A 71,862-nucleotide genomic window follows, 5' to 3' on the forward strand; every position below is an offset into this window, starting at 1 on the left:
TTCGCGCCGGGAGGCGGCCACCCCCTCCTACCAACGTCACCTTAGCCGAACCCAGAAAAAAAGCCCCGCTCCGGTGGCGGGAACTCCTGTCCCCTCCATTCTCCCCTCACCCCGGTCCCTCGCCGGCGACGAATACGCCGTTCCTCGGCCCCACGGCTCCATTCCTTTCTAAAGTCCCGCCGCTGGGGGTCTTCCTCTGACTGACCGACCTGCCCGCCCCTTCTCAGGAGCTCCCGGTCACTTTGGGAGGCGCGCGCCGGAGTCCCCTGCGCGGTTTTTGGCAAGGTGCCTAATAATTTTCTTAAATTATTGGGGGGGCAGAGCCCCCCAAATGAATTTTTGAGGGGGCTCGGGCCCCCTCAGGCCCCATGGAGCCGGCGCCTATGTATATTTCCCACAATGCCCCTGATGTTATGTCACTACAGCAGCAGTGGGGAACGTGCAGCTGTCCATATGTTGTTAGTCTCCCATCAACCACTGACTAAAGGTCAGGAATGATGGGAGTTGCCCTATGGTAATATGTGAAATAAAAAGGGTGGCATCCCCAGACCTGCTGTGAGTCTAGAATTTTAGAGTGGGAATCAACACCACACTCTTCCAGTTATTCTGTCTGTGCAAGCCAGATAGGAGCAACATACATCTCCTTCCCTCAGTGCTGTTTCGTGGGTTCTTCTGACCTACCACCCTGAGCCAGTTTCAGGGGGTGCAGGGGCATGTGGGGAAGAAGGGAGAAAACCCTGAGCAATGACTTCCACTGACGGCGCTGGTTAGGTGAATCCTGCCTGTTATGTACTGAAGTTCTCATCCTGGGCCAGCAGGGGGAATACTGTAGAGTTTTCACTCAGGTCCACATATGCAAATAAGGAATTGAAAGTGACGTTCAGTGATTGGATAGTTATAGAAAGTTGTTACTGTTGCTTTGTAGTTGAGCTCTATATAAGCAGGTTGGCTGAACCCTTCAGTTCAGTTCTGTTCTGGCCTGTGAATAAACAAAAGCTGTCTGAAGAATCGCTGTGTCATCTGATATGTTCACCCACAACTTAACACTGCCCATAACTTTTAATAATCACATCAAATTTAGTAAAAAATAGCAAGATTTTTTTTTTTAAAAAAAATAGGCATCGTTGATGGGACCTGGCAGGGTTCTAAGTCCCTGACAGTAGCCTAAAGACACCGTGTTGTGATGCTGGGGATAGTTCTGCACACTTACTTTTATTCCTTTTTTTAACTCAGTAGGATTTACATGTTTCAGTGGAGGGGGAGCTCCATGCATAGGGTTTGGGGCTTGGCATAATAATGTCACAGATTATACCTCCTCTACTATTGGGACCTTTCTCCTTCCACCCTTCTTCCTTTGTACCAGATGTGTTATTTGCCAACTAAGGCCAAATTCATGTCATGAATCTGACAAAAGTGTGCTCCAGCACACTGATAACAAAGTGCTTTGGTCGCTAGTGTATGGAGGTCTGAAAGCTGGCGACCAATCAAATGTCCCATCAGTTGCAGAATCTAAATGGTCTCAGTATTTCATTTCTATATTTAATTATCTACATAGTAAATTGAATGAAAAGGAGACCAAAAATAACAAGCTAGATAAACTAAAAGAGTGGCCAAGGGTGAAAGAGGAGGAAATTAGAGAGATAATTAATAGTTTAAAACTAAAACTGGGAAAGTTGCCAGGGCCGGATGGTTTACCAATATAATTATTTAAGACATTCATAGATTCGTGGGCAGAACCCCTAGCTCAACTATTTACTCTTACTGGTAAATATGAAATCATCCCTGAAATATGACTTAGATCAGGAAGTATTCCAATCTTCAAAAAAGGTGATCTGAGTGAACCAAAGAACAACAGACCAGTAAGTCTACTGTCAGTGATAGGGGAATTCTATGCTAAGCACCTTTTACTTAAATTACTTACCTGGATGAAAAATCTAAACTTACCAGGAAGAGAACAAATAGGTTTTTCCAAAGGCTGCCCTATCTTAGACCACTGTCTCATACTTACACATTTGGTTAAAAAATATAGAGTTCAAAACCAATCCAATATTTTTGAAGCTTTCGTTGATTTTCGTGGTGCCTTTGATTCAGTTGATCTTGTGATATTGTGGAAGAAGCTTGTAGAGTTAGGAATCAATCCACGCTTGTTAATCTTAATACAGAAATTATATTCCTTTAACATCTGCCCAATCAAACCCAGTGCCAAAGTTCACTTCTCTTCCGACATCCCTAATATGAAAGGTGTAAAACAAGGGTGTATTATTGCCCCTTTTATTTTTAATTTATTTTTATCAGATCTTCCAGAGCACATTCAAAAAATAGAATCACATGCCCCCAAAATCAATCAAAACCCGGCCCCACTGTTACTGTTTGTGGATGATGTGGTATTATTATTACTGACGAGGATAGGACTGAAACGTCTTTTACTTTCCTTGGTTTCCTATTGTGAAACGAATAAACTCTCAATGAATTATGAGAAGATAAAAAATCTGGTCTTCTCTAATTCCTGGAAATGAGAGAAATGGAAAACAAGAGGACAAGAAATCCAGCAAGTAAAGATCCAGATATCTTGGAATTTTATTCCAGAGCAACTCAAGTTGGTCAAACCATCGCACAAGTGCTATAAAACAGGCAAAGTGTACCTCCTCAGCAGTAGCTCGTTTTTATTTTCAGGAAGGTAACCAATTTATAGCAGCTGCTATTCAAATTTTTCAAGCTAAAGTGTCGTCCCAGTTACCTTTTAGGATCCCAATATGGATACAAGCATATACGGTAATAGTGATTTAGATAAGATACTCAAGTTTCTTGAGACATATCCTGGGGCTCCCAAGTTCAATCAAGTATGAGATGATGTGTGTAGAACTAGGTATACACATGATAGAATACTGGGTGTGGGCAAGCACTAAAAAATACCGATTGCATTGCCACTTCCGTTGCCAACCTTCAAATCGGGACTCTTATAAATCCCGATGGTTGCAACTCTTACATAGCAAAATCAGATCTATTGGCATTGACTTAGAATTCTTGCATAATTCAAGTGAGAAATATATTTATCATAATATTCAAATCACACAAAACTCGATGTTTTGTTTTTCAGTGTCCCTCAAATCATATTAAGGGACACTGAAAAACAAAACATCGAGTCAGCTGTAAATAAAATTTGCTCCCCCAAGTTTTATGGTTTAAATCCAACAGGGTCACTTATATTTCAAAATTAATAATTCCAGTCTAATGCAGGGCCTTTACGTTAGCCCGACTGAATGTTTCCCCCTCAGCTTTGGTCAAGGGCAGATATTTAAACATCCCCAAAAACGATAGGCATTGTGGATGTTTTCTGAATGTGCTGGACACATTAGAACATATTCTTTTTTACTGTCCATTATACAACCAGCTACACAAAACATGTGCTATCACCTTTTCTGGGTAGTCTAACACCATGGCACAATGAAAATATCAGATTCGTTATCTGTCTGACATGAACCTGGAAGTAACTGCAAGGGTGGCTGAGTTTTTATCAATAGCATCTCTTCAGAATGGTGAATGGCGGGAGAAACTGAAATGAAAATCCTCGTTATTACATATTTTTACATGGCTGTTTATTTGTATATATTCTAAAATGTTATATATGGACATTTTATGATGGCCTATATTTGTAATGCCTAATAAAGGTTTGGCAAGGCTGCCAACCTACAAGGCCATTCTTACAGGATTGGCTGCATATACCAGGAGTCACTTCTGAATGGAGATCAGGTAGGGCTGCCATCCATATGGATTTTCTGTCCGTGGGGAATTTCCAAAATGTGGTGCTTTCTCCTGGATCTAAGGCAAGCCAATAAAAAATTCGTGTTTTCCAGCTCAACAATTTTTGTAAATTCCTTTTTTAAAAAAGCTCATCTTCCAAAAAAGAGGAATCCTATGACAATCCTAGATCAGGGCTGACCCGCCTATGAGGCAAGGTCAGGCGGTGGCCTTGGACGGCAGGATCAATGGGCCCAGTGGACCCCAACATATAGCTTTATTCCTCTCTTGTTCCTGATGTAGATCTGTACTCGTCCCTTCTTCCCCAGAGGGGAGGAGGGGGCGCCATTTGCAGTTTGCTTTGCCTCAGGTGCCAAAATGCCTTGGGACGAACGGCTCTTGTAGAGATGCTAAAGCATCTGGCCCAGTTGAAGGCTGAAGTCCTGTCACTTCCTAGGCAACAGTAAGCCTCCTTGTGAAGGGGCTGCAGTTACAACCTCCCAGGGGTTATGTATGTGTAAAGTTGCACTGTGAATCTGCGTGCCTTCGAAGGCGCCTCAAGTACAGACCACCTCGGCTTCTCCTCAGCCTTTGTACGGCCTTAGCGCGTTCTTACCTAAAGGCCTTTTTAAACCTTTCCTATTGGTTAGCGATGATGTAATACGACAGAACATACGGGCATTTTTCTCTCTGTTCTTTCTCCCCCTCCCCATCCTCCGCCGTCCTTCCCGTTCCTGGTAAGTACTGGAGAGAAGGCCGCTCCAGTGCTCAGCCAATCACAGCGTAGAGGGTCTATTGTGGCCTTGGGGGGGTGGAATAGGGAAGGGCTACTTGCTCGGTTGCTTTTCAAACACCGCCTTCGTTCTCATACCCCGCCCTCCTCCCCCCAATCGATGTGCAGGGATTCACGCCTGCGTCCTTGGCTATTTGAGAAGCTTATTATGAAGGACGCGGAAGCTGCCGAAGATAGGCAACATTCGCAGCCAATAGTAAGAGGGGAACAATGGAGGTGGGGGGGAAAATAGGAGGAAGTTAGCGTTTGGTAAGAGAAAGGAGTGGGGAGGGGCGGGAGAAGAAGTTAATTGGCACTTACTTCGACCAGTGACATTCCATACTGCATAGCCTATGTTTTTTTAAAAAAATATTGCGCATAGGTGAGGACGGCGAGCTTGGCAGACTTGATTGGCAACGACAGCAGCCAATTGGTACAAAGCTGAGACAGAGGCGTACACCCAACGGGCATTTGTGGAAATAAGCTGGCGAGTAAGTGGCAAGCGAGCGAACCAATGGACAACCAAGAAGCGAGAACCTGACAGGCAGGATACCCAATGGGGATGCGAGCCGAGGGCCGCGCATTGAATGACGGCCTCTGCGGCCAATGGCAGAGGGCTTCTCACCCTTCTCTTTTGCGTGTGCGTGCCGGCAGGACCGAATCCACTTTGAGGCTCTTGTGTGAAGGGAGAGGGCGCTCTTCCCCTCCCCCCGCCCGGTGCATTCTGACGTTGCGCGGCGGGGAGGGACGGCCCATTAGCGGCCGCTGGGACGGGGGCTCCCAACATGTCCGTGCTGCTGGCTTCGCTCGGACTGCCACAGCGGACGACCGCGAAGGGAGAGGCCGTTGCGTGAAGAGGAGGCGGAGGCGGGAGAGACGGCTGCTGCTGCTGCTCCTCGAGCTGTGGCCTAACCTCAACCCTAGTCGGGAGAGACGGAGGCCGCCTGCGCGCGCGGGCAGCTGGGGGGCTTCTAACCGAGCGGCGAGCTTGCGGCGCCAGGTACAGGCCCAGGCCGGTTCCGCCTGAGGGAAAGCGGGGGAGGGGAAGGGAGGGGAGAGGCTGGCGGCGAGGAGGAGGACGGGGCCTCGTCAGGCAGCAGGCCTCGAGCGCGGGTTGGCTGCGGGAGGAGGGCGGGAAGAGGGCGGCTTGGGTTCGGGCCTTCACTCGGGGGTTAGGCCTGCGCTGGCGTTACGGGCGGCATCGGCGGGGGCTTCTGCGTACTGCGTAGTTCGGAGCGGGAGGGGCGAGGCGAGGCGGCCGAGGAGCAATGGCTGGATTTGTGGCTGCGTTGTAATACTCCGGGTAAGAGGAGGGAGCGGGGCGAAGAGAAGGGGAGCGAGGAGGAGATCCGGCTATCGTTGGTCGGGGTGGCGGGATGGAAACGGGTGGCTGGGCGGGCGGCAGCGAGGGGGGGGGGGAGAAACCTCTTCGTCTCGCGTCTCATGGCAGATCGGGCTGAGTGGGAGGGGAGGGAGGAGCTGCTGCCGCTTCTGCTTCGGGCCTCGGTGTAGGATGTTCAATTTGGGATTGGGCGTGGAGTCGGGCTGTTGAAAAAGGAGAGAGGCCTGAGCTTGATAGGGGAGAGGTTGGGATGCCGACTGGGGAGGGAGAGGTGGGGGGACGACGACGACGACGGTCTTCTCGCCATTGTCTGAGTTAACCCCGGGAAGCAGAGAGGCCTGCATTGACGGCGATCTCCCCATCCTACCCTCCCAAAAATCACTGTCTGTTTAAGGCCCCGTTATTTAGTTCCCGGCCACGATCACAAAACACACTGCTGTGGGTTTTTTTAGAATTCACTCCTCCTTCAGCCTGCTTTAATTTTTTTTTAAAAAAAGGTTGTAAGCACCCATGTCCGAACGCCTGAAAGTTTTGGACTTGCTGCAGACCGTTAAGATTAGCTGAAGTGGGCAGTTTTTCGTGTTAATGTGCTTTCTGCACAGTATGAGGCTAACCTTTTCTTTTGCGGAAAGGACCTGGCTTTTTGGGTTACCAGTGACATACGCTGGTTATAGTTTTGATCCTGACCATGTCAGATGTAGCAATGGGAAGTATCAGTGGGGGATACTTGTACCTGTAGGTGGCTGACCTGGGGTTAAAGTTCTGACTTGGCTTATGAAATTTGCTGGCTGATTTAGTCTTCACTATTTCCATATAAATAATAGTTACTTATGTGTTAAAAGTGAAAACATAGTATAAATATGTTTTAAGGAAGGCAGTCTGTAGGCTTACATCATGTTCCGCTTATTTGAAGATAGGTCAAGTGAAAGGTGCAGGATTTTGGATTTGGGTCAGGGTTGAAAAACTAGTGTGGTGGATTGAAAATTAGGAATTGGATTTAAATTATGCTCGGCTATGAGAATTGCTTAGTTTAAAGAATGTAGTCCAAACCTACAAGATTAGTAAAGGACTGGAGTAAATTTAAAATGCCCTGAGACTGTGGGCTCTTTGGGGGCTGGGGAATTATCATTTCACTTGTATGCCTTTTTTTAGCAGTAGAGGATGGAGGCATCAAGTATTGCAGGCCTACATTAGTCGTATGAATGTTAAGATATTAGGTCAGGAATATGCCCTGTAACTCTGTTTATTTGCTCTGTATTGAGAGGTGCATTTCGTACATGGAGCCATCTTAATGGAAGCTCTTGTAGAACAAACTAGGGAGTAAGCCAAAACACTTAGGTTTTTGTGCAAACATCCTTCATATCATTGTGAATGTAGGTCCAGTGCTGGATGACTAGAATCCTGTCCCCACAGGATAACATAACCTGGGTGAAGAGTGGGTAAGAAATTGATGAACTGAGTGCATTTGCCTGTTGGACCTTTTTAAACTCTTGGTGTAGGGTTGTTTTGGGTATCTGGCCATATGTAAAACCATCAATGGCTATTCTTCTCACTTCTTTGTGGCTTGACCTACAATTAGATTATGACAGGTAGCAAACACTTTTAGACAGTCACATGTGCCGTGGCGTCTACTCAGAACTTGGGTGCATGCACAGCTGTTAAGCACTCTTTTGCTCTTTAGTGGATGCCTACTTTGAGCAAGGTAGAGGACCAGCTTCCCCTTCCACTGGCATACTGCTAGCTCAACCCATTAACACATTGACTGTCATTCAACACATCAGTTTTCCTTCTTGAGTGAACAGTGGGGGGGGGCCCTCTTGTACCACTCGGATTTGACCTCAGTGATCCTTTAGTTGCTAATTTCCTACTCTACTTGCTCCCTAAGGGTTAGGACTAGGTTCTAACATCATGCACTATTTGGTACATGAAGGAATGGCTGTGTAACTCACCACAGCTGACCAGACAAGTTTGTTTTAAGAGAATAGCCATGATCCACTTTGCCATGTTGAGCTTTATGTTCCACTGCTTATGTTTTTTAAGACTGTGCAGGGCTGAATATATCATCAGTAGAGGATGCGCCTGGTTGCGTGGAGGCAATTTTTGCTTGACACACCTGATCAACCTAGTCTTAAAGTGGATAATAAACTGCTGTAGTAGTAGTAGTAGTAGTAGTAGTAATAGACTGCTCTCTTATTGATCAGATAACGGTATGGGAAATATGTGTTAGCAGTTAACAGGTCACTATATGGAAATATGCATTTGGAAAGACAGGAAGTGCAATTTTCCGTGGAACAGGAATATTTGGGAAAGGTTGCTAAATAGGTGAAGACTAGTTTTTAATTAAACAACTTGGCACTTGGCTTTAATGTTTTCAGACATTTTGATTAAGAGTGTTCAGCTTAGCCATGGAAAGCCAGGCTCAAATCGCTGCTCATGTCTGGTGGCTTTTGCTAAATTATGGTTTATCAGCTACCTCCCCAGGGTTTTAAAAACAGTCACTTGCCAACATCTCCCACTTTGTAGATTGTATGGCTCCCTCCTTTGTGATTTGTCTCTGTGGTCATGGGCTGCAGGAAACAGGCCCATGGGTTAACACTGCTGGGGTATCTGCTGCTATTCCAGTATTCACCTTCAGCTGAAATTGGGTAAGGGTAACAGGCTTAGGCAAAGTTATTTACCAAGCCTGCCTAATCCTTCCCCTTGCTGCCAGCTGTGTACGCCCCCTTCCCTCAGTTGCCTGTTACTACTACTATAGATTTCTAGCCGTAAATGGATAGGAGAGGCTGTTCTACACAATCATGGTAGCACTGTTGTTTTTTGTTCTGTTCTTTTCTATTCTGTGTACTCCTTCCATAATGGAAAGTTGAGAAATATAGGCAGACTAAGCTGCATAGCTTTTTCCACCTGGCGGGGGGGGGGGGGGAGATCATTGCAATGGAAGTGAGAAGAAAATTCTAGCAATTGTCCATTTTTGTGGTGAAGTTGATGTGCCCTAAGCAAGCAGGTAACTGGGGATCTGTAGCTTTATGTTTAGGCCTGAGTTATCCTAGTGCTGGTTCTTACCTGGGAAATCCTGAAAACTTAGGTCTTACACAGACTTTAAAACTGAGGGCCTAGGATACATGTCTGTGTTCAGCTGAGCTTGTGCTTTTTACACCTCAGCTCAGTGGGTTAGAGTGTACGGTGGTACCTCCGGTTACAAACTTAATTCGTTCTGGAGGTCCGTTCTTAAGCCGAAACTGTTCTTAACATGAGGCACGCTTTTATTAATGGAGCTCGTTACCAGAAGCATTCGTAAGGAGGACGGTACATAACCCGAGGTTCCACTGGAGTGCTGATAATGCCACGGTTGCTGCATATTTGGGTTGGACTAGATGATCCTCAGGGTCCCTTTCAACTCTTTTGAATCCATGAACCATCTTGATAATATGTGTGAATATTATATGGATGCATGGATGTGGACAAGAAGAATGTGGCAATGGAAGTCAATTGCTGTGGAGTTTTGCCAAAGCCTAAGTACCATCTTGCCCATTTTAGCGCTTATGAATGTTTTATCTTTTAAGCAGAGGGAGAATTGAAATGGCTCAGAAGCTTGGTTCCTTCCAACCCCTTCCATCCCTCAGCTTTGAACCCTAACATACATTTTCTCTCCTCCCAACCACTTCAAACCTTCTTTACTTAGTGACCAATGTTAAGGGTGAAGTTATTTTTAGCTCCACGTTTAATAAATTTTGTACTTCATCTGTATCCTTTAAAAGCACTGCCAATTTCTCAGAGCCTAAAGGCTAAGTATCAGTTTTAATTCAGTGTTGATTAATATTATTCATTGAAAGCTACTGAAAGTAGATGGCCCATTGTTCAGCCATGCAGACTTTGCCTGGTTTTTTATGGTTGAAATTGAGATTGCAAGCTCCTTGGTGTGCCTTGCTTACAATACTCTATAAAGCACAATATGCTTTGGATTATAAATAATAGAAATACCTTCCAGTGTTTCAAAGAGGTTCAGTCTTTGGCAAGTCTCCATGTGAAATAAGTTGTGTAAGAATGCATGACATACAATACCTAGTAAATGTACCAGTTGAAATTTTTAGTGGACTAGTAAATACCGGTATATTTGCATAAGTAGCTTATATATAAAGTAGGCCAGAAATATGACAGATTCTGTGGTCCTTTGGTGATTTCAGTTGACCACTTGCAGCGTGATATCTATCCTCATGGCGAGGAAGGTGCTTTGTGGTTCTGTTATCCTGCTTTCCATGTGTTAATAATGCTTGCATTACAGCTTGGCCAGATGCTAAACAAATTCAGTTTACCATGTAGTTGCAACCATGATACAATAAATGGTAAATGAGAACACTATGTGTAGTAGTTGGAGAGTAGAGGTGAACTTTGAATAAAATGTATGCTAAATATATTAATAGGAATTGGACAGTTGGGAAGGTAGGTAAAAAGTAAAAGCCTGTTCTTCTCATATTCATAAAGTTTTAGCCTGAATATTAAGAAGCATTTTCAGATACTGAGACACTTGGCCACACATTGAAATTTGGCCACATATTAGGGAGCAACATGGTATGCACAGGATTTGACTTGAAATATGAGATGGCAGCAATAATAAAATTCTATGTATTTATAGCCATAGACCTAGCTTGCACATAATACTTAGCCATGATTTGTTTAACAAACCACTAGTTAACCACAAATTGTCAAACAAACCTAATTCTCCAAAGTCTGATTTGTTTTCTGCCTGCTATTGCCTCATGCCTTTGTAGGTTGGGGTGGCCATGGTTAAAGAAGGATGTTAGGTTCATGCATAACATAATAGGCTATAGTTAAAGCAAGCCATAAGCCAGCAACAGACTGTGGCTACAGATCTCGTAACAAGCTATGATTTAGCAGTATGTGTTAACCAGGCCATATTCTGTATTTGAACAATATTTCAGAGAACTGTATATGAAACTTGGCATGGAAGAACGGTTAAATTAATTGAGTTGCATGGAATAGTGGGCTGATATGTAGTCTGCCTTTCCAAATCTTTTGGAAATTTATACAATTTAGTTCTCTAAATGTGTGTTTGTGGTGGAATGATTTTTCTGCTGATCTTTGTGTAATATATTTATACCCCACCTTTCCAGCAAGGAGCTCAAGCTGATATACATGGCTCTTCCCATCTCCATTTTATCCTTGCAGCAACCCAGTGAGGTAGGCTAAGCTAAGAAAAGGTGGCTGGTCCCCCATTGAGCTTTATGGCTGATTGGAAATTTGAACCTGGATCTTCTACGCCTTAGTCTAACTGGCCCTACCATGCTGGTAGGTTGTTTTCCAATGTCTGGTAACAGGGTGACATTTAATTCACAGCTAGCTAGTTAAAGGCGGCAGCGGGGGAAGGAATCCAATCTTCTCTTTAAAGATTGCCTCTTGTTGAAATCTTCTGCAGGCTCTTTGTCTTTTACCTCTCACCAGTGGTTCCGCTTCATTCTAGATTGTGCGATAAAGAGTCAGTTGTGGTATTTTCTAATATGGCAGAAGTACTACTATTTTAGCACTCTTCTCAGCCTTCTAACCTATGATAGAATGTGGAGTCTGAACATAAAAATCTATAGCAGCTAGGATATATATGTGACCTAAGAGGTTAAAATGATGGAGTCTAAAGAAGGAGAATAATATTAATAAAGAGCAAAACAAGGGATTTTGTGAAGAATTTGGCACAACTGAAAACATACAAGATATACTCTTTTTTAAAAAAATGATATTTATTGAGAATTTTAAAGTTACAAAGAAAAAAGAAGGAATAAAACAAGAGAAAGAGAAAAAGAAAGAAAAAAGTAGATAAAAGTAACAATTACAAATCAATAAAAACCAAAGTCAAAAACAAAACGCACAATGCATCAAAATCAAAACGCCAAAAATAAACAAAAAATTTAAAAACAAATCTAATATTCCCAAATCCTTAACTTTCATTAACTTATTTCATCGACCTCCTCACACCTCCCTTTTTTGTATTCTAGTTATTAATTATCTCAGCAAATCCTTTGCATCTTTCACAATATTCTGTCATTAAATTACCTTAATCTATTTTAACCTTATCTTACCATAAAAAACCCTAAAACTTAAATCTTATTTATACCAAATTCTTTTAACCATAACATATTCTTACATAATTCTTTTTAACATTCCTGCTAAAGCCAAATAATTTCATTCCAACATTTTTCTAATACTCATTAATTTTACAATACTTTTCTAAATAAATTTTTAAAACTTTCTTCCAATCTTCATCCATCGTCTCTTCTTCCTGGTCTCGGGTTTTGTCAGTCCTTTCTATCCTATCCATCTAGTCCATCAACCTGGTAACCTTATATCCCAGGCTCTTAAGTCTTTTCCATGTCCCTTCCGCAGGTCTTCTTCATGTTTATACCCATACTTTACTTTGTCTTCTGCTCCTTTCACTCGGGGAGACTCCAGCTTGACAATATTTTTGTCCCTTCTCGACAAGTCAGCCCCTTTTCCATAGTCAACACTGAAATCCATGTGGTATTTAAAGGTATGTTTCAAGGTCCCTCCAAAGTTAAGGGCCCCCACAACTCCGAACTCCCCCCGGCCCAAAGCCAGACTTGAAAGGTCAAAACATCCCTGCATAGGGGGGTCCATCCAGCCCCCCATCTCCAAGCCAAACAGAACTCCATCTCTCCAAATCTGGCTTTTTCCAGGTTCATTCGTCAAAACCACCAACTCATGTTCCTGCTGGGCCACAGCTCCCTCCATCTCTGCCACCCGAGGTCCACCAACAACCTCCTCCCTCATCTGATCTGTCAAAGCACATTCCTGGATTAATTCCTGAGTGGGTTCTATATAGGTACCCATTGCCTGTCCAAAATTTCCGATCGCAACAGTCATCAAATCCATCTTCTCATGTAACTGTTCCAATAAAGCACTTGTCTTGCAAAAGGCAAGCACCAGAGCCTCTGAGCACATTCTTGTTCAAGGTCGAAGTCTGGTCCCACAATCTTTAATCTTTACAGCTGCAAAGCTCCCCAGTTCGACTTTAATAACAGTTTCACAAGCTCCCTCAAGGGGAAACAATTTCTATTTGTATCCATCTTTTTTTATTATTATTAAAAGCAGATCTAGCAACAAAGTTTTCCTTCTTCAGATATTTTGTCGATATTTTGTTCCTTTTAAATGCGAAAGGGAACAATGGAGTCAATAAGTTTCTCTTCTTTTAACTATCTGTCAAAAACGTTTGTCCACAGTCAATGAACTTCCCCAAAACGTCTGTCCTGATGTCAGGTCTGTACTGTCAGTTGAAGAGAAGGGAATTTTTTGGCACACAGAGACTAGGTGAGAACTAGAACAGCTGTTAGGTTCCTAATATGTTTGGAAATTGAGAATTTGACTGCTTCCAATTATACTGCATACTGTCATGTAGTGACATTTACATAAAATACTGCATGTTTCCTGACTGGCCCTTTGCCTGCTATAGGCATCATCCTGTACAGTGGTGCCCCGCAAGACGAATGCCTCGCAAGACGGAAAACTCGCTAGACGAAAGAGTTTTCCGTTTTGGAGGTGCTTCGCAAGACGAATTTCCTATGGGCTTGCTTCGCAAGACGACAATGTCTTGCGAGTTCCTGCTGGTTTTTTTCCCTTTCCCCCCTTTTTCTAAGCCGCTAAGCCACTTATCAGCTGATCCGATCAGCAGATAAGCCGCTAATCCGCTAATCCGTCTATGGGCTTGCTTCGCAAGACGAGAAAACCGCTAGACGAAGAGAATCACAGAACGGATTCTTTTCGTCTTGCGAGGCACCACTGTATACAGTCTTTGGGCTACTTTATCATTTACCCAATGTAGATGACAATGCATCATTTTATTGTGATCCTGTTTCTGATAATGCTGCTGTCTATTTAAAGAGGTTTTATGAAAGTTCATAATGCAGGTTAAAAAATACAAATTAAATATGTAGCTTAGTAACGGCAGTAGTGTGTTAATAAATGTGTTTTAATAAACACTTGGGTGTACTTAAATAAAAAAAGTCAGTGTATATTTAATGCATGGATCTGGGACAGCTTATGCTGGAAACAGTCAGGTTTATAAACGTGCTCCAAAGCATCCGAAGAACATGTGCAGGGGCTTTGGAGGCACTTGAAAAAAGTAGGCTTGTGGTTGCTTCTGAGTACAATAGAGCTCATTTTATTGTATATACTATTAAGTCAAAATCACTATTTTAATATTGAAATGACAATTATAACTTATTTTTTAACGTCAACACTTCAGACCTGCATAATTGCAGGTAGGTCTTATTTAGCCAAAATAACACCATCCATGCACAACAGGAGAGATCAGCAGGCTTGGGGGAATTAAAAGAAATATAACCTCCTGCACCAAAACTCTAGAAAAAAAATTGAAAGAAGAAAAACCTCAAAAGGGCCCAGTGAGGACTGAGCCACAGAAGACTGGCTGGCTGGGGGAGGGGAAGCGGATAGACTGGTGATCTTTTGAAAGATGCTGTATTTCTGAGTGAAGGGTATGGTAGGAAAGGATTTGCACGCTACCAGGTCAACCTGTAAGTGAGATTTTAGATATGTTGAGGTCACAACTTACTAGACCTGTGAAATGAATTTTTTTCATCCTACCCTTTTTTCTTAAAAACTTAAATCAAAACCCACTACTTGAGTTTGTGCTAGAATGAGGGGATCTAAAGTCTCTTAGAAATCAAATCTCTCTGCTTGGCGCCAAACAACAACAACAAAAACTCAAAGGATAAACCTTTATTGCATATTGAAACACCATCACTAAAAGGAATAATTAAGTAATAGATTTATATTTACAGTATCTGAATGAAGAACAAAAATAAAATACAGAACACATGCATCCTCCTGGCTCTGACTTTGTATTTAACATAATCACAGAAGTGGGTAGTCAGTAACCTTGTATGTTTTGAGTCTTTTGATTGGGTCCATGTGGTGTTCCCACTGTATCACTTGCTCTTCTTCCCACCAACAGAACTCAGATTCTCTGATAAAAAGATAACTTTGCAGATCTCTCCCTACCATATTATTTTCCTTTAACATCAGACTAATTTCCCATCACATTCCAGTAGACTTTGCAACTAAAACTGTTCTGAATGCATATGTGGCTCAGCCACTTCTCTCTAACAAAATACTGGGAGGATTTGCATAGTACTGTAACTAGGTGCTAGTCCTAGGTTGAACTGTTTTCTTAGCAGTTGAATCTAGGAGGGGTGCCTTTGGCTAACTTCAGTGCATAAGTAGAGTACTTGGTTCAAATTCCACCCCCACCCCAGATAAGAACTTTACAAAGATTGCTTGTTAGGTGAACGGTCATTTCAACACATTGACAATTTTCTAGCACTGTCGGTTTGAAGTTGGACCTTCTGTACTAAACAGTAGCAAACAAGGATTGAACAGCAGCAGTAAAAAATAAAAAGTGGGGGGTAAAGAGGAGTTCACTGAACACCAGTGGCGTAGCGTGGGGGGTGCAGGGAGGGCCTGGCGCAACATCTGGGGATTAGGGTTGGGGGGTGCAAATCCACGGGTTAGGGGGCGCAAATTACTTGCCTTGCCCCGGGTGCTGACAACCCACGCTACACCACTGCTGAACACTTACAATTTCTCCAAATTTTCTGACTTACTTTTCCTTATCTGTCTATTGAAAACTTCTTGCCTTAGACCACTGTACCCCTTCTCTGGGCTATATTATTGAGCACTAGGCCTAAATTGTAAGCTGTTGTGGAAAGTCATATTAAATAATTTCATGAAATTTAAAAGGAACTGTTTTGGTGATGTTATACTAATCACTAGTTGAATTTCCATTATAAAATATTTTGCCTTTTTAATAGCCAACTCAGTTCTCATTGTGCTGGTCTTTATATAGCCAAAATGGCACCATTTGCATATGAGGGGGATTCCTAAAGAATCGCAGTTTTTTTTAAAATGAAAAAAGCGCACATTTGGCTCTAAATAGCAAATCACACTATGGAAGCATAGTGGTATCAGTGGTATCTGGATGATGGGTTCAAGCCCTCAGTCAGTCATGAAGCTTTACTGCATGACTTTTGGCCTGTCACTGTTACTTGGCCTAGTGTTAGCAGAGGTGCTATGCACGTACAACAACAAATTTTAGTGGAAAAATTCTGAGTTATGAATAGATTGAAGTCTTACTATTTCACATGTTTCTTCAGCAGAGAAGATAAAACTGAAACCATTTCAGCAGCACCTTACTTTAGGTGTGATTACACCTGTAATCACTATTCCTAAAGAGAAACAATGTTTGAAGTAAAATTTTAATGAGATAACCTTGACAGTGCTGCTATTCAGTTTGTTTAAAACCTGACATGGTTCTCGTTGTCAGAGCTCTCCTTTCAAGATGCCATGACATAAGGCTAAATCACTCTGCAGACCTCGAGCTGTAATTGTACAAGGTGCAAGAGGGGGGAAACGGAATGTGGAGAATGGACATCTTTGATGAAAAGATGCTAATCATAAAGGACCTGCTCAGGCAACAAATAGTTGAGGATGATAGTTGCAAGAGGAAGAGTGCAGCTAGCGTTACACTTCTTGTCTCAGATTCTTCACAGATCCCCCTCCCTCCCAAAATCTGGGTGCATGTACCAGGAGCTACACTGTAGCTAGAGTTGAAGATGACAGATCAAAGAACCAAAGGTAGAGTTTGCAGGGGTAGAGGATGAAGAACTCTTATCTCCTTAATTGAGCTATCTCATATATATATATATATATATATATATATATATATATATATATATATACAGAATAAAATTATACACTCCATACATCTTAGTTGCATCTTATTTCTCTTTTTTCGACTTCCCTCAACTTGTCTGCGAATCCTTCATTTTTTAACTTTAAACATATTTCTATTTTATTATTTATATTATTACTGTGAACTTCATCCCATTTTAATACTTATTTCCCATCACAATGCTTCGTTAAACTTACAAACGTAATCTGATTATCACTTAATTTTTGCAAATATTCAATAAATTTTTCCCAATCTTCTGTGAATCTTTGATCTTGTCGGTTTCGGATCCTTCCTGTCATTCTGTCCAGTTCTGCATAGTCTATCATTTTTGTTCTCCATTCTTCTAAGGTAGGTAGCTCCTCCTGTTTCCATTTCTGGGCCATCAGTATTCTTGCTGCTGTCGCTGCATATAAAAATAACTTCTTTTTTTTATTTATCTCGTTACCTGTAATGCCTAATAAAAATGCTTCTGGTTTCTTAACAAATGTATATTTCAACATTTTCTTCAATTCATTATAAATCATTTCCCAAAAGCTTTTTACTTTCTTACATTCCCACCACATAGGATAAAATGTACCTTCTTTTTCTTTACATTTCCAACATTTATTACTTGTCTTATACATTTTTGCTAATTTTACCGGAGTTACATACCATTGATACATCATTTTCATCACATTTTCTTTTATAGTTGTACATGCAATGAATCTTAAACCTTCTTTCCATAATTTTTCCCAATCTTCCATTTGTATATTATGTCCTAAGTCTTTGGCCCAATCAATCATAACTGATTTTACCTCTTCATCCTTTGTACACCATTCTAACAGTATCTTATACATTTTTGCTAGAATTTTAAAATCATTATTCAATATTTCTGTCTGGAATTTTGATTCTTTGTCGGCAAAACCCCCTTGAGTCAAATCTTTTTTAAACATTTCATTAATTTGAAAAAAATGCAACCAATCATTAACATATTCCATAACTTCTTCAAATGGTCTCATTTTCCATTTACCTTCTCTTTTACTTATTAGCTTCTCATATGTCATCCATCCCCCAGTCATATTGACTTTCTTCACGCTCATCGCCTCCAACGGCGATAACCAATATGGAGTTTTTTGTTTCAACAAGTTTTTATATCTTTCCCACACTTCAATCAGAGACCTTCTTATGATGTGGTTTTCAAATCCTTTATGTACACGTTTCTTGTCATACCACAAATATGCATGCCACCCAAATCTATTATCAAAACCTTCCAGATCTAACAAATCAGTATCTTCTAATTTCATCCATTCCTTCAACCAACAGAGGCAGGATGCTTCATAGTTCTATTTCAAATCTGGCAGGGCGAAGCCTCCTCTTGCTTTCACATCTGTCAATATCTTAAATTTTATCCTCGGCTTCTTACCCTGCCAGATATACCTTGAAATTTCTCTTTGCCAATTTTTGAAAATTGCTGCCCCTTTGATTACTGGAACTGTTTGAAACAAGAATAACATCTTCAGTAGCTCCTTAATTGAGCTATCAGCAGTGGTTTCTCTATAGATGACCCATAGTTAAATCATGTGAATTTTAGGACTCAAGTAAAACTGCATGCACTTAGGAAATGAATTGGAAGTGCATCTACTCTTGGCCCTGGCCCCTGGCCCTATATGCACTGCTGGTTAAATGCCAGTATCCCCTTTATATTGTGTTGTGGGTACAACCAGAAAACAAGTGGCAGGTCACACAATGGCTGGAACCAGATCCTAGCTACCAATCTGTGTGAAAGATAGTTGTCTCTGGCAGTTTCTCAGTAGATAAATCCTTAAACTTCAGGTGAGGTTAGGATACACATAGAATATGGGTTGGGGGTCTGGGGCTTGTAGAATCAGGACCTATCCTGAGGAGGGAAGAAACACCTGCACTTACTTATAAATTAAGTCCTTTTGAGTGCTGATTGTTCCAGTATGCCAATTGATGGGCATAGCTATTAAGTTTAATCCCTTCTCCAGTTATGAGGAAAGATTATTTGGAGAACCCCTGGTCTTCTAGATGTTTTACTTCAACTTCCACCATCCCCAGCCAGTATGGCTGACGGGCAGGAATATAATCCACCAGCATTCAGAGCAGGGGCCATCAACCTGTTTATCTGTGAGCACATTTAGGTGAGTGCTGTGAGCACATTTAGGTGAGTGACTCCTTCTGGCCAGTTGTTTAGTGCCACCTCAAACTTCACTTTTCCAAGGGATCTCTGATCCAGTAGAAATAATCTGAACCTTGAAGAACATAAACCTGAAATAGGGTTACTCTTCCAGCTTCCTCCTTCATCTCTATGTACTTTGCAAGGGAGAAAAGAGTAAGTAACCTTACCACCAAAGGGGCAGTTGGAAGGGGATGTTCTCTCAGTAGCTTTGGTAGGTACCAGGGAAGGACTTCAAGAACATCATTGGAGATAACTAATGTCTTCTTGAGGGATGGAGTTCTAAAGAAGGCAGTGGTGAAGCCACAGTAAGAGCTGTTCAGTGATGGAACAGACTCCCACGAGAGATGGTGGACTCCCCTTCCTTGGAGGTTTTTAAACAGCAGTTGGATGGCCATCTGTTATGTATGCTTTAGCTGCAATTCCTGTAGCTGAGATTCACTGCATTCCTGCATTGTAAGGAGTTGGACTAGATGACCCTTGGGACCCTTCCAACTCTGATTCCATGATTCCTTAATCTAGGAGTGTTAATCATGGACACTTAAGCATCCCGTTGTTCAGTAAAGTAGTAGTTGGACAACTCAAACCAGTGCTTGGATTATACTGATTATTTGGACCCTTTGCAGTAAGATTCAGACCTAGATTTGGGACAAGGTCCACCTTGGTTGCCAGGGGAAGGGGTATGTGTGGGTAGGGGAGTATGACACTATTAGTTTTTTGGACACCTGTTTGTTTTCAGTACCATTAACCACAGTATCCTTTTGGACTACTTCTCAGGATTAGAACTGAACACATGGCTGTTCTGATCCTTCCAAAATCAGATGGTGGTGCTGATATACTTCTGTTCCACCCCTTGGCCATTGGGGTACTTCATTGTTGTATCTTGTCCCCATGGTGGGTACAAGGTAAACTCAAGAGGGAGCAGATTCCTGATCCTACCAGAAGAAAGAATCCTGCAGCTGCTATAGTCATTGTCTTCTCTTTTAACATTAAGGTCAGGAAAAGAGCACGCAAAAAGCCTGCCCAAGTGCAGCATTGTGTTTTCCCATATGAGGAAAACTGTGTTGCATTGTGGCAGTTGTGATAGGGGGTGGAGAGTCATGTGAGGAAATGGATACAGAAGCAGATACTCCCCCAACATTTTTTGTAAATGAAAGCTACAGTCCAAAATATTCTTAGAACGCTATGTTGGGCAAGTCTTCATTTTTTATGAATGACAGTGCATGGGAAAGCTACACATTATTAACTCCAAGACTTTCCCTCACATAATGTATCCAGTCATACTTGACATTGTGCAGTATATTTTACTAGTATCTCCAATTCATTGGATGGGTTCAAAACAAATATAGAATCCCTGTTGATGCCAAATCCAGATCAGCTAAGATCTTAAGGATTATAAATAGGTGATAGGCAGTGAAGAACAAGATAGCATTTAAACTGCTTATAGGGGCTTTCCTTCAACAAAAGTCAGCTTCTAATATTTTGCTGAAGTTGCAATAATTAACTCTTTAAAATTGGTTCTTTTAAGTCTCTCCTGTGTATGTTCATGGCCAGGGACCACTGTGTCGAATTGTTATTGATGATACAATGATTCATATTGTCTAAATCTACAGCTTCTGACAATTCCTGAATATATCCATATTTTAAAATCAGTGCTACATAATATAAGTGTTGAAACCATTTAGTTGGTGTTCCTTCACTTTCTCTGTTATTAATAAGAGGTGAATATTTTAGTTTGATATGAGCTTCATACACTGGTAAAGATGCAGGATTGTAAAATGTAATTTCTTGTACCCACATAAATTTAAGCACAAATAACCATTAACTTCATGTGTTTTCTATTAAAAACCAGCAAGTGCACATTTATGGAAAGTGCTCAGATTATATAGAAATATCTTTTAGAACCCCAGAGGTAGTTGCATAGTGTTGCAAAAAAAATACCATGTTAGCCTTTACAATCACTGGTCTAACTGTTCATAAAACAGTTGTAGAAATAGTAGTAGTTCCAGTGGTTCAGCAAGACAGGAGTAACATATTTCTCCTCACTATAATTGTATAGTGGCAGAAGCCTGAATATGTGTTGCCAGGAGCCCATAGTATTTGACTAGATAAACTGTCTTAGTAATTCTCATGTTTTATGGGCCAGAGACTTGATTTCTGAACTTCCATGGCTGGCGACTCTGCAGCCTCTGGGAATCCATGGCCGGCTACTCTGAACTGTTTTTCAAGTTTGTCTTGTCAAGTTTGTTTTGTACTTATTTATTAACAGGATTAAAAGAAAAGGCTATCCTCAACCCTCAAAACTAGTTCCAATCTAGCAGTCTTGTCTAAACAGGGTTCAGATTATTAGGAATGGGCTCTTCTCAACAGGCTAAATGCTTTGTTTCCATAAGTCTGGTGCCAAAAATGCTTGAACTAGTCAATGAAGTAAATTTTCAGGCTTTATTGTAGAGTAAAGCAACCCTGTAAGTGGTCACTTTATAGAGCAAATAGAGTTCTGACTGTTTGACAGACTTTTCTAAAACTCAGCGTTATGTTAAGCACAGTATAAATGGATAAACAATTCCTGGTTTCGTATGTGTTTCTGAAGCATGTACTATAAGAAGAGTGACATAAGGGTATTTTACTACATTCTTAGTTTCCTAGTTTCGTTGTATAATCTAGAGGTACTAATTACTACTACTTTTTCTCTTAGGAAATTCCGAGTTAAAATAAATGTTGCATCCTGCATTATCTGAAGCCTTTCAAGCTTAATCAGTTCCTGTTGGCTGAAGGAATGTAAACCCTAAGGTTTTAGATCTGTGCAAAAATTGGCAGAGCTGCAGTTGACAGGTAAATACTGTTTTTACTGTAGACGCAGTGCAATGAAACACATAATTGGTCTCTCTACATGTTGGAACCATATTAATTAATAGCATTTATTTGTTTAGAATAGATACCTGATAAAAAAATCCATTTCCTTTTAAATATCCATTATATCTGTGATCCTTCATTTTCAGGCTGTTAAATGGAGGTCAGCTAGTGGTATGCCTTTAGTAGTAGCAGCTTACAATTTCTGCAATCAAATATAGGGCACCGTTAGCTGGCTTGTGACACATTTAAGTATATTCTCTTACATGCATATATTCATTATGAAGTTGCCCAGCACTGCTTTAGAGAGTTTTTCATGCCTTATTCCTGTGCACTACAAATCCTGTTTCCTAGAGCTAAAGTTGGCAGTTCCAGGCAACAAGCAATTCCTGGATTTTAGATTATCAGAAATGTTGGAAAGAAATAAAATAAAAGTGTACTTGCAGACATCTGTATATCCAAATGTCTATAGCTATGCTCTGCCTACACTGTCAGAGGCAATATGCCTCTAGATACCAGTTACTGGGATTCTCAAGTGTGTAGAGTGCTGTTGCACTAAAAGTCCTGATTGCAGAGGCATATCGTTTGCCTCTGTGATAACAGGATTCTAGGCTAGTTGGGCCAGTAGCCTGATCCAGGAGTGTCTTCTCAAACTATTACAGTGGTACCTTGCAAGATGAATGCCTCGCAAGACAAAAAACTCGCTAGACGAAAGGGTTTTTTGTTTTTTGAGCTGCTTCGCAAGACGATTTTCCCTATGGGCTTGCTTCGCAAGATGGAAACGTCTTGCAAGTTTGTTTCCTTTTTCTTAACACTGTTAATACAGTTGCGACTTGACTTCGAGGAGCAACTGTGGTAGCTTTTTTGAGGTTTTCAAAGATTTTGGTGATTTTTGAAGCTTTTCCAAAACTTTCCCAACACCATGCTTCGCAAGACGAAAAAAAATCACAAGACGACAAAACTCGCGGAACGAATTAATTTCGTCTTGCGAGGCACCACTGTATCTAGATCCATGCTACATTGTTAAATTGTTTGTGCTCTCATAATCCAGTGACCTCCAGTGTGGGTGCCACTATTGGCCATATGCTTCATGGTATGTGGCCAGAACTGTTGGGAAGACTCATTCCACATACACTGTAGCCCAGTAGAATTGATAACAAGTTGCAAAATACAACTTGATTGTGGTAGCCTTTCGAATTGCGATTACTTCCCTAAAGTTTTATTGATACTCAACTTGCTGAATAAGATAGTTGGCAAAGTTCTCTCTCCATTATTCAGAATAATTAATGAAACCTCAGACTTGCCCCTCTTAAAGCATTGTTTGCCATTGTATCTGAACTGAAAAGTTGTGATTTGCCTTTGACCTCCAAAGCAGGGTGGCAGTCCTTAGTTTGGAGGGCAAGGGAAATCAGTTTGCTGGTTCAGGTAGAATGGTAAATTGGTTTGCCTAAAAAACAAAAGGAAAGAAGACCATGTAGTAAGGGTAGCTTGTTGGCATAAGGCTCATTCCCCAAACAACAAACCAGATTACATGTGAAATGACCTGTTGGTACTAGCTCACAGTTACCTGTTCATAAATGAAAGTAATAGTTTATCTCATATATGTGTTCTGAACTGAAATGCTTACATTTTGCACATAAGCAATCCTACGTATATAAATGAAGCACAACTAAAATATTTGTGAAGCTTTCTGAAGTGTATTTTAATGCTGAACGGTAGTGATCCTTTTCAGAAGATTTCATTCTAAAGCTGCTTGACTCTTAATATATTAGTCGTGTGGTGTGTTGATATGAGGACCCTTTTGAAATTGTGCTATTATTCCTCTGCATCACTGGTTCATAGAATGTAGCAAATGCTACCTACTTTATGTTGTGTTAAGGTAAAATAGATGTTTCAACATACCATTTTATCACTTATGGTGGTTGTGTAGGGAGATAGTGTACTCAAGCAAATGTTTAAAAAGAATGTTTCCCAAGAACCCAGCTTTTCTTTGGGGAATAATAATGACAGAAATCCCCCAAAAAACAAATTAACTTATGGATGGATGTAACAACAGCTGCCCAAATTCTAATTGAACAAAAATGTAGAGCAGATATTGTCCGATCAAGAGAAGAATGACATCTCAAAATACTAGAATATATAAAATTAGCCAGTATGACAAACAGATTAATAAATAAAGATAAGAGACTGAAAGAGGATTGGATATTACATACAGATTATATGGAAAAGTTTTATAACAAGAAAATTATCATAACAGGTTGAAAAAACAGCAGTATATGTTACAACATGAGATTATGTAAAATATTGAAAATAATTTAGAAGAGTAAGAAAATGCAGTTAAAAGATCAGATAGGAAACCATGGAAAGAGTGGAAGGGAATTAAAAGTAAAGATATATAGGATTTAAATAACTTGAAAGAATGTAGTTATGTTATTATTATTATTATTATTATTATTACTACTACTTGATCATGTTTTATATTTATTCAATTGTCTTTCTTAACATTTTGTGCATGACTGTAACATAGTATGTGTTCTTGGTGAGATATAATAGAAAAGCAAATAAGAAATATTAATATATATATTTATATAGATGTGTCAACATTCATTGTATACCTGTAGATGTACATGAAGCAAAAGCTGCTTTTTAAATTGTAGCTTGGCCTGGTTGCGGAGAACATAAGATTCTGTGTTTATGTTGGAAGACCTTTTATTTTATTTTATTTCTTTTTTTCTTTGTGTTAACATTTCAATACAAAGGAATTAATCAAACACCTGTATGCTAGTATAGGCCATGGAAGCTCTGGTTTAGAATGGCATAGCAGCATCGTAATCAATAAATTTCTGTAATCCAGCTATATAATGGGTGCATTTAATCGGTAAGCGATATACAGTTTTGATTCAGGGAAGGAAGCCATGAGACAATCTGTGCATTCATAAGAGTCCGATGGAGTAACACTTAACTGTACAACTTTATACTGGCTGTAACTGAGAAGTAAGCATGTTTGCTAATTTCTGTTTAAAGAAGCAAATAAAGCACCCTCCCCTTACACATGGAAACCAGTATGTTGTGGTACAGGGTTGCAGACATTAGTTCTCTGTGTGCAAGATGTTTTTTATATGGAGGAGCTTTTATGTTCGTTACTTTCCCACCTATAGTCTGATGCTACAGTCCCTAGAGGTCTGCATGAGTAGATTGCTTTCATAATACTTAAAAGGAAAGGATAGGGACAATAAACACCAGATATTAGTCGTCTTTCTGTCTGCCATGCCAATCTATTGTTCACCATAGTTTTGGCAGCCATGGTCAGGTTGTGTTGAATGATTCAAACAATTCTTTGCATGATTTCTAGTTGATACTACTTGTATTGATGGTCACATTTTGTTTTGCAGATTTCTTTGCAAATTAGGTAAACATGGGTGCATTTTTGGATAAACCAAAAACTGAGAAGCATAATGCTCATGGGGCAGGAAATGGGCTGCGCTATGGCCTCAGCAGTATGCAAGGATGGAGAGTGGAAATGGAAGATGCTCACACAGCTGTTGTAGGAATTCCTCATGGTTTAGAGGACTGGTCCTTTTTTGCTGTTTATGATGGTCATGCAGGATCTCGTGTGGCAAATTACTGCTCAAACCACTTATTAGAACACATCACTAACAATGAAGACTTCAGGGGAACAGAACAGCCCGGCTCTGCTCTTGAACCCTCAGTGGAAAATGTAAAGAGTGGAATCAGAACTGGCTTTTTGAAAATTGATGAGTACATGCGCAATTTTTCAGACCTCAGAAATGGCATGGACAGGAGTGGCTCAACAGCAGTGGGAGTTATGATTTCACCTGAGCACATTTACTTTATCAACTGTGGAGACTCTCGTGCTGTTCTCTATAGGAATGGACAAGTCTGCTTCTCGACACAGGATCACAAGCCTTGCAATCCAAGGGAGAAAGAGCGAATCCAGAATGCAGGAGGGAGTGTCATGATCCAGCGTGTTAATGGCTCGTTAGCAGTTTCTCGTGCTCTGGGGGACTATGACTACAAATGTGTGGATGGCAAAGGTCCTACAGAACAACTTGTTTCTCCGGAACCTGAGGTTTATGAAATTGTAAGAGCAGAAGAAGATGAGTTTATTGTCTTGGCTTGTGATGGAATCTGGGATGTAATGAGCAATGAGGAGCTCTGTGAATTTGTTAAGTCTAGGCTTGAAGTATCGGATGATCTGGAAAAAGTGTGCAATTGGGTAGTGGATACTTGTTTACACAAGGTATGCAACTTACTCTTTCTCTCCGAATAATTGAATAAAGTTCTTCTTTCTTTGCAAAATCAGAAAACTTACTCTAGTAAAATAGCATTGAAAGGATAGTTTTCCAGTAAAGAATGAGTCAGTGCAAATTCATGCAATTGCAAGCTTGTTAGGAGATCACCCAGGTACTGGATTTATGATTTTGAAGGAGGATTGATAAAATCCAACTTCAGTAGTGCAGCTTAGTTCATTTGAAAATGATTATTTTTGACAGTGTTTCTCAGTATTCAGGAGGTGAATGCAGAAGGCTTGGATTGCCAGAATTGAGCAGTTTTTTCCTTGAGTATCCTGAAATGTTTTTAAATGAACTTTGATTATCAATATATTAAAAGGAATGTCAATGAATGGTGCAGCATTTCTTTTCTACTAATGGTTGTGCAAATTAAGGTGGAAATAGATATCAAGGAATAAAGTAAAATACATTCTTAACCACAATAGGTCACATGAGAAACATATGTTTAGGAACATATAGTTACTTAAACAAAATCTGAGTTAGGAAATGTATGTCAAACTAGTAGTATTTAAGATTTTTATTTGAATAATCAGGTGGTCTGAAGTTGTGAAAGAGAGAAGCTAAATCTCAAATTTGTACTATTTTTTTCCTCCCAAAATATAGGGAAGTCGTGATAACATGAGTATTGTTCTAGTTTGCTTTTCAAATGCTCCTAAGGTCTCAGATGATGCAGTGAAAAGAGATGCAGAATTGGATAAGCACTTGGAATCACGGGTGGAAGGTAAGAAATTGCATTCTGAATTAGAAGCTTCCTTTAGTTGGTAACGCACACGAACACACACCCAAGCTCACAGGAGCAACTAAAGAGCTTTCGTCAAAATTTCGCTGGAGTATAGCACTAAGTACAGCTAAAGAGAATTTCTGGTCATAAATGTACATCTGAACCACAGGAATCCGGAGAGTAGCCCAGTGTAATTGCTGGTATTTTTGTCTGGGCTTGTACAGATAGTTCAGCTCCAAAATTCAGTCTCTTATTTGAAGAATATGCATTATCTTGCAAATCTGCCCGCTGGCCAATTATTAGTAGTGCAAGGTGTTAATGTTTTAAAGCATGGTACAATTTCTCCTATCGTGCCAGCAGATGCATTGGGACTTCTTCTCTTCCTACTTCTGCACCTCCCCCCCCCCATCTTATTCCTCCAATCCTCAAGCAGATTTTTAGGGGGAGGGGGCTGCCAGAAAGAGGGAGGGAAAGTCCCGTTGCTCTTGGACCAACCCATTGGGTGCCACTCACATTGTAAAGTTAGGAATGTTAGCTCATCTTTGATTAAAACATAATCTCGTACTAAGCATAGCAAATTCTTTTACAGAGCAGACAAAGTGGCTTATATTTTTCAGCTACGGGATAATTTGGATTGGTGTATGTGGCTTGATATGCTGAACTGGCAACACCACCATTCATATTTTGTAAGCTCTCTCTACATAAGAATAGCTGCCTGGAAGGTTAAAATATACTCAAAGTCCTGGTGCATATTTGGTGTGTGTTTACAAACTTGAGATTTTACTCAGGAACATAGTGAGTTGAATTATGAAATATCTGTGTGCCTAAATGTTTTTAAATCAACCTGAAGTTTAATTGGGAGATGAAAAATAGCCAGAAACCTTAGTTTGATGGTATACTTTTGTGATAGTATATGGTACCAATTTTACTTGAGTACAGGCTATTTTCAGTATAAATTACTTCAGTTGTAAGCCACTTCCCCCTACCCCACCTCCTTTTGAAGTGTTCCTTATGAAGGTGACATCCTGTTCATAGAAGAGGGTGCAAGGAATGAAGTATCTTCAAGGGAGAAGGAGGTTAGGGGCTTGGGTATAAGTCAAGGATGCACCACCTGTGCCCTTTCAGGTGATGCTGTACTGGAACTCCTATCAGCCCCAGGTGATGTCATGGATCTAGAGAATTTTAGTCCAGCAACATCTGGAAGGTCACAGGCTTCCCACCTCTCATATAACTGCCAGTATTAAATGTTCTGAGGGAAGCTGGTATTGCTTTTCAAAGACCTCAGTATCTTTTACTTTCATATATTTTGGGAGAAATGGAAGGATAACATTCAGACCTTGAGAATAGAAACTACTATTTTGCATAATGGACTTTTGAATATTGCATTTATACATTTTTTGGAAACTTTGAAAGGAATACCGGTGTAAACTTAACCATTCTAGTTCCACCTACTCATATTAATTTGATGCTCTACTTTTGCTTCCTGACCCACAAAATCAATAACCAACTTTTTTTCCTCAGTTCTGTTTTGTGAAGTTTTGTAGGCTCTCCATTTAAACCAGAGTGGCTGATAAATGTGACTCATAACTTAAGTTTTCTGGAAAGGTTTGAATTGGAAGATATTCCTAGGCAAATTAGGCTAATTTGGATATGGTCATTTGCATCAGAGAATTGCCAGTTTGCTTTGGAAAACTATTCTGATGCCCTAGAATAGGATATAATTTAGCATATTTATTTTACTTGTATTAAATAAACAAAGCTTTACAATACCCCATACTATATTTTGCCTCAAAACAGCAGAAGTATTTTACCTGAAATATTCAAGGGCAAGAAATTAAAACACACTTAATGTAGTTTAAACATTATATTACATATAATTCCTTATTGGAATACTGTAATTGTAAAAATTTAAAGTACAATAACATATACTTCCCTCGTGTTGTAGTAATTCAAGGTGGGGGAAGGGTGTTATCCAGTCCTCTGCTTGTGGAGTTGTACTTGTGCAGTGGAACACCCTCTAAATCTGCTCCGGAGGGTCATCCAATCTTCAGGTGCAGATTTTGAGGCGGTGTGGGGAGTTGCAGGGGACAGGAAAGAGTCAAAAGTTCTTCTGCACAAGTGAAAGTGCTGTTCTAGTGAAACAGCAGCATTGGATATGGCCAAAAGCTACTGAAAACCGTTTAAACTGAAAACCAAAGAATTAGGCATACTTGCAAGGCATGAGGACCTAAAAAATGGTAGTTACAATTTTGAAATTGCCAATCTTGCCTAATACTGTATTCGCAGTAATGAACTTATGAAACAAAAAAATTTCCATGGAAATAATGATCTGAAAAGTTGTCCGCATCACCTCTGATAATGGAGTAAGATGTGGAGATGTGTTGACAGCATCTTCAACCAAGTATATGTTTCTGCTCACGTAACCATGTTTGATAACTCAGGTCTGCACACCTTGCTTGTACTCAGTAGCAGAAAGATTAAAACTCTGTGACCAAACAGTGAAAAATGCACCATGTGAAGCTAAAGTCTGCACCTCGTATAGAGTATTGTAAATATGTATGATTTCTTTTTACATAAACCTTCAATCTTTATTATGAGCCGGCATTAATGTTCCCTCCCCCCAGCCATTAGATAGCTTCACCCTTATTGACCATGAAGGTTTCAGCAGGCATTGCTCTCACTTATTGACCAGGATAGGCTGAAGGGATCCCTAGTTAGATGGCTTGGTTCCTGTCTGTATTGATAATGGGGGGAACTGGTTTAGGGTACTTGGCTACGCTCCACACTTCATGCTATAAAGCACCTACTGAAGAGGCAGATGCAACATTGAATTCAAAGGGCCACTGTCTTATTTGAACAATCAACAAAATTGTTTGGGTCATCTGTGTATGGGGCTTTCAGTTTTTTTCTGTTTGCTTCCTTGATTTAACTATTGCAATGTACTGTTAAAGGATGTATCTTGAAAGCATTGCCCAGTAAGCTTGCAGAATTGACCTGCTTATCAAACATTTTCTTGGAATCGCTTCATTTAACTCCTAGAAGATCCCCTGGATACAATACTTGGTATTGTCTGAGCTAATGGTTGGTTGTAAACTGTTTTTTATTAGCTTCTCAAGCTTCCTTGCAGATCCTGACTGGGTACAAAATTAAATGTGTTTGTTGTCCTTAACAGTGTGGTGAAAGAGTTTTGTAAGTTGGAATGGGGTGAATAATGATCAACTGGATGATGAAATATGTCTTCATGACTACCTATTCCAAGGGTTAAATGAAATCTTTTATTTAGTATTAATATTGTCTATGATAGTTCTTAGAACAGTGCATGGATGGGCTTTTTCAAGTACTAAAAAGTACTACATTCAGATAAGTTATTGTTTAAAAACATTAGTTTTTAGGGACACTTGCAGGTAATTGAGCTGTTAGTTGATTTATTATACAGTCTGGTCATAATGCTGTAGAAAATACGGCATAGCGTTTGGGTGGAATGGAATGGAAAATTATTATCTGAGTGGGTGTTACTTAATATGCCCAAGTTGCTTAACTTTGTGCAGTTCTTGAACTGTAGAAGTATGTGTTTATACCATTACCAGGGTACCTTGAGTCTTGTCTGAATCAGGAATGGAAATGGCATTGGAAAAATATATAGACTAATTCAGCTGGAAAATTCACAGCCTAAGATTAGGTCAACGTGAAATTTAGCTGTCCACTTCCCACTGTGGTCTTCTTCTCTCCAGCTTACAGTCCTGGGAATCTCAGCAGGGACAGACTTTGGTACTATGGTGCCTTGAGCTAGACCAAAATTAGGTGCCTCCTCTCAACTCTCTTGCCATCCTGGGCTTTGGAAAGGGGGCACGAGGGCTCCAGTGGGGTCCTAGGGCCTTCCCATTTCTCCAAAGCTGGGTAAGTGTTAACTAGGCGTTGGGAAGGAAACTATAGGACCCCCTCAGGACTCCCACACCACCTTCCCATAGCTGGGCAAGTGCTTACTGGCTGCACTTTCTGCTCTGGGGAACTGATTGTGCTGCCCTGAAACCACCTCTGATCTCAGTGCTCAGAAGAAGGGGTCCTACACTGCTGCTTTGCTGCAGTAGTGCCAAATACTGTTTAAAAGTAACTATAAATGTTTAAAGTTACTTTAAACAGTATTTGCCACCGTTATGGAAAGCAGCAGCAGTGCAGGTGAAAGGCCCCTTCAAGACATAGGGAGCTGCCTTATACTAGGTGAGGCCACTGTTTTAGCTCAGTATTGCCTACACAGACTGACTCTCCAGTGTTTCAGACAAGAATTTTCTTGGCTACATCCAGAAATGCCAGGGATTGAAACTGGATCTTCTACGTGCAGAGCAGATGATGTAGCACTGAGCTACAGTCCCACCCCTCCTCAAACATATTTGGGGTGGGCATGCCAGAGTGTACTTGTGGTTGAGAGCCAGTGTGGTGTAGTGGTTAAGAGCGGTAGTCTCGTAATCTGGGGAACCGGGTTTGAGTCTCCGCTCCTCCACATGCAGCTGCTGGGTGACCTTGGGCCAGTCACACTTCTTTGAAGTCTCTCAGCCCCACTCACCTCACAGAGTGTTTGTTGTGGGGGAGGAAGGGAAAGGAGAATGTTAGCCGCTTTGAGACTCCTTAAAGGGAGTGAAAGGCGGGATATCAAATCCAAACTCTTCTTCTTCTTCTTCTACTTGAGTTGCTGCCACTTTAACATCAGAAAAGGAAGCATGGCTAGTGAATAGGAGAGTGGGCTAGCCAGAAGCATGGCAGAGTTGTCTTGATGGTGGTGGATAGGCTTGTCAGCAGCAGATGTGGGTACACAATCTGTGGTCCCTCCCAATCCAATTCCAATAAATATCTGTTGCTTGTAGACATAGGTCATTGCAAATACAGTAGAATCCTATTAGCACAGACATAAAACATGGATAAATATATTCTCCGTTTAAAATAGAGTCAAAATAATAGACATAACTTCCTGGGGTTACCCTTAGTTTTAGCTTGCTCAAATTAACAAGTCATCTTTACAGACCACTGACATTCGGTTCAAGTTTCTCACTCATGTGGCTCGGTGTGACTCATGATGGGATCAGTTTTGCCCACACAAAGGTTCCACCATGTGCACACGCCTTGCAGTATTTTGTCTCAGTGTTAAGCACTTTTTGCTGAATATACCAAGTTTATTAAATGTTCAGCATAGTCAGCCACCTACTTCATCTGTCTACTTGGTTTTGGTTCTCGGAGAATGTTAATCTGGGTGCTATCTTCATTTTTTTTTAAAAAAAAAAGTGGGTTGGCTAGTTTGTCCTTCTCGGGGTGAGACTTGCAGGCTGGAACTGAAGGGAATTGAGTCCAACATCACTTGGAGGGCCCCATGGCTACCCAAATGTACCTGATTGTCTAGCATAATTTATATTGTTTATCGACCACTGTGTCACAAAGTCCCATATAAGCTTACCTGGTTTTGCACCTTTGCATGTTGTTGAGAAAATAAGATTGTGTGTCTCATCTAGGTCAGTTCACATGCAGAACCATGCCATGTTTGGTACTATAGGAATGAGGCTTGTACTGTTGCATTCAGCCTGGAGAAGTATGGTTTGCACCTGCCCATCAATCCCTTCCTTACAATCCTGGTCGGCAGGGGAAGCACAAATAATACATGTTAATTGTTTGATATGTTAGATTTGTAGAAGTGTCCTACCCCCATGTCCAGAAGGTTCCCAAGTCTGACCACACCCCAGATCCATTCACGGAATCTGAAAGTCTCTAGTCATTGGTTTCTTCTGTATAGTTACACATGCTCAGTGCATAGATGTCAAGGGTAGGGCCACCAACAGAACTTGCATGTAAACAATGTGTGACAGCTTAATGGCTCTTCTGGGGAAATTGGTGGAAAGTATTGTTAACTATAAAATAAAGCATATAGAAGAACAAGTCTTGTTGAATCAGAGCCAGCATGGCTATTGCAAGGGGAAGTCCTGCCTCAATAATCTTTCAGAATCATATGAGTGTCTACAAGCACTTCACATAGTGTACTTGGACTTTCAAAAAGCTTCCAGCAAGGTACTTCTAAGTAAATTTAGCAGTTATTGAATAAGAGGAGTGGTCCTCTTGTGGATCAGGATTTGGTTAGGTAGCAGGACCTACTTGGTCAGCTTCCCAAATGAAGAAAGTGGAGTCCCCTAAGGGTCAGTACTGGGACTTGTGCTTTTTAACTTGTTCAGAAATGATCTAGAATTAGGTGTGAGCAGAGAGGCAACCAGGTTTGCCGATGATAGTAAATATTGTTCAGAGACACTAATACAGAAAGATTATGACAGGATTCCAAAGGATTCTCCAGACAATGGGCAGTAAAATGGGGAAGAAAGTTAAGTTATTTTGTTATTGCATATATGAAAGCAAGGAAGGAGGAAGTCTGGCTGATTGGAAAATTGTGCATTCAGGCTAGATGATTTTCCATTTGGGGAAAAAAGATAGCATCATGGAGAGGATCCCATCCCATGCGGCATCCTATGTCCCCCCTCTTGCAAGTGCTACTGTATGTGGTTGTTCCTAGGCTTACCCCTAGATTGTTCCACTCAGACAGAGGCCATTCTCCAGTTCTTCATAGTAGTTGCTGGAGTGAGACAGGACTCATGGGGTATAATGCTATGTTCTATCTTCACTGTTGGAGGGATCATGCCTCACAGCCCCATTTGCTGGGAATTACAAGTGGAGAGGCTGTCACTGCTCATATTCTGCTTGTGGGTATCTCATGGAGATCTGGTTGGCCGCAGGGGAGTTAGGGTTAGGGCAACTGAATAAGTTCAGGCCTGTAAGTTCCCAAGACTTGCAGTGCGCTGCTGTGGTTCACCAGAAGCAGCTTAGTCATGCTGGCCACATGACCTGGAAGCTGTATGCCAGCTGCCTCGGTCAATGAAGCGAGATGAGCGCCGTAACCCCAGAGTCGGCCACGACTGGACCTAATGGTCAGGGGTCCCTTTACCTTTAAGTTCCCAAGAACAACCTCTGCAATGGAATATGTTTACAAATGGCATGCAAAATGAAAATTAGTTGCACAGTGGCTATATAGTGACTAGATTTCCACAAAAACCTCCTTGATGTTTCAGTGTGGTTCTTTAATCTTGAGAAGAATGAAAACTTTCACAACAACCTGCCAAACATATCATCTATTTATTCCCAATATAAACTCTGTTATTAGCAGGTACACTGAAGTTAAGATTATTGTGGTATAGAGAAGTTTATGTGAGAGGCTTAGCCAGAATGGTTTGTGTGTAAGGGGAAAATCTGAGAGCTAAGTATAAAGGTAAGTTGAGTTTCATGCATTTTGTCTTATTAGACAAAGAAAGTAATGTAAATCATAATCAGGAATTCAGGGGGAATCTTACATTTCAATATATATTTCACTTTCTGAATTGGGTGAGTTTCCACCTTTTGTAAAATAAGTATTTTGAACCTGAAAGGCATGCATATAGAACTGGATTTAATTGTTTATAACTAAATTGTACAAAATTCAGTTAATAAAATCACCAGTTTATTACTGTCATAGACCAGCAGTTTCCAATTAATACTAAATTTGGAAGTTCTTTATCTTTAAATATTTGTTTGGTAACTTACATTCTTCTTGAAAGTTGCATCCTCAGAGGACAGAACTCAAAATATGAAAGTGTAGTTAGAGGAAAAAATAATTGCTACTAAATTTGCAAAACAGTAAAGGCAACTCATGGAAGCTATTGTGCTAGTTTTTCTACTCCTGCTTACAGGACACTAGTTTCCTTAAAGAGTGGTGGTGGAAGCTTGGCTTCTCTAGTATACTTATAAGAGGATGGCTGAGCACTTCCCTATTGATTAAAAGTATTCATATTTAAGTTAACCTTACTTCATTTGTGGTAAAGTTGGTTGAATGGCCTGAAGTGAGCAAGTAAGCCACTTACCAGCCTGTAGTTCTGTAAACTTGTGCAAGAATCCACACTGACAGCATATTCCCCTACTTAACTCTTCTCCAAAGGTAGTGGTTGTTAGGCCATGCTTCTGAGCTTTATAGGTGCTTTTCCTAACAACCAAGAAACTTAATGGGCTCAAATGTTTGTGGCATTTACATGTCTAAATACATTTGCTACAATCAGTGCTTGCTTGGTCCCACATTGTGGGGATTTGTAGCATTACATTTTATACTACAAAACTTGTTGCAAGAGGGACTTTGTGAAGGGCCCTTTCATGAAGTGCTCGTACTATTGGGAAGCTTGCTAAAGAATTTAATTCTTGTCCCCAGTCTAGGGGGATCCATTCCATTGGTGCACAAAGTAAGGAGATTTTTAGTATCATTTCTGTACTCTGCTTCATAACCGGGCCCATGTGCCGCAAAACTTCGGAAGTTTAAAAGCCTAGCTTGTTACGTTTTTCAGGAAGAACTTCTGTTTGGTAATTGCAATAAAATGCATTATTTCCTTCAGTGGAATAATTACCTTTGTCTGGCCACTAGGCTGAGCACTTCTAAGATGTAATATGTTCAAAATGTACCATAGATCATGATGCATCAAACCGATTAAAAGGGGAGGGATCTTTATTACCACAGGCAATTTCATATACAGGATAGCTCATGTATAGTGTTAAGCCAAAATATTCAACATAATAAGTTACCCATATTTTTTCAACCCTATGTGTGCTGCTTTTGATTTTTTCTCTACAGGAATTGCCCAAGTCATTCAATGTCCTGTACGTTGGATGAACTGTAACAACTTTAAGTGACACATACTTGACAAGAAATGAGAGTTAGAGTATTGAAGGACTTTTATTTCAAGATAGAAGAATATAAAGAAAACAGAAGAGAAAGCAGAAGAGCAGACTTATTTTTCCCTTACTTTTTTCTTTCACTTCAGATTTTGCCTAATTCCAATAAATACTCTGGCCATTGACAAATGTCTATTGTTTCCTTAATTAAGTAGCTTGAATTGGAACTGTGGTCCAAGAGATGTAGAGATTGTAGTTTTGCATAAATTTTCACAGAACAGGATTGTAGAAAATCCTTTGGGGCAATATGATTTCTTGACTTCATGTAACAAGGGAATGTGTTAGAAAGCTTCATAGAGTAACTTAGATTTTTTTAGTTGCATTGGGTGTTTAAATTAACCTTTCAGGTTTCATCAAGAATTCACATGTTACCAAGTTGGGGGGGGGGAATGTTTGAGGGGTGTTTTTGGAACTTGCACATCACCTTTGAAAACAACAAAACTATTCTTTCCATAGTTTTGTGTACATTTATGTGAATATAGTCAACCAGTTGAAAAGAGATGAAAAGAGTATCTATAGTGTAAAGATACAGTGAAGAGAAAATACCTTCAGCTTAAATGCACTTTTATAAATAGTAGTCAGCAATCATGTGTACTTCCTTTTGTTGTGGAAGAATGTCTAACTGACCCACTCTTGATTTGCAGCTTTTGTTTTATTTCCTTATTCTATAAATCAGCACATTAACTGCTATTATTTGATCTTTCTGGATTTTGAACTGGATGTGGTTGAAATGTGAAGGCAAATAATAAGAATTCTTGTGCTAATACTTCTATAGTTGAGCATAGCTTGATCATGAGAGTCCAAGTAAGCTCTAGAGTAACTACAAGGGTAATGGCTATATTTTATTGGGGGTCTTTAATATGATGAAGCAACGGGGGGCGGGGGGGGGGTGAAGGTGGAGCCGGAAAAAGCCAGTTGAAAACTGCTTATACAACATTGTCTTCTGTTGAATATATTTCCCACCTAAAGCCACCAGGCTGTTGATTGAACCTTCTGTCAGTTTTCATTGAAGAATAGAATCCTTTAATATATTAGCTGATATTTTTCATTGAGGATAGAAAGGTATTGTTGGAATGTAGGTAAGCATCATAGTGACAGTGATGATAAAAGGAAGTGTAGAGTGGAAGAATGGAGCCAGAGAGCTGGATGTCAAAATAAATAAGCAATTCTGAAAGAAGGTTGAAGGAAAAAGGTAGAAGAATGAAAGGAAAATGCAGTTCTCTAAATGGTAATGAAAACCGGAAAAATATTACTAGATAAACTAGATAGGCAATCTTGCTCGGGACAGATGAAATTTTAAAACTCCAGACATGGAATCGGTGTGAGAGAAGATCTAGCTGTGAAGCTTCAGAGCGTCTTGTTCTACATGTTTCTTAGAAGTTGCACTGCTAGTCCAATATGCAGTTTCCTATTTAGATTACTGTATAATTTAAAAATATGTCAGGATCATAATAACTGTGCAAATGAGATTTTACACACAAGAGTTTCCATAGCAAATAGAACACCTTGCAGAAGTGTATGTGCCTGTGCGTACATCTGCCATTATTTGGGAGAGACCATGACTGCATTGCAGCCATGTACAAAATACTGTAAAGTTGAATTCTCCAGATAGGGAATGAGATTTGAGAAGCCCAAAAATGTCTACTTGAGATCACTTTAGCTGTGTAGTCAGGCATTTCTAAGTTGGAGAATTATGCTGACCTTGGTAATTTTTTTCTCCCTCTAATATGAGCAGTAAAACAGGAATATTCCTATTGATTCTGTTCTCCAACCTAATCAGTGTTGGATTGTGCACTACTTCCTCAATTTTCTAAGTGGGCATGAACACAGAACTATTGCCTTCCGTATACTAGGTGCTCAGCATCTCCTCTCCACACACATACCCTTTGTTAGTGGTCATTTTGTAATGCTTGCTTTCGAAGGGCATGTGTGACTGATGCCCAAAAGTAAGGAATGTACACATACAATCCCACAGTATAGGCTAATGCATTGAAGTTTTGCTGTAATCTCTTTGGTTTGGAACACAGCCAACCTTTCAGACTGATACTAAAATAACAAGTTGTCCATCCCTTTTTTTTAAATATATGGAAAACAATTGCTACATGTTGCGAAACACTTTATTGAGTGTATTATTTTGCTACACCTTCATGCAGGTAACATTTTTATATACAAAAATAGCTCACGTTCTTGATGTGCACGTGTATTTGTACCAGGTCTGAGATATTTGCATTGAGTATCACGTGTAGGGTTTTCTGTGTCTCCTCTTGGTTGTAATAATTTGAGCATTTTCTTTTAACTAGAAATTATGGAGAAGTCGGGCGAAGAAGGAATGCCGGATCTTGCTCATGTAATGCGCATTTTGTCTGCAGAGAATATTCCAAACTTACCACCAGGAGGTGGTCTAGCTGGCAAGTAAGTGCAGAATGTCATTGAAACTCTTAATTATGGCTTTGAAACGGTGTATACAGTCTCACATCCTATATTGCTAAATTGTTCAGCCTGTCTTCTACATGCTATTCATTTCATAAAAGTGTAATTCAATCATCACTCCCACACATCTGAATGGAGGAAAGCTGGGCTGGGCTTGTTGACACATGCATGTATTTTAATCTTCCTTTGTGACTAATTTAAATGTATGGCATGGGCATATAGTTATTGCTGCATCTTTTTTTAACTACTTGCAGAAGCCAACAGTTTCAGTTGTATTTTTATCCCACCCTTTCTTTAAGACATGGCAGAGATGCATTTTAGCTTAACGCTGTGTGTGGTAGGTAGGCTTGAGGAGGAAGAGTGTGCCCAAGACCACACTGTAAACCTAAGAGCCACTTCAGCAAAAGTGCTTTGGAGCTGTCTTTCAGAATGGCATGTGGGGAAGGCAAATTGTTGAATGTCTTCCATGTAGCCAGTGTTTTGCACATTGACACAACAGCTCATGAAACAGTGCCGTTGGCAGAATTTCTGGCCACCAATTGGGAAGTCTATAAGCAGAGCAGGAGGACAATAGATTCCCGCTGTTTAGCCATCTTAACTAATAGAGCAGATTGTTTACTTTTGTATGTGAAAACCTGCTCAAAACATAACTTAGAATTTTACCTTTGTCTAGGCGAAATATTATTGAAGCTGTTTATAACAGGCTGAACCCACACAGAGAGAATGATGGGGTAAGTTCTACATTTGATTGATAGCATTTATTGATGCAAGTAAATTATAATATTTCAGTGGGGGATGTTATAACTGTGTGTTTGCAAGTGCATTGTTCCATGCCACCATTGAATTTAAAGGGTTAGTGGATCCTCCTGGGATGTCTTGTTCTGAAGAAGCAAACTGCTGCTATTGCTCTATACCAGAATGCAGGGTCACCAATATAAGCATTTCTTTAATACTATATGCTTACAGTAAATAGGTGAGAGACAGACATAAATGTGTGACACCTAATGTTGAGACTTCTTCATTTGTTAGGCCTTTACCAAATATGCAACTGGTCTTCCTGTTAGGTACAATTTAATTGGTTGTGCCATCTTGCCTAGTAGAAAGGCAATAGGGTGATCAAGTGGATACATTTATTTATTTTAAATTCCTAAACCACCCTTCAACCAGTAGATTCCAAGATAGTGTATAATAATATTATTAATAATAACTCATTTGTTCAAGCCATGAAAAAACACACAAATAGGAACTATTAAGTAGAGGTCATAAAATAAATGTAAAATGTATATACAAATATGTGGCTGGGGAAACCCAGCCAGATGGGCAGGGTGTAAATAATAAAATTATTATTATATATCACCCTGGTACTGAGAGATTGTAGTGTCAGCACCAATCAAACCTCCTTGGGGGAAGGTGTTCCAAAATTGAGGTGCCACCACAATAAAGGCCCTCTGCCTTTATGCACACAGTAAGAGAGGGGCTATTTATGATTAAGTGATATGAAACACTGGTTTCTGTGGGAATAGTACAGTGAGATAATTTAGGTAAGACCTGATGCTATGGTTTGAATACTTAATTAGTTTTCTCCCAGTGATACAACTGTTTTCTGTGAAAGCCAATTGGACTCTTTTGTTTTCTACTTAGAATTGGCAAACTAGGAATCTCAATTTCACTACTAGTATACAGGTTTCAAAATACTTTCCCAGGCTTTCTTAGCATATCTAGATTTCCCTGTCAGAGACATCCTTGGCAAGGTGTATAGGCTTGCAAGGAATCACAAGTTTCTTATTTCCTGACTCCACCTACATTTAATAACGCTGTGCTATTTCAGTAAGCTAACTTTACTATGTAATGTAAAATAGCTTAAGCTTTGAGCCATGAGTATTCAGAGCTCCCAACAAAGTAATCTAGGCCCCAAAGAGTGAATTTGGTATGCTGTGTTCTGTTTTAGTTTTGGCATAGGTGTTGTGCTTAGTTAGCTAAACTTTCATATGGAAATGTGAATTGTAAATGCCTGTAAGAACTGCAGAGAAGAATACAGAATAACCTAGACAATGCATAGTAAAAGGTGTGTTTCTCAAAAATTGGCTTGTAGAAATGTGTGCTAATGTGAACAGCTTAATTAAAATGTGCTAAAAGTACACAATCTCTAGTTTGTTGAAATAAGCATTTTTAACGTATTTTTTTAATAAATTCGCTTGGAAGATAGTCCCATAAATTTCAATTGAATTACGGTAGATTTTCTGTTCTCAGCCTTGGTCTTGAAATGCTCTTGGTGAGGTTTTCCCATTTTTCTTTCCTTCAGTTATTAAAAAGTGTGTTATCACATTGATCCACATGAATACATTCTTGTGCACTAATAATGTATTCATTGACATTTCCCCTTCAGGGATAGAGTAGATCAGAACTTCTGTTTTTTGTACTCTCATAATAGCATAGGAGGTGTGTTTTCTGTGTTTCCCAAAGCAAATGAAACTGATTTATACTGAGTCACACCATTGTTCCATCTAGCTCACCATTGTCTACCAGGGTTGCAGTTGTGGGAAAGTCTCAGCCGAATCTGGAGATGGTGCTAATTGAACTTAGTTCCTTTTGCAGTCAAAGAATGTGCTTTTTCAGAGTTATGAAGCAAGAACAGTAGTTTCTCCCACTAATGTAGACTGTTCTGCACAGAGTTATGGGCCCATCCAGCTGCTTCTTACTCTGATTTTAGGAACCTTAATTGAGCTTTTCAGTGTTATGCTGAATTCTCAGATTTGGTGGTTCGGAATAGGGTCATGGTGAATGTAGAACAAGTGAGATAGAAACTGGGAAAGAGTGCAAGGTTTCACTTTTTAAAAAAACAACAACAACAACATAATTTTATTAATCCATATTTTCAAGATAGCCTACAAAAGAGAACCATAAAACAAATATAAAACAGATCAAAAACATCAGAAACAAAAGCAATTATCGTAGCAACAGTAAAAATACAAGAAGCAGTAGATTTAAAATCCAAGGTTTCCAATTTCTGATAAAGGCTTAGAAATCTCACCTGCTCTGTGGGTTTTTACAGGCCTAGTATGTATTTTCTTTGCTTAATTCTGTGCCATAATGTGTGGAGGCTTCCTTGTGTTGCAATTAATGCAATGTTAACAGATGCCCCACTTACTTCAGTATTGAAAGTTTATTTATGTGGCTGAATTGGCCCACAACACTCAGAAATATCTGGCATTTATAGCCATAATAAAGAAAACATGACAAGATCATAGTCTGACTGCAGAATGAGAAATAGTATCAATTCACATTAATATATGTGCACTCTGTGAATACTACTTCACTGTAAAAAAAAAGAAAGAAATCTATCAAGGCCAGTTCTCAAACTACTTACAATACATTTGACATATCTGGTTATCTGTCCTAATGGTGTATATCCAGATCTGAGAAAATCTGTTTTCCTTCCTGGAAACATATTTTTCATAGGTTTGCTTTTTTTGCGTTCTATTTTTTTCTCCTAATTTCATATGAATATTGGGTAACTTGCTGAATTTAGTTTTGTATTAGAATTTACCATTAGAAAACTGGGAGCACTTTGGATGCAAAATTAATGCATAATAGTTCTTCATGTCATCCAAGTCCGGAGCAGCTTAGGGTTGTATCTAGTGTTAGTCAAACTCAGAGTAGGCCCATTGCAATTAATGGAATGTGATGAACTTGGTAGAGTCATTGGAATTAAAGGATGTCTGAGTAAAACTTAGTTGGCTACAACCCTCAGTCTCGAGGTATTTGGGACTCATGATTCATGTGAGGAGGTGGTATCAATGGCTGACATTTTATATTTTCCTAATTGGGTAGCAAGGGACGCAGGTGGCGCTGTGGGTTAAACCACAGAGCCTAGGACTTGCCGATCAGAAGGTTGGCGGTTCGAATCCCCGCGACGGGGTGAGCTCCCGTTGCTCGGCCCCTGCTCCTGCCAACCTAGCAGTTCGAAAGCACGCCAGTGCAAGTAGATAAATAAGCATCGCTCCAGCGGGAAGGTAAACGGCATTTCCGTGCGCTGCTCTGGTTTGCCAGAAGCGGCTTAGTCATGCTGGCCACATGACCCGGAAGCTGTATGCCGGCCACGACTGGACCTAATGGTCAGGGGTCCCTTTACCTAATTGGGTAGCTACAGTTTCTGAAAGAACCATCAAAGGAACAGTTGTTAGAATGTTCAGACTGGTATTTCTGAGCCCTCCCTGGAGACGGGACCATTGCATGCTGAGCATGTGCTTTACGACTCAGCTAAGGTCCCTCCCCTTTAATTTTGGTTTGTTCTGGGCACAACCAGCAGAAACCTCATCAAAAAGAATGAAGGTAGTACACTGAAGTTTCCTGAAACAGAACAGTATATTCAGCTTCTTGTATTCCAAGATGCAGTCACCTTCCTGTGATGATCCTACACGTTTTGAGTTGCTTGCGGTCATAATGAGAATGTGAGTTGGAGGTGCAAATGGGAGATGGGGCACAGCAAGAGGGTTGGTAAAAGTGCTGGCAGAAAAGAGCTTCTGTAGATGGACATCTGGGAGGTTAGCTGTTAGTAGAGGACACTACTTGGTAGTGTCACACACCCCTTTTTTGTTTTCAGAATGGGTTGCCACTGTGTCTGCACAATAGTGGTAGTTCTGTGCTTAAACACACAGCACTGCTGCTATTGCCTCCCATTTGTTCTTAATCAGTTTGTATAGTGTGTTTGGCTTAGCTAAGGTATGAGGATACCTTAGCTAAGTATGAGGATCAATACTTAGGCCCAATGAAAAGGCCTAAGAAAAAGCCTCTGAATTAGGTACCATTTTTTTGGAATGGGCCAATTTGCAATACCAGTGATTTTGAACTGGGCATGATTCCTTGTTGATAAAGCCAGAGGGTTTACTGCTAAGCCCTTGTGACGTACGTGTCTGGGGAAGGACACTTTGCCTGCTTTGAGAGGCATATTTTGCTACTTTCAGCTATAACAGGGACCTCCAACCTTCTTGAACCAATGGGCACATTTGGAAACTATAGAAACTATTGTGGGTACCACACACTCATCGCAGCCCCCTCCCCACTTCCCCCCTCCTCGCAATCAGGCTTTAAGTAGAAGGATTGCCCCCTTGGGGCAATTTTTTAGGTCACAACTGTGGAGAGAGGGGCTAGCTGTCTCCCTCCCAGTTACTCCTCCCCCATTGCAGTTAGGCTTGGAAAAACATTTCATTTGTTCCTGTAGGAGGCTAGTTTAAAGCTTAATTGTGTTTGTGAAGGGGTGTCACAGCTAGACAGAGAGAGTTAAGCCTTCCTTCCCTAGCTGTGCCACCCTCCAAAGGTCCCCCATGCAAAAGCTTTGCTTGAAAGAAGTATTCTGTTGTCTACAATAGAAAGCAGCCTTTAAGCCCTGTAAGCACTGTAATCAGTGTGGGGATGCCAGCAGGTGCCAGTGAGGGTCTTGATGAGCACATCTGTGCCCACGGGTGCTATGTTGGCAATCCCAGAGCTGTATATCTCATCAAAGATCCTTTATATTACTAGGCACAGGTAATCAAACATAATGATCATTAAGAGCCATGCTGGATCCAGGCCAAAGGATGGTAGTAGCCCTTTCTTGCAGTTGTTGCCTAGCAACTAATATTTAAAATACAGGCCTCCCCGGATACTGGAGGCATCATATAGCCATCACGATTAGTAGCCACTGATGGTTCTCAACTCCATCTTAAAAGGACCTAAGTTTAAGGTTGCCAACAAATCCAGTGGCAGTGAATTGAAAAATCTGTGTAAAGTACCACTTTTTGCCAGCCCTGAATCTAGTTTTAGTGTTCTAAGAATACTAAATCTTAAAGTCATAACATTCAGAAGACTTATAATTAAAGTGCCTTTTGGTTCTTGAACTCTGGGGATATATTTTGAAGAATTTGTAAATTAAAACGAAGTTCTTTTCACAATGCCATCTACATATCTCGATAGATTTGTACTTTTGTGGAGAGTTAGCTTGTACTTCACCCTGAAAGAAGTGTTACAGTCTTCCCATGAGTGCACCCAATTGGCAAGAAGTTTTCCATTGGCAACTTCATGTGACTTACTCAATTACACCTAAAGTATCTCTTTCCTAAACAAGATAAGTAGGAACTCATTTTACTTAAGCTGTTCACAGTTTTTTATTTTGTTTTTGCTGTGTTTCAAAGCACCAGTGGTATATAATTTACATTTAAAGGTTGAAATTTATATATGCTATCCAGCCATCTGCAACTGTCTTGAGTGAACAAAATGCCCATGAAATGGCAGAATAGGAAGATCTGGTTCCACATTGCTTTTTCACAATTAATAAACTTCCTTTAACCATAAGCATTTAGGACACTTAACTTCTATAAGTGTTCTCCCCAAGGCTCATTAAGACTGGCTGAAAGTTTACTTCTAGACCATAGAACTCCAGAGATTCTTCATAGCTTGTCTAATGTATTAATAAATTTAGAAATATCCTAGTTTAACCACTGATTCTGGGGTCTTGAATCTTAAATAAGGACCCTGGCGAAGCCGCAGAAGGTGGAACACAGGGAAAGTTGGTGGAAGCTCTCAGACAAGTGAGAATTACTCATAGGGGGAACTACCGCCACCTTCTGGAGGACGTGCTGATTAGTTACAGGCTAGCTAGAATGCAGGGAGAAGAAGGCTTTGATGAATCGGCTACAGCCTCTACTTCAGATTCCTCTGATGGATCCAGTGACCAAGAGACAGACACCAAAGCAGAAAGTGAGCAGAGTGCTCAAGAAGATTCTGAGATGGGCGATGAACAGGGTGCTAAAAAGTTGTAATACCTTCATTTTTTTCACACAGTTGATGGTTTAGCGATTATAATGTCTTGGTCTCTTGCTATTTGTTACATCTTAGACAGTTAGCTTTCCTCTTAAATTTATTTGTACATGCTAAATGCATAAAAGGTATTCTTCTCTCTGTGTGTTTTGTGTGTTGGAGAGTTCTTCCCGAGAACTGCTGCTTGCGTAGGCATTGTTACTGCTTGTCTTCTGCATGCATGGCAGGAAGCAGAGCAGCAAAATTCTTGTACATTGGTCAAGAGGTTTCTGCGGATTTTAGTCTCATGGCATTGGGCTGGAATTTGATAGTCTAAGAAGAATGTCATATTGTAAATGCATTCAAGTGAAAGCTATAACTTCTGTGGTTTTCATTAAATTGGTAGAGCCTAAAATTGTCACCTTAATCCAGCATTTACAGTGTGTTAATTATAACTCACTTTCTTTTACTTATTACAGTGATGTAGATATTGCATGTTTGTATTGTGAATAGTTCTTGTCATGTCAAAGGCATATTAGCCCTTTAAGTTTTAAGGCATGTTAAGTTAGTCATTATATTAAAATATACGGTGTTATGTCAGGCTGTAATTTGGACTATATCATCTGTACCTGATTTTCTGAAATTGTATTCAGGATGCACTTATAGCACCTATGTATCCAATGGATAAAATGTATTGACCATTAGTGTTTAGTACATGAGTTATTATTGTCTACGACCAAATAAAATATGTGTGGAATAATCTGAATGCATATTGACTTTATTTAAGCAGTTTGGGGTAGTTCAAGTTGTCATCAAACAGAGCAGAATGTATAATATGTAATTTGTTAACATATGAGAGTGATCTTTATTTGTATTAAGTTTTAACTCGCTGAACAAATTTTATTTCAGAAGTGATACTCCTGGGCAAATAATATTTGCTACTTTTATTAAGTTTTCTGCCATTGGATAACTGACTTGTTTACACATTGGAATGTAAAAATGATAGTGTTGACACCTACAAAAATGTGTATTGGGTTATGAGTTCTTTGGATTAGGACCATTGCTGTGCTCGCTCACCTTTATGGAAAGGCTTGCTTTGAGGTGTTGCTATCATACTTCCAAAAAATTATACTGACTGTCTAGCAAATGCGTAGGCTAATTTGCTTGGTCACAATTTCAAATGGTTCGTATTCCTGGCAGTTTCTTCTTTTATTGCCATTATGTTCCTGGGCTAGCGGAGGAGGGAGAGTGATTGAACCGCCTGAGGGCATGATGGTCTGGTAAGACTGTGGAACCAGAAGTCCCAGCTCCTCCTTGTATGTTTATTCCTTGTTGCAATTCAGGACAGTGCGGATTTTTAGGCCAGTAGAACACTAACAGTTTCCTTCTTCTTTTCCTGTAGGGTGCTGGCGATCTAGAAGATCCGTGGTAGCCTTACAGATCTGCTAAAAATGCTTTTGAATCTGAAAAATGGGGGAAAAACTTTTAATCAGTTTTCTTCAATACAAAGGAAAAATTCTGGTGGATTTCCAACATTTTGTGAAATGGGCAGAAAGAAATTATTAGGATTTTCCATCATTTGTTCATATTTGTGTTTTCTGATATTGCCACTCTTAGCATTGCCTGTACTACAGTATTTTTACCAGCCTTGGGCGCATTGGTTACATCTTTATGGAGCCTGAGCCCTAAAAACCAAGGAAGGAATAATGCTGGGAGCACATCACTAAATGTACATAAAGTACCATGGGATTGTAGTTGTACTCTGAAGACACACTATGTTTTAACAAAACTTACAATAAATGCACAATTGAGTGCAAATAATTGTAATGAGACACTTACTTACTTCACCTTACCAAGATGGAAGGCTTTTGCAGCTCTGGGCTTGGAAAGTCATTTCAGTTGGGCAATATGCTATAGGATGTGTATTTTTTTTTTATTTTAAATTTTCCAGTTTTACCTGTATTACCAGACTGTTAGGTTTTTCCCTACAGTGTCCAAATTGTGATATGTTGCCTACTGCTTGCTTAAGATAAAGTGTATTTGGCAATAATATAAGAAGATTTTAGGCATCTAAAACCAATAAGAATTTTGCGCATGTGTATAACACATCCATAAACTCTTGCTAGAATAAATATTTTTAAACCAAACAACTTAATTTATGGTTAGTTGTAATTTGCTTTGACATCTCACTCATTGCTGCAGGTTTTTTTTAATGCTGAATATTTGCCTTTATTATAATGTAAATTGTGATTTTGTTCTAAATGTGGTTTTCTATAGTCCCCCCCCCCCCTTTGATTTCTTATCAGCTGTTAAAAGAGGTCGAGTAATATGGGTATAATTTTTAATTGTTTGCATTATTTACAAAGTTCAAATTATCACTTTGAGATTACTATAAATACAGCTAAAATTATCTATTTTAAATCTAAGAAAATATTAGAGATATTTTCATGGGTTCAGTGACCTTTCATTTTATAAGCAATGGGCATGGTACAGAGTGGCCGTCATGTAAGGTACTTGAAGATTCTTAGTTTAATTCTATTTTTGCAATAACCTTATTTTTTTTTCTTAATTCTTTTTGAGTTGTGCATGTATTGAGTCCAGTTAATGCTGAAAGTGGAGAAGAGTAAAGTATTTATCTAAAAAATAAATAAATAAAAAGCTATTGGGGAGGGGAAACATTGAATGTATCCATTTGTACATGATTTACATGCTGTGGATGCCTTGTAAACATTTTCCTATTTGTTTAAAACTGTGTTTCAACGAGGATGTAGTTGCCCTTGTGTGTAGTTTAAGCTAACGACAGTCATCAACTGGTTTTGTGTGAAATTCATGGTATTTTTCTGTAGCTTCCCCCTCATACACACACTCGAGTGTAGATCCATGTACACTCTTGTAACCTGGTGCCTATAGCCAGTTTTCCCGATCATTTGGTTCTTCGTGTATCTGATTTTTGGGGGGAGGGGGCGGTTGGGAGGGGCTAGAGGATTATTGCCACAATATATTTTATTTATTCATTAGATTTTAGCCTTGTAAGTTAAAGTGTTCTAAATGATGATGTTAACAGGTATTTGTCCCTACTGGGGTTTTTTTTTTTGGGTTGTTTAAAAGCTAGGGAATGAAGAATGCAAAATGGTTTACTGTTCAGACTGTCTGCTCTGGTCCAATCCTGTACTGATAGTACCTTCCCAGTATGATATTGTGATGTTTCATACAATACAGTGAACATAACCAACTTGTTATCTTCAATAAAGGATTGCTAAAACAGTGAGAAGCGCAGTTTTGTGGGGAAGGAATTAGTGACGAAACAATTACTTGCTTCTGTGATTGTAAATACTGTCTTTTTTTTGGGTGTATGATCAGCATGCTGTTGACCTATAAGAGCATAAGAACTCTGGCTTTTACTGTGATATTTGGTTCCAAAGAACAATTGCGTATCAATAATGCACAACTCTGTATAAGCACCTAGTTCTTGAGAATCATCACTGCTTGAAATTTGGTCCAGGAGGTTAGAAATGAATTGAACTGCAAGTGAAACAAGCTGAGGTGATAGTGCTTGATAACATGTTGGTGGAAGTCAGCCTGTGGTATTTGCAAAAATATTACTGAACATTATGCAAAATGTTTGGTGTTACTCAAGCAAAGTGTAAGTTTTACTTTCATTCTTTAGGAAGAATGATTTCCCAAGGTACAGGAAGGGAAAAGAAATCTGAATTATTGCCATTATGTGCAGCGTGTGATCCTTTGCATAGGAAATGCTATTGACAGGTGTTCTGCTAACTGAGCTGGATCCATTTACATCAACATCAGAAGGCAAGTGCCTATTTGTGTGGTCTAAGCTATTTTGATGGATGCTAAAGCCAGCCTGTTCTTAAACCTTAGCGGAAGGATGCTACACAGACCGTTGATCCTCACTCTTTTTCATAGCTTTTACTGTTATATGTCCTTACCTGAGAATACGCCTTTTTGTTCACTCCACAGTAAACACTAAAGGTTTAATATAATCACATTCTTCTGAACTTGGAAAATGTTCACTTGTGTATTGCTGATATTTATATCTAATAGACTTAAAAGGATGTTGCTAGGATTGGTCTGTTCACCTAGATAACCATGCCAAATATAAACTAAAATTCACTGTCAAAATCTTGTAGCCAAGTTTGGGGAAAAGTCAAGAGACATGCATTACAGCCTAAATTGTTTTACCTGTACAAATTGTTTGGTGGGCTGTCAGTTTAAAACATGAGGATAAATCCTAATTCATTTTATAATGGATAATTGTTTCCTTGAAGCACCATATCATAGCCCTAGTTAAGTTATAGCTTAGTTGCTCCGCCCTCTCTTTTCTTTTTCCAATAAGATGATGTAAAGGGGGTTGCATCAAAACACCTGAATATTTCTTAGTCATTGTTCCATATTGAAGAGTAAAGCTGGGTTTTTTCACACAACTAATATGCATCCAGAGAGCAGCTTTCTGCCAACCACACTACGGATATGTTTGCTTCATTGGCAGACCATCAGTTCCGCTGAAACATGATCTTAAGCTAAGTCTTGGCTTATGTCCAAATCAATCCTTTTCTCTTCCTGCCTGCTATCACCTCTGCTTGCTGTGTTTGGTTTTAAATTGCCAGTAACGGTGCAGAGACTTGGAGCCTAACGAGCTCCATTGATCAAGAATAAAAGTGAAAAGTAGTTTGGTATGCAGCCTAATCCTGCACATTTTACTCGGAAGTAAGGTCTACCGTTTTGCAAAGAGGAAACAGCCTTGGAATGCTAGAACTTGTTTCTGTTGTAATCAAAGGTGTAACTATCACAAGCTTGAAACTGTGTGATGACACCTTGCAATTCAAAATTTGGGGATGGTGCTTTGCGTTTGTGTACAGCAGCTCACACTGAATCAGGTGGGCTCTCTTTCTCTCTTTTTAAATAGCACCAGTGCACACCATTCCATTTCATTTGCATTAGCTTGTTAAAAATGTTTTAAGATTCATGCAATGAGCTGCTGTCTGTGGTTTGAATTGCCAAATGGAACAGTTAGCCAAGTGGCTTGGATCTTAGGCAGCCATTGCACTGCTGGCTGAAGTGAAGCCTCCACTGTGAAGCACTTGCTGACTTGAGCTGCTCCATCTCTGTTCAGGTGGCTTCGTTTGCTTAGGATGTCAAAAGAGAGTACTATTAGGAAAAAAATCTGGATCGGTAGAGTTGCTCTAAATCTCTTGATTAGCTTTTGCTTTGGATTATTATTATTATTATTATTATTATTATTTTAAATCCACACAGCCGTCATAAATTTCATCTTGAAATCTTAAGAAGAAATGGTGGTATGTATCAACATATAAAAAGGAAGGTTAAAGATTGGACAGCTTTGCATTTCATCCGAACTCACTCTACAATATATGGAAGTTGCATTTATACAAAGGGATGAGAAATGGCCCAGTTAAGAAAAAGGTTGTGTCTTGTTGCTTTGTCTGAACATGTGTTTCATTTTGGCCTATTAGAAAACTCCTCCATCCTCATTAACGTGGTCTCCTCTGGTGCTAGCACTGTTTTACTTGTGTTTTTTTGCAAATGCTTGCCTATCTTCTGCTTTTTATGGTCTGTAAGCACCACCAGAACACATAATCTAGTTGATTTAAAATTCTATTCATTTACCAAATCCTGTAGCCTCCCTCATTTAATGAAGCTGTAATGTTTCTCTTTGATGCCTGGGGTGTCTGTAAATTTGTGGAACTGGTGCATGTCTGTTCAGAAGCATAAACGTTACTTGTAATTGTTCCTATTTGGTTTTTATTCATGGTGTTGATTTTTAAATGATTTGAATTTTATCAAATGAGTTCCAGCAGAAAGGAATAGTTGCCCATCATTTGTTCAGCACAACAGTGTAACCCAAGGTCCTTGTATTTCCCAACGAGATGAGTTTTATGCAAGGTACACATTGCTGAAATAAGGAACAGACCTCCTGGCTACTTGGGTTTCTCACATTGTTTTCACCTTGGCAAATGTGGCACTACATCAAACAGCATGGTAGCCTATAAAAATCATTGATGCCATTCAAACTCACTGAAGGTTCACATTTCTTCTGAAAAGTAACATGACACAGTCCACTTAAACAAGATTCTTTATTTTGTTCTGCCATGGATGATGATCCAGTCATATTCCTTATACGGTGAAATGTTATCTCCAAAGCTACCAAATAACAAATGTCATCGATCAATCACATAAAGCAGTTTTGAAGTTGGGTGGCTGCAGCAGAGTCATATTCAAGTCAAACATACTGAGGAATCAATATTGTGTTTTAGTTAAAAAGAAATCTAGGGGCATCCCTTTAAAATTCCAGACCGTAATGTAACTATAGTCTCACTTAAGCAGAGAATTATTGCACAGAAGAATGATTAAAATTGGCATGACTTTGGCAAGGGAAGTCTTGAAGTGTTCATTGGAAGTTGACAATCAACTTCATTATGATCTGTTGATGCTCTATGCTCAGATTTCCTTAAGAGCCTTTCACAAAACATCTTGTAGTTGTTGAACCAATTACTTTTCTGTCATGGGATCTGTCCTGCAATTGCTAGTTGCCTTCCAAACACTAGAAAATAAATTATTATTTTTTCTGAATTAATCTGAATAGAGAGCAAGAAGACTCTGGATAATGTCATTCTGCCATAGAGAGCAGGTGGCACTGGAGTGTGTTTGTGCCTTTGCAAGCTCACCTCCCAACACCCCCAGGTGCATGGGTTGCTGTCTGAAAGGGCTTTCTATGTGTGCTCTGTTGGATGTGCTTAGAAACCCGGCAGAAGGGAGCCTTGCTTCATCAGGCTTCTTGATTGCAGAGAGGTTTCTAATTCACCACAACAGAAGGAGCTTTGACACCACCTTCAGGAGCTCTGAAGAGGTGACCACACACCCAGGGATGTTTGCGGGTGAGCCCTGCATGTGCACCCTCTGGTCCAATCCACAGTATGTGGTATCTCGATAGAGCCTGGAGTTTCCTGTCTCTGTTCTCTTACTGGAGAGAGGCAAGTTCTCCTGTGTCTTAAGTCTGTACTCCCAATCATTAATTTCAAAATAGAGTCATAGTTTCTGAGGAAGACGCACACAACATTGCAGACCACTTGGTTCTCCAGAGCAGTTTTGCACAGCTCAGATGGTTTCCTGCAGTGCCTTGGATACAAGGAAGGGGCAATTTGTGTTCACTGCATACGGGATGGGAAGTCACCAGTTGGGTAATTCCCTCAGTCATGGAGCAGGTACCAGACCGGGACTACTGAAAACAGTAGGAGGGGTGTTTGGAGACACTGGTCTGCAAACAGGTGGTAATGTTGACATTGTGTGGTTTGGCATCACCCTCTGGAATCCCCAATACCTTGACATCACAAGATGGAATTGGAAAAGATGAAGCATCATGGCATAAGGGAATCACATGAGCCTACTTGTGCACAAATAAAAATTGTTGAGTTGGAAGGGTTCCTGAGGATCATCTAGTCCAACCCGGTTTAATCCAGGAATATGCAGCTGAGAGACGCGTACATCTGCATAGATATTTAAGAGCTGGATCAGAGGACTTTCACCTAACAGTACCCAAATAGTTTCCAGATTGGATGTCTCGAACAGTTTCTCACAGATAACCTCGGACGAACCAGAGTGCTCAGCAGAGTACATTTTCCGCCTTATGTCAGATGTGCCTTCTCAGTAGTTGTGCCCGTCTGGTGGAACGCCATCCCATCAGATGTCAAAGAAATTAACAAATATTTGACTTTTAGAAGTGGCCTGGCCAGGGTAATGGGGAATTGGAGATACCTGTCCAAATTATGAGAGTTTCTATAACTGGTACAAATCTCTGCAAGAGCTATCATAATTAGTGTCAGCATAGAGACTTCCTACCCAACTTGAAGAAGGCAGGGTAGACTCCCAATTACTTTGCAAGGAAAACGTAGAACACAAGAGTTCATAGAATCAGAATTTGTAGAGTTGGACAGGACCACCAGGGTGATCTAGTCCAACCCCCTGCAATGCAGGAACATTTGGGCTTGAACCCACCACCCTGAGATTAATAGTCTCCTACTCTACCAACTGAGCTATGCTTTGTGACAACCCAGCATGGGGTACAGAACAGGAACTAATGACAACTTCCCTTTCCTGAGAAGGTATAATAACCAAATGCATAAGTAGTACCTGGAAACCCAAGTGCATCTGCTGAGGCTATGCTAGGCCGTCTTGTAAACACAGGTGACAGTGTTACTACTCAAGGCATCACTTGCTTGAGCTATTCGGATGCCCGTGAGATTTAGAGATAAATGAGTGACAATCTGAATTAACACTGGCTACAAGAGGGATGTGGGTGGCGCTGTGGGTTAAAGCACAGAGCCTAGGGCTTGCCGATCAGAAGGTCGGCGGTTCGAATCCCCGTGACGGGGTGAGCTCCCATTGCTCAGTCCCTGCTCCTGCCAACCTAGCAGTTCAAAAGCACATCAAAGTGCAAGTAGATAAATAGGTACTGCTCTGGCGGGAAGGTAAACGGTGTTTCCATGCGCTGCTCTGGTTCACCAGAAGCGGCTTAGTCATGCTGGCCACATGACCCGGAAGCTGTACGCTGGCTCCCTTGGCCAATAAAGCGAGATGAGCGCCGCAACCCCAGAGTTGGTCACGACTGGACCTAACGGTCAGGGATCCCTTTACCTTTACAACATTGCTATATATATTTAAATTGTTGCTTCTTTAAACACAATGGACGCGGGTGGCACTGTGGGTAAAACCTCAGTGCCTAGGACTTGCCGATCGCATGGTCGGCGGTTCGAATCCCCGCGGCGGGGTGCGCTCCCGTCGTTCGGTTCCAGCGCCTTTCAACCTAGCAGTTCAAAAGCACCCCCGGGTGCAAGTAGATATATAGGGACCGCTTACTAGCGGGAAGGTAAACGGCGTTCCGTGTGCTGCGCTGGCTCACCAGATGCAGCTTGTCACGCTGGCCACGTGACCCGGAAGTGTCTCCGGACAGCGCTGGCTCCCGGCCTATAGAGTGAGATGAGCGCACAACCCTAGAGTCTGTCAAGACTGGCCCATACGGGCAGGGGTACCTTGACCTTTACCTTTTTCTTTAAACACACAAACCTAGACATGGTTTAATCACTAGAGAGCAGGGCCATCCTGAGATGTTTTGCCCTTGTAGGCAAAGTGCCCCAATGCTGCTTTTGCCCCGTGGCTCCAGCAACAGCACAACGGCAGGGAAGAGGACAGATCTGCCGCCTGAAGCAAATTGCATCACCTTGCCCTGACGGACAAGCAACATCTGCTAAATAGGCACTGAGCTTAGTTATATCAGAAGCTTTTCCTGGGTCAGTTCTTGTCTAAGACAATAAAGTTCCTGTCTACCAGTGTGCTCTCTATGCCAGAATTTCCCAAATTGTGGTCCAGGAGCTTCACTCAGGGGGTCAATGGCATGTCTGTGAAGAACAGCAGGTGCAGGAACTGCTCCTGAATTCGAAGAACTTAAGAACCCTTCTGGATCAGGTCAATGGTTCATTTAACCCAGTATCTTGTTCTCACAGCAGCCAACCAGACACCTGTGGTCAGCCTGCAATCAGGACATGAGTGCAGCTGAACTCTGCCCACTTGCGATCCCCAGAAAACTGGTGTTCAGAGGTGTAATGTCTCTGCCAGTGGAGGTAGAGCATAGCTGGTAGCTGCTGGTTGCCTTAATCTTCATGAACTTGTCTTTTAAATTCATCCAAGTTGGTGGCCATCACTGCTTCCTGTGGCAGCGAGTTCCGCAGGTTAACTGTGCTGCAAGAAGAGACGCGAGCTTTTGCCTGTCCCGAATCGTCCCAACATCCAACTGCTTTGGATGTTTTGAGAACCTGTTGCTCTGGATGGTACAAGGCGAATGGGGCAGATTGGAAGTGACAGGAGGGGATGGGCAGAAACGACTAGAAAGAAGTGGATAGCATTAAGAGAGCAAAACAGAGAGAGGAAGTGAATAAATAAAAATAAAGCTGTATAGAAGAATCAGTAAAGAGAGGATTAAAAATCACTCAGCACCTTACAGTACCCTGTGTTCACAATTGCTACAAACTGATGTGGAAATGTGGAGAACTGCACACAAGACTGAAAAAAGATTGAGAAACTGAACTCAAAAGATTTGACCATTCTGAGATGAGGAACCCTGAAACCTGCCAAATATTTGACTTTGGTGTTGTGTAGACAGGCATGGGGCTAAGGAATGCCTGTCTCTCACCTGCGTGTTTCCCTAACTACTGACTGAATTGTTATGCTATCAGTTGATTCAATTAATGCTGATGCAGCTGCAGCTGAAAGGCCGGTCTCTGATAGCAGGAGGTTTGTGAGGCAGAGTGAAAAGTCTCTGATGTAATTTAACCATGTCAGAGGAAAGAATAATGGCAGGGATGTTGGAGAAGATAGAGGTGCTCACCACTAGGGATGCAGAAGGGGGATTAGTGGTTCTGATTAACCAGCCCATTTTGGATGAAAAGTTTAATCATTTACAAAGCACATACAACTGCCTTAGGGGTATTCTTTTGGCATCATAATCCTGCCAAAGTTCAGTATCTTGAATTCCGTTCATTTCACAGGGAGAGATTTACTTAACTTTCTCACCAAACTAAGCAGGGAGCTGTCTTAGTCTAGGTCAGGCTGTTTTTGCTTATCTACCCGAACGTGGTCCACTGTGATGGGCAGTCTGTCAGGTGCATCTTTCCCCTCACTTGCTGGCAATCCTGTTAGCTGGCAATAACAAGGGTTGAACTGCCTAGAAAGCATATTCTCTACCACTGAAGCGTGACATTATTTGGGCCACATTCACACCATACCGCTTTAAACAGCTGTGACACACACACACCCCGGATTCTGGGAACTGTAGTTCCCCCGCCCCCAGGGTGCTGAACGTTATTAAAGGTAAAGGTACCCCTGACCGTTAGGTCCAGTTGCGGACGACTCTGGGGTTGTGCGCTCAACTCGCTCTAGAGGCCGAGGGAGCTGACGTTTGTCTGCAGACAGCTTCCGGGTCATGTGGCCAGCATGACTAAGCCGCTTGTGGTGAAACAGAGCAGCCCACGGAAACACTGTTTACCTTCCTACTGGAGTGGTACCTATTTATCTACTTGCACTTTGACGTGCTTTTGTACTGCTAGATTGGCAGGAGCAGGGACTGAGCAACGGGAGCTCACCCTGTCGCGGAGATTCGAACTGCAACCTTCTGATCGGCAAGCCCTAGGCTCTGTGGTTTATGCCACAGCGCCATCCACGTCTTGAACGTTGTTAGGAGACCCCTATTCTATTCACAGCCGCAATTCCCAGAGTTCCCTGTGTTTGTTAAACAACTCTGTTATGAAATAATGGAAAATACATCCTGTTTGTTTAGAAAAGAACCGTTACTGCTGCTTCTCCCCTCCCCTCAAGGCAAGATTCAGCCTCCCCTCTAGTAGCAGTTGCACTGAATAGTTATCGGGGAAAGGGAGGCAGCCGGCAAATGTGAGCAGTCAGTGATTGGCAGGGGAACGTGTTTGCTATTCAGAAAAAGATCCGATCCATCAAAACATTCAGGGCATAAACAACCTTTGCACGGTCTGAGTAATAAGCACAATAGAACCTTGGAACAATTCTGCACTTTAGAAAAAGGAAAAAAAGAACACACTTCTGCATATAAAAAACCCCTTACATGTGATAAATTAGTATAGCAGAGAGCTTGCTTTCACTGTAGCCATCTCCTTGATGTGCTACTTTACTCCTTGCAGGGAGATTGTATTTTGATTTTTAGCTTTGTGGAGCTACGTATAAGGAAAGTTATGCATGCAGAATTTTGCCCAGATGAAGCAGGAGGGGAGAGTGCTTTTGTGCTTGGGTCCCGCTTGTGGGAACGAACTTGTTCCTGGAGAGCCAGGAACTCTTTGCGCCTTGGGCACAACCACAACTTCTGCCCAACTGATAGGTCACATTTTGTACATGTGACAGACAGTGCAAAACTCAAGTGGAAAGCCACCCCCTCCCCACTGCTGCTGGCATTCTATCTGCACAATTGTTTTTGCGGTTTGCTGGCTTAATTGATTGAGGGCTTGAGTTTTCTGTAGATCAAGGAAGGGAGAGGCAGAGTTTGGGTGCCCTGACCTCCTCACCCTGCTGCCAAACTCACATGTCTAAGAACATAAGGCTACAAGAAGAACCCGCTGAACCAAGGATGGAAGAATGAGGAAATCCCGACCAAAAAACTGTGGCAAGAGAAACTGATGGACTATGCGGAATTGGCAAAATTGACACACAAACTACGTGATAAGGACAACTGTGACTTTAAAGAAGAATGGGAACCTTTTACAAAGTACTTAAAGAAACAACAAAATGAACTGGACTCCTTGGCAGGTTTTGAATAAACATACACAAACTTCTTATTGGTAATATAGGTAAAGGCCCCTGACCATTAGGTCCAGTCGTGACCAACTCTGGGGTTGCGGCGCTCATCTCGCTTTATTGGCCAAGGGAGCCGGCGTACAGCTTCCGGGTCATGTGGCCAGCATGACTAAGCTGCTTCTGGCGAACCAGAGCAGCGCACGGAAACGCCGTTTACCTTCCCGCTATAAAGCGGTACCTATTTATCTACTTGCACTGAACTGCTAAGTGGGCAGGAGCTGGGACCGAGCAACAGGAGCTCACCTTGTCACGGGGATTCGAACTGCCGACCTTCTGATCGGCAAGTCCTAGGCTCTGTGGTTTAACCCACAGCGCCACCCGCGTCCCTTATTGGTAATATATATATAGATAAATTAAGGATCTTTACAATTTTATAATATGCAGAGAATAACGTGCTGAAAAACCAGAGAGAGGAGCTGAGGGAAGTCTGGAAGTGGGGTGGGAGGGTGGGTTTTTCTTTTTGGGGGAGGGGGAGGGAAAAATTGAGGATGGTGTATTTTTGATAAATTGCTATGTTGAAATTTCTAATAAAAATATTCCAAAAAAAGAACCTGCTGGATCACCTTGTGGCCCAACTGGTCTAGCACCCCGTTCACAGAGTGGACAACCCAATGCCTGTGGAAAACTCAAAAGCACAAGAACACGCTCCCCTCCTGCTTGATTTGAGCCAAATACTGCCTGCATAACTTTCCTTATAACTCCACAAATAAAAAGGGCTAAAAACTTAATTTTTTAAAGTTACAAACTTAGGGAACTGGAATGTGGCTGTGACCCTGACAAGAATAAATACGATGTAGAAAGCAATGTAAGGAAGATTATTATTATTATTATTATTCATTTATACTCCGCCCATCTGTCTGGGTTTCCACAGCCACTCTGGGCGGCTCCCAACAGAATATTAAAAATGTGATGTAACATCAAACATTAAAAACTTCCCTAAACAGAGCTGCCTTCAGATGTCTTCTAAAAGTCAGTTAGTTCTTTATTTCCTTGACATCTGATAGGACTGTGCTCCACAGGGCAGGTGCCACTGCCAAAAAGGCCCTCTGCCTGGCTCCCTGAAACCTCACTTCTCTCAGTAAGGGATCCGCCAGAAGGCTCTTGGAGCTGGACCTCAGTGTCTGGGCTGAAAGATGGGGGTGGAGACGCTCCTTCAGGTATACTGGGCTGAGGCCATTTAGGGCTTTAAAGGTCAGCACCAACACTTTGAACTGTGCTCAGAAACGTACTGGGAGCCAATGTAGTTTTTTCAGGACTGGTGTTATGTCGTCTTGGCAGCCGCTCCCAGTCACCAATCTAGCTGCTGCATTCTGGATTAGTTGTAGTTTCTGGGTCACCTTCAAAGGTAGCCCCACACAGAGCACACTGCAGTAGTCCAAGCGGGAGATAACCAGAGCATGCACCACTCTGGTGAGAGTGGTTAGATTTGAGTGAACGAGAGAGAAAAGTTATAGTTTGCCCACATTCCCAACTTCTGGGCAATTAATTTCTTCTCCCACCCAGCGAACAACAGCAGGCATTCAACAGATGCAGCGTTTTCCAGCATGGTGACTCAACGGGCAGAGGCCTTGCTTGTTGTGGAACGGCTGCCTGGCATGCAAGTGTTAAATGCACACCAGCCTTGCCCAGAAGTGGCCGCCTTCAAGTACCTCTATTCCTGAAACGCTAGGCTATTTTCTTTTGAAGTCTGGTTGGCATGAGCTGGAGAACAAATGTTGTTCTCTTGCAACATTTTGCCCCGTCGTGAAGAAAAGTCTTTTGTTCAGAGGAGTGGAAGCCTTTAATGCTCTCTTAATCTGGGTCAGACTTTGGACTGGTCTCTCAGGTTTATTTTTAAACCAGGGATTAATGACGCTTCCTCGTTTCACCGACCAAAGGTTTTTCCTCTCTTCCACCCCCCCGCCACCTGCCCCACCTTCTTCCAACTGCACCGAGTCTTCTGAGAGGGGTGAGAACGGACTGAGGAGAAATGGTTGGCAAAGAAGACCAGACCATCTCTCTTGAGCTGGGCCAGAATGAAGGCATCGAGAACAACGGGTTTGTTCAAAGCGAGGAGCTGGAGGAAAAAGAGGCCGATGCCACGAGCCAAGATGGGTTGCCAAAAACATGTACTCTTTTCACAGAGTCTGAAACGGTGGAAAAGTTACCAGTGAGGCCTTACGCAGGGATGCCCAAAGAAGTGCTCCTCCAGTTCTCATCTCAAGCACGCTATAAAATTACCAGAGAAATACTCTTCTGGTTGATCATTGCATCCTCGCTGGTGCTTGTGGCAGCTACGATTGCCATTATCGCTCTGTCCCCCAAATGCCTTGGCTGGTGGCAAGCCAGCCCCATCTACCAAATTTACCCTCGGTCGTTTAAGGACACTGACAGCGATGGGAATGGCGATCTCAAAGGTAGGTGTGTCGGACTTATTTTATCTTTTGTTTCCTTGCATTTCTATCCTGCCTTTCTTCCACCATGGTTCCCAGACAGTCACTACCTGGACTCACAGCTGAGTCGGCAAGATGGTGGTCTCACAGGCTGTAAGAAAATATCTTAGCCTTTTCCTTCCTTTTTTTTTAACAAATCTTTTTTATTCAGTTTTACATTCTACATTTGAATTAAAACATTAATCCTAATCATCCTCATTTAGGATTCTCTGAATTCTTAGACTCCTCCCACCCATGGTTTCCATGATCAAACATTTCCTACTGCATCACATCGTTTCTCTGTTTTTCTTTCAGTAATCCGTTTTTACCTTAGTTTTTAGTACATTACAGGCATTACTCAAATCCTGCCAAAGTTTTTAGTTGTTTACAGTGTTCTATATCTTAGCCTTTTCTGTTCTAGTCAAAGTAATGGAGAATGAGTTTTCCTGACCCAGAATATTTTTTTAAAAAAAATAAAATGTATCTTGAAGCTTTATTGCCTAAAATTGTGGACATATGTCCCAATCTATGAGACAAGGAAGTTATAAAATAAGGGACCTTGCAGGAAAGGAAATCAGGTGGAATGTTCAATCATAACTTCAACATTAAGTCACTTTCACACCAGACCTTTTAAAAGCATTCTTACGCCACTTTAACAGTCATGGTTTCTTGCAAAGTACCCTGAGAACTGCCGTTAAGGGTGCTGAGAGTTGTTACGGGATTCCTGGCTGTGCTACCATTCCCAGCACCCTCAAAAAAACCACAGTTCCCAGTATTCTTTGAGGGAAACCATGGCTGTTGAAATGGTTGTGAGTGCTTTAATTGTAAAGTGGCAAGAGATGTGACTGTTGGCAGTGGGGCTGCACCCCCCACCACACCTGAAGGGGGCAGTCTAGCTTGGGGGGGGAAGGTTTGCAGGAAAATTAACACGCACCTTGTGAGCAGAGCGCTAGGTGTGCTAGCACGGTTTCTGCTGGGAAAGCAAGTAGGCAAGACATACAGACAGACCACGTTACTAAAAAGCACCCCTGCTACCTCTGGGGTGCCAGGTCAGGAGGAGAGGAAAAGCTGAGTGTGCAAAATAGATTTGTCCTCTAAATCGGGGAAGCCTGGCAGAAATGGGTTTAGTCCACTGCAGTGAGCATCCTTCACTGTGGATTTCCCTGCATTCGTGTTGCAGGATTTATTTATCCGCACAAACACATACCCAACCCCCAACCCCAACGCAAGCCCTTGAGGTTCTTCATATAGCCAATGCTGGCTGGGAAATGCCACTGAGTAAAGGGAGGACAGGTAAGTTTAAAAAGCATAGATGCACATGTGTAAAAAATAATATTTAGGGAATAAGGGATGAAAGCGTTTGTAATTTTGAAGGCAACTTTTTCTCTCTCGCCTCTCTCCTCACAATGCTGCTAGAGACCATCAGTGCACCTCTTAAAAATACAGTGGTACCTCGGGTTAAGTACTTAATTCGTTCCGGAGGTCCGTTCTTAACCTGAAACTGTTCTTAACCTGAAGCACCACTTTAGCTAATGGGGCCTCCTGCTGCTGCCGCGCTGCTGAAGCACGATTTCTGTTCTCATCCTGAAGCAAAGTTCTTAACCTGAGGTACTATTTCTGGGTTAGCAGAGTCTGTAATCTGAAGCGTCTGTAACCCGAGGTACCACTGTATTTGAAAGATAAATAGATCATTACGGGACGTTCTGTTTCTGGCTAGCGGCATTAGCCTTGCTACTGTTGGCTGCATTTTGCAAAAGTGGGAGATGCATATTTTGAATAAACACTCAAAAATATTCAGTAAGAAATATAAGGTAAGAGCTACAGCTCACTGCTTGTCCTTTTCTGGAATGCAATGTCAGATGACCCCAAAGCTACTAGGCAACTGTTTGTATCTGAAGAATGTGTAGCAGCCCTGATTAAGGCGAAGATAAAGAGAGGTTTGGGAACTGGAAGAAGAATAACAGTCATAGTGAAGGCAAAGGCAAAAGACAGTTTACCTAACGGAAAATAGAAAGTTGTACTTTGGCACTGAAATTATTCTTATACAGTGGTACCTCGACTTACAAACGCCTCAGGTTACAAACGCTTCAGGTTACAAACACCACTAACCTGGAAGAGTTACCTCAAGTTGAGAACTTTGCCCCAGGATGAGAACGGAAATCGTGTGTCGGCGGTGCAGCGGCAGCAAGAGGCCCCATTAGCTAAAGTGGTACCTCAGGTTAAGAACAGTTTCAGGTTAAGAACAGACCTCCAGAACGAGTTCAAGTTCCTAACTAGAGGTACTACTGTAGTCTTGTGTCTTAGAAATCTTTCCAGTTAATGTTTCATGAAATTAAAAGATCTAGAAGGGTGGTTTGGGGGTTGTTGTTTTTAAATACCCTACATTCCTAATGAAGAAAAAAAAGGGATACTGTAGCTATTCTCAGACAACACCAAAGCTTCTTAGGAATTAATTATTCTGCCATGGAGACTTGGACCCCCTTGGTCAGTGTTTAGTTAATTCTGAATGGGAGGACATTCCACACCCCGTCATCTTCCCCAAAAAGCCTGCTGCCAAGTCCCATGGCTACTGGTGATGCTAATCCATCTTGCTCCTTCTGTCTCTGGGACTGGCAATCCAAACACTGGATTCTATTTATTTGCTTGCAACATCCTGCCTTCCTTCCACCATGGAACCCCAGTGGTCTACAAGGGGTTCTCTGGTGGTCACCCATCCAGACACTATCCAGAGCCAGACCTGCTTAGCTTCAACAAAGTGGTGACCTCACTTGCCTTCAGACCATACCCTAAGACAGTGTTTCCCAAACGTTTTTGGGCAACGGCACACCTGTTTACCGGGAAAAAATCTCGCGGCACACCACCATTAAAGCCCCGCCCCGTGACGTCAGCGCGCAGCGTCACGCCGGGAGGGACGCACAAAAGTTAAAGTTTTTTCCCTTCCCCTTGCCGGGGTGGGAGGAGGCAGCAGAGCGAGGGATTGAGGGACGGCGGCAGCGGCTGTTGTGGTGGTGGCGGCGATAGCGGGCGGAGGAGGAGCCGTCGCCGGGAGTTGCTGCTGCTGCTGCTGCTGCTGCTGCTGCCCGGACATGCCGGCCTCCTCCTCCTCCGCTGTCTCGCACGCCTCCCTTTTGCGTGCGCTGCCCCGCCGCTCGGCACCAGCACCGCGGAGCCGCCCCCGGCTCGACGCGGATCCTCGCCGCCGCCCCGCCTCTCGCCGCCCGACTCGCCCGCCTCCCTCCCACGGCACACCAGCCGGTGTCTCACGGCACACTAGTGTGCCGCGGAACACCGGTTGGGAAACACTGCCCTAAGATGGGCCACTGCAAGACTAAGGAGAGGCTTCCTAGAAGTATCTCTCATGCGTTATAACACTTAAACAAGTTAGGAACAACAGCAGTTCCAAACCTTACCCTATGTTATTGATATTGGATTCTGGATCATGTGAACCAAGAATAGAAGGAAGTTTACTTAAGCAGACTTTCCTGCCTCCTCCTTTCCATCACTGCTCTCTGTGGTCTCCAAAAGCTGCTTCAGAGGTCTGGGAGATCTTCCAGAATGGGATGGTACTGAACATAGGGAGCTGCTTGCTAAAGGAGTGGGGGAACTGGCCAAAATCAGATGGATGGAATGGAATATCCTGGAAGAGGTCCTAACAGGTTGGCTGGTTCAAACACAAGGCAGGAACAATGTTCTGCAGTACAGCATTAGTTGTTGTTAGTTATTAACCCACCTTTTATTCAAGGAGCTTGAGGCAGTGTAAGTGTCCCCGTCCCTCCACAACTCATTTGGTCCTCACAACTATCCTGTAAGATGCAGAAGGAGTGAAGTTTGCAAACCATCAAGAATTTGAACCAGCTAACCCCACTGGTTGTTACGGCAGTTTGTTCCTTCCCCTTTATTTTCCCTACCTAGGTATCCAAGAAAAGCTGGATCACATCCAGTATCTAAATGTAAAAACAATCTGGATCACATCTGTTTACAAGTCTGCCTTACAAGATTTGGGATATGGCATAGAAGACTTTCGAGACATAGACCCAATGTTTGGAACCATGAAGGATTTTGAAAACCTGGTGGCAGCGATACACGATAAAGGTTGGCTTTGCTCTATGTTTTATTCTGGATTGTTTCATTTGCTGTTTTTATGTGCTTTGATATTTTTTCCCCTTAAAATTATAAAACCGTATAGAAATGAAATGGAATGAATGAATGAATGAATGAATGAATGAATGAATGAATGATGATACATCCCACTTGGTTAGCTAACTTATTGATAACAGAATTAGCCATTAAGTTGCATCTGGAATGATCTCTGCTGCTGCTCATCCAACAGGGAGCGAGGAAGATCCATTCTGTAGTTTACTGGATCCAAGCTATGTTTTACTTGGTTTTGTGAAATGCTTAGTAGTTTTTATTAGATGCTAATTAACTCCATTGGTCTTCGGGACAGGATCTTCACAAGCCCTTTTAGCAATTTTTGGCAACAATTTCCCCCAACTTGGTCCCAGCGCTTCACATGGATCAGCTCAGTAATCTTTGCAATAAGCCTTTACAGTAAACAAGCAAGATTATCCCCCATCTGCTATTGTGCACCTGTTCAATCAAAGCCAAAGACTTAGTTCTCTTCTAGGAACAATGCAGGTGTGTGCAGTTTGACAGGCTGTTTTTTGCATCCTCTTGCGCAAGGTTTGAAAGTGATAATGGATCTAATACCTAACCACACAAGTGACAAGCACAACTGGTTTCAGCTTAGCCGCAATCGGACTGAAAAATACGCGGATTATTACATCTGGCATAACTGCACGTATACCAATGGGACCACCAAACCACCAAATAACTGGGTGAGTACAGAACTCCGGTAGCACAAAAATAAACAAACAAAGCATGCAGCAATGTAGGCATAAGCCTCACACCATGTGGTTCAAACAGTGACCAAACAGAGAGGCCTGGTATTTGGTTCCTGAGCCTGAGGTTCTCCACCCGTTATAAGGTATAACGATGAGAGGCGATATGCTTCTGAATACCAGTTGTTAGAAACCGCAAGAGGAGAGGGTGCTCTTGCGCTCAGGGCCTGATTGCAGCATCTGGGTGGCCACTGGGGAAAGAGGATGCTAGATTGGATTGGCCCTTGCCTGATCTATCAGGCTCCCCTTATGAAATAGTTTTGGTCTCCCTTTCTCTCTCAATGATAGACAGCCTCCTTGCTCTTGCAAACAACCTCTGCTTTGATCACGGCAGCTCAGCTTTCCCAGTAAATGCCATTCACATTTAAGGTACAGTGGTACCTCGGGTTAAGTACTTAATTCACTCCGGAGGTCCGTTCTTAACCTGAAACTGTTCTTAACCTGAAGCACCACTTTAGCTAATGGGGCCTCCTGCTGCTGCCATGCTGCCGGAGCACGATTTCTGTTCTCATCCTGAAGCAAAGTTCTTAACCTGAAGCACTATTTCTGGGTTAGCAGAGTCTGTAACCTGAAGCGTATGTAACCTGAAGCGTATGTAACCAGAGGTACCACTGTATGTCTGGCTGTAGCAGGTCATCTCCTCTTATGTAGCCTGATTTCATTAGGACTGCTATTAACATATGTATAATATATAGAGACATAATATATATAATTTGCTAAGCACTGTTACTGTAATAGCAACTTCAGTTCAAAATGAGAACACACACACACACACACACACACAAAAAAAACTTGAATTGTGAAATCACACGACTACAGAATACTTTGTTCCCGAAAACATTGGCTGGGAACAAAAGTCCACTGACTCCAATAGAATGCTCTATCAATTAAGAGTTTAGTCCTGTGTGCACTTACTCGGGAATAAGTCAAAGGGAGTGAATTCTGACTAAAGACATTTAGGATCAACCTGTTAATCAGTAATAGCATTGTAAGCGTTGTGATGTTATTAAACTGCAAGCATTTACAAACAAACAAGAGATGTGAAATTCAGCTTCTTATGAAATATTTTGCCCTCCCAAGCACACGTGTCACGTAAGTGATTTGGTTGTTGAACCATTAGCTGCTGTTGCTTGTTTTCTGCTTCGTTTGATCTTAATTCTTTTTCGAGTCTGCTTTTCTGGCTTACTTTCGGCCGCTCTCTGTAGAAACCTGTTGGCAGGAAGCGGCACATTTCGCATGGCTAGTTCGTTGTGACATACCCCTTGTTCCAGTGGGCACGCCAGCCTTGGAGCCTCCTCATCACAGCTGTCTCTTCCCCCTGCCAAACATGACATCAGAATCAAACAAACCAGCTCATTGTTAGATCACTCTTTTCTGTTTCTGTAATGCAAAGATGTCAGACACTGGTTTCACTAGGATGAAAACTCTGCTCTCATTTCCCACATTTTAATCTGAGGCTGGAGCAGTTTGGGAAACGGCTGCAGAGGACAGTTTCAGAAAACACTGCCCTGTTTTGCTGTAACATGCCCTTCTATGTGTTTCAGGCCAGAGCACAAATTGCAGTTTTGGCAAACAAATCTGTATCGAGAAGTAATTTTATTTTAAACATTTTGCCCTGTAGTGTGTTTGCACTTTGTAAAATGAGCTTTACAAACATAGGAAGCTAACAAGGAATATTTGGTGTTATGTTGGAGGGGATGCCAGGAGGTGTAAATACTTACATTTGAGGGGCGGGGAAGGGTGTTTAAGGAGATAACAGAAATCTCCGGTTTAAAGCTGACCAAAAGTCCAGAGGTAGCATTATTATCAATTTATGATGGGGTGGAAGGTTCGCAGGCGATGAAGGACTTGCTCACAAATTTATTGACAGCTGCACACATTATTATAGCTAGGAAGTGGAAGGGGCAAGCAGAATATGAAATGGAAGAATGGTATAAAGAGGTGTGAGATATAGCTATTAATGATAAATTAACATGTGCCATTAGGGTAAGATGGGGAATATGCAGGAGAAATTATTTTGAGGAGATATGGAGGGTGTTTGTAGAATTTGTACTGTTAAAATGGAAAGGGGTCAAACCATCGCACGAAGTGTTGAAATTTTGGGAGGTTGGATAGTTACAATGGCATGGTCTCGGTGGTGGGGTGCACATTTTTACCCTTATTTATTTATTTATGATGATTACTTTGTCAAAATAAAATTAGAAATTAGAAAACAAAAATTAAATTCAACCAACCAACCTAGGAAGCTGCTTTGTCTGAGTCGGAGCATAGGCAACATGCCTGCTTCCAGACATTGCTGGACTGCAACCCCCCTCTGTATTGGCTACCCCTGGTCTACACTGATTGGCAGTGGGGCTCTAGCACTTCAAACCAGGATCTCTCCCAGCCCCATCAGGAGATGCTAGGGACTGGAGCTGGAGCCTTCGACATGAAGAGCAGGTGCTCTTCAACTGAGCTATGACCCAAGAAGGACACTGACAAACTGGAACGTGTCCAGAGGAGGGCAACCAAAATGGTCAAAGGCCTGGAAACGATGCCTTATGAGGAACGGCTAAGGGAGCTGGGCATGTTTAGCCTGGAGAAGAGGAGGTTAAGGGGTGATATGATAGCCATGTTCAAATATATAAAAGGATGTCACATAGAGGATGGAGAAAGGTTGTTTTCTGCTGCTCCAGAGAAGCGGACACGGAGCAATGGATCCAAACTACAAGAAAGAAGATTCCACCTAAACATTAGGAAGAACTTCCTGACAGTAAGAGCTGTTCGACAGTGGAATTTGCTGCCAAGGAGTGTGGTGGAGTCTCCTTCTTTGGAGGTCTTTAAGCAGAGGCCTGACAACCATATGTCAGGAGTGCTCTGATGGTGTTTCCTGCTTGGCAGGGGGTTGGACTCGATGGCCCTTGTGGTCTCTTCCAACTCTGTGATTCTATGATTCTATGAACTGTTTTGCACATTTGGTTTTTTTATTTCATTGGCTTATATATAAATGAAATTAGACCAGACCACTGTGTTTTCCTGTTGCCCATTTTGGACGCTGCCCCTTTAGGCAACTATTTAATTGTCAACTTTTATGATAAAGGTGCAAACCAGAAAAAGTCGCGCATAAGACAAGGTGGCAGCCCCATTCTGAGTTCTTGACTCCCCCCCCCCCAAAAAAATAAACACTATTTCCCAATGATTGTCATTAATTTGTTTCTTAATTGATTTTAGAATGCATTTCAATTGATAGATTGTTATTTTATGTGAACTGTGTTGCCTTTATTTATTGTTGGCCACTCTGAGCCTGGCTTCAGCTGGGGTGGGCTGGATAGAAATAAAATTTTATTATTTTATTATTATTATTAATTTGATTATTTGCATGCATTATTTATTGAAATGCCTGTATGCCACCTTTCTTCCATGAATGGCACTCACAGTGGCTCACACACTTCCAGCACATATTTTTAACATACAGAAGAAGAAGAGAGGAGGGCAGAGGCGGTTTGAGGGTCACAGGGAGTGCCAAGCTGCAGCTGGTACCACAATAACACCGTAGAATGAAGTGAGAGAGGCGGGGGTGCTGAATCTTTGGCAACCCTGGATGGCGGTAGCTATCCAGGGCTATCTTTACTTTCCTTGAACGAGGCCCAGATCCCACTACTTAGGCCTGATTTGAGATTTGGGCCTCAGCTGACTTTAATGCGCATCCTTAATTATAACAACAATGATTCTAAATAGTCTGATTTTTAAAAAGATATTGTGTTCTTATGCAATCAGGTGAGTGTGTTGGGAAACTCCAGTTGGCAGTACGACGAAGTGAGAAACCAGTGTTACTTCCACCAGTTTGGAAAAGAGCAGCCGGATTTAAATTTCCGTAACCCAGATGTTGAAGAAGAAATTCATGTAAGTAATCAATTGCATTCTGATCATGATGGCATGCACATGGTCTTTGGATCACACAATATGATTTGTTGATGCTACCTGTTTTGCTAATATATAATATAATGGGGAATGATGAGCATGTTTAAAAATCCTGTTGATATCATTGCTTTATTATTATTTTTTAATAGCCAGCTCTTCTAACAATTTTTGAAGGGCTCTAGGTTGAATAATTATACTGAAACACTATGGAAGTGCTCTCAAGTCCTTTATTTCAATATCACTCTGTTGTTTCCAAACTGACCTTGAGTACAATCCAGAGGGTGCTAGTTGCACTTAGCTCCCATTGGAATCATGGTTAGTCATGACTAACTTCCTGTCCTGATTTCAACTTCTCTGAATCAAACTCCTTCTGTCCAGATCTATGTCTGTTTTAGGTCAGTCCACTCCCCTGTTCCATGCAGAAAATCTCATCATAAGACTGCAACTTCTATAATCACACATGATTATCATAAGGTAGTAAACTTCCTCTATTGAGTGCCCATAATAAGTGCTAAAGTACATGTGGCGTGCAGCCATGTCTTAAAAGCTAAGAAGCTGCTTCTATGAAAAAACAGCTCCAGGAGTGGGAGATTTGTAGTGAAGAATTAGCATGGAGAAGAAGCAGAAAGGTCTTTACTTTCCACTGCAACTCTCTCCAAGCGGTCCCTCCCTCCCTGTACTTGTACAGACACTCCATGGACCACCTGAGTGAACCTTGTGAACCACGAATGGTCTGCAGATCACACTTTGGGAGCCCCTGTTGTAGATCCCACAAGCTCCAGGAAGTGTGGCTAAAGGCCAGGGAAGATGGGAGCTGTAGCTCTGTAACATCTGCCTGGCCAAGGGTTCTCCACACCTCTTGTTGACAGAACTTTAAGCCAATCTACATTTCTTTTACGAAACTCAAAATACATGAAATGTATTTGCTGTGATTCCTGACATAACACAAAACAATTCTGCCTCTTCTATCCATTTAGGAGGTTATCAGATTTTGGCTCGGCAAAGGCGTCGATGGATTTAGCATTAGTACGGTCAAATTTCTGCTGGAAGCAACGCATCTGAGAGATGAGCCTCAAGTCAATAAATCCCAAAATCCGGTAACAATTTTTCTCCTTCGTCCTCTTACAGGAGTACACACTTCGGACCGATAAGGGTTCCTTACATTTTGTTAGTGAGCTGTCCTAGCTGAATATGCTCAGAGGCAGTTTATATTCTCAGAGGCAATGTACCTCTGAACCATAGCTGTCAACCTTTCCCTTTTTTAAAGGGAAATTCCCTTATTCCGAATAGGATTCCTCGGAAGAAAAGGGAAAAGTTGACAGCTATGCTCTGAACACCATGTGTTGTGGACAAACGGGGGGGGGGTGTGTGTGTGTGTGTCAGCTGTTGGGTTCACATCCTTCTTATGGCTTCCTAGAGGCACCTGTTTGCCACTGAACTAGATGGACCTTTTCTCAGATCCAGCAAGGCTCTTCCTATGTCCATATGGCCTCTGCCAGAGACCTTGGAAGGCTGCAGCTGGGACTGGAAGAGATGGACCAGTGGTATTATTTAGCTTCAGATGTTCTTGGGCATTGCCTCCAAGACTTTTGGAAAGTTATAGGACTCAATTCTAGCTAGACATTCATGACCTCCTATAAACCATATATATATATATATATATGGCACCTGTGGTTCCATGATAGAAGAAAGGTGGGATATAAATGTACGAAAATAAAAGGTAGTTTTAAATATCGTGAATTGCAGTAGGAACTGACCTGGGCAGCACTTCCTGGGCCAACGTGTGGATCAGAGCTTGGTCATCCATTGGTCTTTGGACTTCCTGAATGTTCTGATGCAGCTCTCATATTAAATGTTAAAATGTATTGGGAGATAATACATTTAGAAATGCATTTTTAAACAGAAAACAAAATCTAAATATGTATTTAAAAGGAAAGATTCGTTTCCACAAGGATTTTTTTTTATTACAAATTTGCAAATTAATACAGAAATCAAACGGAATGGATTTAGGAGCGAGTGGTGGTGAAAATGGTGCAGGCCAGAAATAGACTGATCTATCCATTTCAACATTCAAGGTTTTTTTCTTCTTTTTTTAAAAAATAAGAAGCACCCACACTGAAGTTCTTTTATAACTTGAGGGAGGGAGGGGGAAGAAGTGTGGTGTTATTATAAAGGACATCTTCTGAGAGGAACATTCTGGATTGCAGCCATGGTCTCAGATGTCTCTCTCTGGAAGGGCCTAGAAAGTTAGGAAAAGGAGTAATGACAAATATCCTATTGCTCTTCAAGGACACTATCACAGCCTATTCTGAGCTGTATCACGACTACACCACCACCCAGGTTGGCATGCACGATATTGTCCGCAGTTTTCGGCACACCATGGATAAGTTCAGCAGTGAGCCTGGAAGATACAGGTAACAATAACACGACGTCTTCATTTCTTATCCTTTTCATGTGATGGTAAAAGTCGCCCCTTTTTCCTAGGAAGCAGTCTGAAAACGTTAGCAGGTAAGAGTGAATGTCCCCATCCCATCCCAGGAACTCACTGGAACTATCTGCAAGAATGCCTTCTCTCATATAGACCTGGCAATCCACTAAGATCAGGGGTCAGCAAACTTTTTCAGCAGGAGGCCGGTCCACTGTCCCTCAGACCTTGTGGGGGGCCGGACTATATTTTTTTTTGGGGGGGAGAACAAATTCCTATGCCCCACAAATAATCCAGAGATGCATTTTAAATAAATGTACAGATTCTACTGATTCCTATACTGTCCACGGGCTGGATTTAGAAGGCGATTGGGTCAGATCTGGCCCCTGGGCCTTAGTTCGCCTACCCATGACTACAATTTTCAGGGGAGGCCCTATTAGTTACATCATGGCCTGCCAGTCAAGTCTAGCCTTTTAGGGCAAATGGGGCACTGCCCCACCAAACCAGCCAGCCCCCACCTACCTGCCTTCTTACATCCAGTCCAGCGGGTGGCGCTGGCTGCCCAGCTTCCTCCTCTTTGGGCCCCCTCCGCACTCACCACTTTAAACAGCCATGGCTTCCCCCCAAAGAATCCTGGGATGTGAATTCTGTTTAGGGTGCTGAGTGTCGTTAGGAGTCCTGTATTTCCCTCGGTGAGTTACAGTTCCCAGAGTTCCCTGGAAAGAGGGGTTGACTGTTAAACCATGGGGAACTTTAGGTCTGTGAGGGGAATAGGAGTCTTCTAACAAAACCTTGCACCCTTAACAAACTACAGCCCCCAGGATTCTTTGGGAGAAGCCATGACAGTTGAAAGAGATATGATACTGCTTTAAATGTGCAGTTCGGATGGGGTCCTGGTCTCAGTGCTGCCTTTGCGGAACTCAACAGGGAGGAGGATGGGGCCCAAGGGAGAGTGTGACAACATCTGGTGGGCCAAAGGTTAGCCAAAACCTGATATAGGTGAATGATCAGCCAGTTGTACTGTCAATGTATATTCAAGTAAGTGTGCAATCACATGTTTTAATGATTTATCATTACAGTTCAGTGTCCAGTTGCAACTGGTCCTTCATCATTGGACTTGATAATGATAAGTATCGCATTAGCCTAAAACAGGGA

At 41.4% G+C, this 71,862-nt stretch overlaps 2 protein-coding genes and 1 long non-coding RNA gene across 11 annotated transcripts in view; 2 read left to right on the plus strand and 1 right to left on the minus strand.

The window, feature by feature from the left end:
* Positions 1–4,591: 4,591 nt before the first annotated feature.
* PPM1B (protein phosphatase, Mg2+/Mn2+ dependent 1B) lies at positions 4,592–47,936 on the plus strand. Of its 9 annotated transcripts, none has more exons than XM_083494739.1 (7): positions 4,592–4,727; positions 21,498–21,634; positions 25,045–25,913; positions 26,569–26,686; positions 37,762–37,873; positions 38,565–38,622; positions 44,398–45,425. In XM_083494739.1, exons 3-7 carry the CDS (start codon positions 25,068–25,070, stop codon positions 44,686–44,688), a joined length of 1,425 nt encoding a protein of 474 aa, XP_083350865.1. In that variant the 5' UTR covers positions 4,592–4,727; positions 21,498–21,634; positions 25,045–25,067; the 3' UTR covers positions 44,689–45,425. The 9 variants fall into 9 exon arrangements, with proteins under 9 accessions (XP_083350865.1, XP_083350869.1, XP_083350867.1 ...); XM_083494743.1 differs by lacking the exons at positions 4,592–4,727; positions 44,398–45,425 and adding exons at positions 4,892–5,001; positions 46,068–47,936; XM_083494741.1 differs by lacking the exons at positions 4,592–4,727; positions 44,398–45,425 and adding exons at positions 5,098–5,510; positions 46,068–47,936.
* Positions 31,957–35,354, minus strand: LOC310702928. Its single transcript, XR_014523803.1, has 2 exons — positions 33,657–35,354; positions 31,957–33,483 (listed from the first exon to the last, which is right to left on the minus strand). It is a non-coding gene; the product is annotated as an uncharacterized lncRNA (long non-coding RNA).
* Positions 47,937–58,594: 10,658 nt separating the features above from the next.
* Positions 58,595–71,862, plus strand: part of SLC3A1 (solute carrier family 3 member 1) — a 22,161-nt gene continuing 8,893 nt past the window's right edge. The window contains exons 1-6 of the mRNA XM_083494403.1: positions 58,595–59,466; positions 63,394–63,573; positions 64,165–64,319; positions 68,139–68,264; positions 69,260–69,379; positions 70,572–70,696. Coding sequence (XP_083350529.1) covers positions 59,040–59,466; positions 63,394–63,573; positions 64,165–64,319; positions 68,139–68,264; positions 69,260–69,379; positions 70,572–70,696 — 1,133 coding nt within the window. The 5' untranslated portion in view covers positions 58,595–59,039. The remainder of the gene's footprint in view (positions 59,467–63,393; positions 63,574–64,164; positions 64,320–68,138; positions 68,265–69,259; positions 69,380–70,571; positions 70,697–71,862) is intronic.

The sequence above is a fragment of the Podarcis liolepis genome, assembly GCF_965112155.1.
Source record: "Podarcis liolepis genome assembly, chromosome: 3".
NCBI classification, from domain to species: domain Eukaryota; kingdom Metazoa; phylum Chordata; class Lepidosauria; order Squamata; family Lacertidae; genus Podarcis; species Podarcis liolepis.

Excerpts from the sequence above, each read along its gene's own strand:
- PPM1B (XM_083494739.1), top strand. The coding sequence starts at position 25,068 with ATGGGTGCATTTTTGGATAAACCAAAAACTGAGAAGCATAATGCTCAT. Across the intron at positions 25,914-26,568 it reads TGGATACTTGTTTACACAAG|GGAAGTCGTGATAACATGAG; the intron begins GTATGCAACTTA and ends CCCAAAATATAG. Across the intron at positions 26,687-37,761 it reads CTTGGAATCACGGGTGGAAG|AAATTATGGAGAAGTCGGGC; the intron begins GTAAGAAATTGC and ends TCTTTTAACTAG.